Below are 60,884 nucleotides of genomic sequence, written 5' to 3'. Positions count from 1 at the left end.
TTCTGATTTCAAAGCTCCAGAGAGCAATAGATTCCTCTGAATCCATCCTCTGATCCGCCCCCAGGCTGCGTGGGGTGGGGAAGGGGACTGAGGTTTTGAGAATGGGGTGATGGGAAGGAGAAATTCCTGGGTTGAGGATGAATAAGATGGAAATGGCTCCTCCTGTTGTGATGATTTACTAACCTGGGTTCTGGAAACTAGACTTCCAAACCCCTACCTTGCTGGTTCAATCTCTCATCCTATCCCAACTGGATTACTGCACCAGCCTCCTCTCTGATCTCCCATCCTCCTGTCTCTCCCCGGTTCAGTCTATACTTCACTCTGCTGCCTGGTTTTTCTTTGTACAGAAACGCTCTGGGCATGTCATTCCCCTCCTCAAAAATCTCCAGTGGTTGCCTGTCAATCTACGAATCATGCAAAAACTCCTCACACTCAGCTTCAAGGCTCTCCATCACCTCACCCCCTCCTACCTCACCTCCCTTCTCTCCTACTGCCCAGCCCACACCCTCTGCTCTTCTGCTGCTCACCTCCTCACTGTGCCTCGTTCTCGCCTGGCCCGCCGTCGACCCCCGGCCCACGTCATCCCCCCCGGCCTGGAATGCCCTCCCTCCGCACATCCGCCAAGCTAGCTCTCTTCCTCCCTTCAAAGCCCTACTGAGAGCTCACCTCCTCCAGGAGGCCTTCCCAGACTGAGCCCCCTTTTTCCTCTCCTCCTTCCCCACCCCCCTGCCCTACCTCCTTCCCCTCCCCTGTGGAAGAGATTTGTACAGATTTATTACTCTATTCATTTTACTTGTGCATATTTACTACTCTATTTTGTTAATGATGTGCATATAGCTATAATTCTATTTATTCTGACAGTTTTGACACCTGTCTACATGTTTGGTTTTGTTGTCTGTCTCCCTCTTCTAGACAGTGAGCCCGTCGTTGGGTAGGGAACGCCTTTATATGTTGCCGAACTTGTACTCCCCAAGCGCTTAGTCCAGTGCTCTGCACACAGTAAGCCCTCAATAAATACAATTAAATGAATGGAGTTCCATTAGTGACTGTCTCTATCTCGTTTCAAACACCATTATTATTATTATTTTTATTATTCACTGTTAACAATTTCCGTGTCAATGTCTGTGCCACGTGATGATAAATAATTCAATCAATCGATGGCATTTGTCGAGTGTTTACTGTGTGCATTACACTGTACTCAGCACTTTGAAGAGTACAATACAATGGAGTTGGATACAATCCAACAATACAGTTAGATACAATCTAATACAGTTAGATACAATCTGTTCCCACAATAAGCTTACAGTCCATAGATGAAATTACAATCCAAACAGACATGTTTCCTGTCCCACAGGGGCTCAGAGTGTAAGAGGACGTAAGAGCCCAGGAACGGTAAGACACTAACGCCAGGTCACACAGCAGGCCAGTGGCCGAGCTGGGATTAGAACTCAGGTCATGGGACACCCATTCACTTGCTATTGAGCCATGAGGCCTCCTAGGGAATGCATCGCAACTCATGACCTAGTCTTATCGGCCAACCTCCCAGACCTTGACAAATCCTGAATATCCCGACTTGTTCTTTGGGCCTCTGGGTCAGAGGTATATATCTTTATGTCTAAGGGCAATTCCTCTTTTATGGAGGGTAGGGGATTATTGGTGCATGGTCACAGACGTTCTGTCCCAGAATGGATGCTGGGGAAACGTCCCCTTTAGGATCCTGCCCAGGGCAGCCTTCAGCTCCCTGTTCCTCAGGCTGTAGATAAGGGGGGCACCACAGTGTAGAACATGGAAACCAGCAGATCCAGAGCCGAGGGAGAGTCTGAAGGTGGTTTGAGATAGGCAAATGCTCCGGTAAAGAGAAAAATGATGATGACAGTGAGATGGGGCAGGCAGGTGGAGAAGGCTTTGGTTCGGCCCTCAGAGAACGGCATCCTCAGCATGGCTGAGAAGATGCGGGCATAGGAGAGGGTGATGTAAGTGAAGCAGACAGCAGACAAGATGAACCCAGCAGCCAAACTCACATCAATGGCAATGTGGACTTCAGAGCAGGAGATCTTCAGTAGAGGGGGGACATCACAGAAGAACTGCTCAACAAAATTGGACCCACAAAAGGTCAGTGAGAAGGTAGAAGCTGAAAACGAGACTCCAACCAGACACCCACTGAGCCATGACGCTGCTAGTATGCGCATACAGGCTGCTTTGTTCATGATGAGCTCATAGCGCAGCGGGGAGCAGATGGCGGCATAGCGGTCATAAGACATTGCAGTGAGGACATAGAACTCTGAAGCAGCAAACAAGAACACTAGGAAGAGCTGGGAGACACATCCCAGAAAGGAAATGGAGCTGTCACTGGTCAAGGAGTTGACAATGGATTTGGGGACCGTTGTAGAAATGTAGCAGAGGTCTATGAATGATAGGTTCTTGAGAAAGAAGTACATGGGGGTGTGGAGACGCTGATCGAGGGTGGTGACAGCAACGATGAGGAGATTCCCCAGAAGGGCCACTAGGTAGACAAGGAGGAACAGCGTGGCATGGAGCAGCTGCAGCTCCCGGATGTCAGAGAACCCCTGGAGGAGGAATTCAGCCACCGTGGAGATGTTGGTCATTTCTGAGAGATGATGCCGACTCCCTGGAAAGGAAGAGGGGAACTTCAATTTAGAATCACTGGCATTCCCTCCAGACTGTAAGTTCCTTTTGGGCAGGTAACACTTCAACAAATTATGTCATATTGTACTCTCTCAAGCACTTAGTATAGTGCTCTACACACTGTAAGTAACCAATAAATATGATTGATTCCCATTTTAATAAATAAATCAGTTGTACTCATTGATCACCTATTGAGTTCAATAATATTGATACATATAGTGGTATAAACACATCAATCAATAGCTCAATGGTATTTACTGAATACTCACTGTGTGCAGAGCACTGTACTAAGTGCTTGGGAGAGTTCAATCCAACAGGGTTGGCAGATACTTTCCTGCCCACCAGGAGGTAACAGTCTAGTGGGTAGACTCTGCATACCATAAACGCTTAATAAATACGATGGATTGATAGCATCGATGAAGTGATCAACACTAATTCCTTTTGGAGTTTGCCAGTGCTTAGAACAGTGCTTCACATATAGTGAGCGCTTAACAAATACCATCATCATTATTATTAAATCAATCTGTTGTATTTATTTGTCATCTGTAGTGTTCAGTAGTGTAGTGTGCAGTGGTCTGGCATGAGTTGACTTATGTTGTGGATTGGCCTCCGACCCATTGCGACTCCATGGACACATCTCTTCCAGAATGCCCCACCTCCATCTGCAAGCGTTCTGGTACTGTATCCATAGAGTTTTCTTGGTAAAAACTAGAGAAATGGTTTACCATTGCCTTCTTCCACCCAGTAAACCTGAGTCTCCACCCTCAACTCTCTGCACTGCCACTGCTGCCCAGAACAGGTGCCTTTTAACTTGTAGTGGATTGCCTTCCACTCGCTAGCCACTGCCCAAGCTACGAATGGAATGGGTATCCATCAGGTTGACTCTCACTCCCTTGGCTGAGACTGGTAGGGTACTGGAAACTCTTCAGGTGTGATCCTGAGAGGGGATAGAGGTATTTATCCATCAATTAATCAACACTGGTATTTACTGAGCACTTAGGGCTCAGTCTTAATTCCCATTTTACAGATGAGGTATTTAAGGCACAGGGAAGCAAAGTGCCTTGCCCAACGTCACCCAGCAGTCAAGGGGCAGATCCACGATTAGAACCCAGGTCCCCGAGCTCGCTGTTGGGTAGGGATTGTCTCTGTTGTTGAATTGTATTTTCCAAGTGCTTAGTACAGTTCTCTGCACACAGTAAGCACTCAGTAAAAACGATTGAATGAATGAATTAATTAATAGCAGAGTCAGGATTAGAACCTAAGTCCCGTTACTACTACCACTACTATTTGCCTCTCCCTGGGCCCAGACACCTTTTTTCCCTGGGAAGTGATGGGAGAAGATTCCCTTCTCCTCCTCCCCTCCAGCCCTCCGCCGGCCAAGGTTTGCTCACTGCCTCCCCTGCCCCACCTTGGATACACACACAGCCGCCGACACAACCAATCTGACTGTGGTTCTCAGAGGAAAACGAAACAGACTGAAGTCTGGTTGACTCCAATCAACTCCTTGCCACTAGCTTCAAGGCTTTTGACCAGTGTTGTCCTCCGTGTTTCCCTTCCCTCTTCACCAACTCCCCTCCAGCCCTTGGAAACAGATCTGCTCCCTGGGCCTCTCCAAGGACATTCCTTTCTCCAACACATGGCTTAGATCTTTCCTTCTGCCCAAATCTCCCTCTCCCTCCAAATTTGCCGAGATTGCTGTTTCTTCTCCCCATGCCGAATCAGCCCAGATGCCCCCTCTGCATTTACACGTTCACAACTACTCATAGCTCTTCCCTATGTATAGATTCACATTACTATGGAAGAAGTAATTAAGCTGTGCATTCACATTTTCATGCTTATTTCCCCCTACCTGTAAATTCTTTTGGATCAGTCTTGCCCAGCAGACTGGCAAGTCCAGGAGGGAAGGGATTGAATCTCTTACCTGCATTGTGTTCACCTAACATTTCTGCATGGAGGAGTTGATGATAGTGCTGGTGGTCTAGAACCAATCACACTCTTTCATTCCCTCCCTGTCATTTCCCACCAGAAACATTTTCTGACAACCAGGACCCACTTCTGGCCAAGGTGACCGCAGCATAATCCTAACGCTGGGCTGCAGGGCCCCAGCCAGCCACTCAGAAACACACACACACACACACACACACACACACACACACACACACACACACACACAGCTACTCAGACACACACACACACACACACACGTATGAACGCACATGCACACACACACACAAGCTTCAACTGACTGTGGTTACTTACACATAAATACACACAGTCACACAAACCCACACCTATGAAGCAACTCATTCATTCATTTAACTATTTGCTAAAGCATCACTCCACCCACTCAGAATCGCACCTGGAGAGTTTCCACTACTCTATCGGCCTTGGCTACCAGGCAGATGGTTAAGAAGAGGTATACCCATTCCATTCCCAGCTTGGGCAGTGGCTAGCGGGTGGAAGGCAATCTTCTACAAATCAAAACTCGCCTGTGCTGGGCTGCAGTGTCATGGGAGAGAGTCGAGGAGGAGACTCAGGTTTACTGCAGGGAAGAAGGCAATGGTACACCACTTCTGTATTTTTACCAAAGAAACTCTATGGATAAACTACCAGAACATTTGCAGTTGCAGAATGGGGTGTTCCTGGAGATATATGTCCATTCATTCACTATGGATCAGAGACGACACGATAGCATAAGAAAAGACAAAGAAGCGCTCAAACATCTCTCTTCCAAACCCTTCACTGGCACCATGTATCTTTTCACTTGAAACAAAAACACCTCACAATTATCTTCAAGGCTTGCAACTATGTGAGACTCACTCTAAATTCCCATTTTACAGATGCGGTATCTGAGGCACAGAGAAGCAAAGTGAATTGCCCGACGTCACACAGCAGACAAGGGGCAGAGCCAGGATTAGAACCTAGGTCCTCGAGCCGGTTGTTGGGTAGGGAATGTCCTGATCTGTTGCCAAATTGTACTTTCCAAGCGCTCAGTAGAATGCTCTGCACACAGTAAGCGCTCAATCAATACGGTTGTATGAATGAAGGAAAGAATGAATGGCAGAGTCGGGATTAGAACCCAGGTTCCCTTACTACTACCACTATTCTTTGCCTCTCCCTGAGCCCAGACACACTGTTTACCTGGAAGGTGATGGGAGAAATTCCCTTCTTCTCCTCCCCTCAAGACCTCTTCCAGCCAAGGTTTGCTCACTGCCTCCCCTGCCCCACCTTGGATACACACACAGCCGCCGACACAACAAATCTGATTGTGGTTCTCCCTGAAAATGAAACAGACTGAAGTTTGGTTGACTCCAATCAACTCCTTGCCACTAGCTTCAAGGCTTTTGACCAGTGTTCTCCTCTGTGTTTCCCTTCCCTCTTCACCAACTACCCTTCACCCCTTGGAAATAGATCTCCTCCCTTTTCCTCTCCTCCTCCTCCCCGCCTCATACCCCCTCGCCCTATCCCCTTCCCCACCCCACAGCATTTGTGTATGTTTGTACATATTTATTACTCAATTTATTTCATTAATGACGTGTACATAGCTACAGTTCTATTTATTTTGATGGTATTTTCACCTGTCTACTTGTTTTGTTGTCTGTCTCCCCTTTCTAGACTGGGAGCCCGTTAGTGGTTAGGGTCTTTATATGTTGCCGATTTGTACTTCCCAAGCGCTTAGAACACTGTTATGCACACAGTAAGCGCTCAATAAATACGATTGAATGAATGAATGAAAAAGGACATTCCCTTCTCCAACACGACTTGGATCCTTCTTTCTTCCCGAACCTCCCTCTCCTTTCAAAGTTGCCCATATTGATGCTTCTTCTCCCCATGCCAAATCAGGGCAGATACCACCTCTGCATTTACACATTCACAACTGCTCGTTGTACTTCCCTACCTATAGATTCACATTATTAAGCACTTATTAAGCTGTGCATACACCTTTCCATTCTTATTTCCCCCTAGCTGTAAATTATTTTGGACTAGTCTCGCCCAGCAGATTGGTAAGTCCAGGAGGGAAGGGATTGAATCTCTTGCCTCCATTGTGTTCACCCAACATTCCTGCATGGAGGAGTTGATGATAGTGCTAGTGGTCTAGAAACAATCACATTCTCTCATTCCCTCCCTGTCATTTCTCACCAGAAACTTATTCTGACGTCCAGGACAAACTCCTGGCTGAAGTGATGATATTGTGCTGCAGGGCCCCAGCCAGGCAAGTGGCTTCCATGGTAGCTGAATGGGGGTGGATGAAGAAGGGGAGATGAGTGATGGTTGGGGTCACTGCACCATCAAATACATACCTTCCTGAAAGCCCACCTGCCCCTCTGGGGATGAAGCACTGCCCCAAAGTCTGAAACTGGCTCCGTGTGGGAGCACTTCCCCAGAATGGCTCCATCTCTTGCATCTCCATCATGGTTTCTCCCTCCCCCTCCAACACCCCCCGGCCACATGCACTAGGGCAGCGTAGGGCTGGGGGGCTCTGACCTCAGCGGGCTAGGGATGGAGCTCTCTCCACTGCAGTTCTTGGGTGCAGCTGGCTATGAAGGAAGGGACAACATGGTACCCTCAGCCCCTCTCTGATCACCTCTGGGCAGGGAGATGTTAGTCAGCGAGTCCCCCTCCCCAAAGATAAAGCTGCCACTGCACCGAGGGGAATACCAGGTAGATCAACTCAGGTGGGACTTCGTGTCCTGGCCGATGCCAAAATCCTTTGCCTGAGAGGTCCCTGAGGTCCTGCAGAGATAAAGGCCCAGTCCCTAAAGCTGCAACAATGGTGCTGCACCCCAGGATTTCCATGGAAACAACAGCATCTGCATCCCAATATCCCAAGTGTTTCTAATATTATTGACAATCTACAACAACTGTGGGTGGTTTCAGCTTCACCTCATATACATCCTTAGTCAATCAGCTTCTCATTCAATCAGTCAGTTGAACAGTTTCATTTTCTGACACCTTCTGATTGCAAAGCTAGATAGAGCAAGACATTCCTCTGAATCCATCCTATGATTCTCCCCCAGGCTGAGTGGGGTGGGGCAGGGGACTGGGGTTTTGGGAATGGGATGATGGGAAGGAGAAATTCCTGGCTCGAGGAAGAATAGGATGGAAATGGCTCCTCCTGATGTGATGATTTAATAACCTGGGTTCTGGAAACTAGAGTTCCAACAGTGAATGTCTCTGTCCCCTTTCAAACACCATTATTACGATTATTATCATTTTTATTATCTGGTGTTAACAATTTCTGTGTCCATGTCCATGCCACGTGATGAAGCAGAAACAAATTAATTCTATCGATCGAATGTATTTGTTGTGTGTTCACTGTGCGCAGAACATCATAGTAAGCACTTTGAAGAGTACAATACAATAGAGTTGATAGATTCAATCCGTGCCCACAATGGGTTTACAGCCCAAAGATGAAATTACAATCCAATCAGACACGTTTCCTGTCCCAAAAGGGCTCAGAGTGTAAGAGGAAGTGAGAGCCCTGGAATGGTAAGACACTAATGCCAGGTCTCACAGCAGGCCAGTGGCCGAGCTGGGATTAGAACTCATCTTTAAAATTGGGATTAAGACTGTGAGCCCCAGGTGGGACAACCTGATCACCTTGTAACCTCCCCAGCACTTAGAACAGTGCTTTCCGCATAGTATGTGCTTAATAAATGCCATCAATATTATTATTATTATTAACTCAGGTCATGTGACACCCATTCACGTGCCATTTAGCCATGAGGCTTCCTAGGGAATGCATTGTCACGCACGACCTAATCTTATCAGCCAACTGCCCAGACCTTGACAAATCCTGAATATTCAGACTTGATTTTTGGGACTCTGGGTCAGTGATATATTTGGATATGTTGAAGGGCAATTCCTGTTTTAAGGGGGGTAGGGGATTATGGGTACATGGACACAGACATTTTGTCCCAGAACGGATGCTGGGGGAATGTCCCCTTTAGGATCCTGCCCAGGGCAGCCTTCAGCTCCCTGTTCCTCAGGCTGTAGATGAGGGGGTTCACAGTGGGGGGCACCACACTGTAGATCATGGAAACCACCAGATCCAGAGCCGAGGGAGAGTCTGAAGGTGGTTTGAGATAGGCAAATGCTGCGGTAAAGAGAAAAATGATGATGACAGTGAGATGGGGCAGGCAGGTGGAGAAGGCTTTGGTTCGGCCCTCGGAGGATGGCATCCTCAGCACGGCTGAGAAGATGAAGACATAGGAGAGGATGATGTAAATGAAGCAGACAGCATCTAAGACTAACCCAGCAGCCACACTCACATCAATGGCAATGTGGACTTCAGAGCAGGAGATCTTCACCAGAGGGGGGACGTCACAGAAGAACTGCTCAACAAAATTGGACCCACAAAATGTCAGGGAGAAGGTGGAAGCTGAAAGCAAGACTCCAAAGAGACCCCCACTGAGCCATGACGCTGCTGCCATGCGCATACAGGCTGTTTTGTTCATGATGAGCTCATTGCGCAGGGGGGAGCAGATGGCGGCATAGCGGTCATAAGACATTGCAGTGAGAACATAAAACTCGGAAGCAGCAAACAAGACCACTAGGAAGAGCTGCAAGACACACCCCAGAAAGGAGATGGAGCTGTCATTGGTCAAGGAGTTGACAATGGATTTGGGTACCGTTGTAGAAATGTAGCAGAGATCAATGAAGGACAAGTTCTTGAGAAAGAAGTACATGGGGGTGTGGAGACGCTGGTCGAGGGTGGTGACAGCAATAATTAGGAGATTCCCCAGAAGGGCCAGTAGGTAGACAAGGAGGAACAGCATGGCATGGAGCAGCTGCAGCTCCCTGATGTCAGAGAAACCCAGGAGGAGGAACTCAGCCACCGTGGAGATGTTGGTCATTTCAGGGAAATGATGCTGACTCCCTGAAAAGGAAGAGGGGAACTTCAATTTAGAAACATTGGCATTCCCTCCAGGCTGCAAGTTCCTTCTGGGCAGGTAACACTTCTACAAATTATGTCATATTGTACCCTCCCAAGCACTTAATACAGTGCTCTACACACTGTAAGTGATCAATAAATATGATTGATTCCCATTTTAATAAATAAAGCAGTTGTATTCATTGATCACCTATAGAGTTCAATAGTATTGATACATGTAGGGGTATGAACATATCAAGCAATAGCTCAATGGTATTTACTGTATACTCACTATGTGCAGAGCACTGTACTAAGTGCTCCTATTCTATCCTAATCCTCCTCGTACTATCAGCTGCCTGCGACACTGTGGACCACCCCCTTCTCCTCTACACGCTATCCAACCTTGGCTTCACAGGCTCCATCCTCTACTGGTTCTCCTCTTATCTCTCCGGCCATTCATTCTCAGTCTCCTTTGCGGGCTCCTCCTCCCGCTCTCGTCCCCTTACTGTTGCGGTTCCTCAAGGGTCAGTTTTTGGTCCCCTTCTGTTCTCTATCTACACTAACTCCCTTGGTGAACTCATTCACTCCCACGGCTTCAACTATCATCTCTACGCTGATGACACCCAAATCTACAACTCTGCCCCTGCTCTCTCTCCCTCCTTTGAGGCTCGTGTCTCCTCCTGCCTTCAGGACATCTCCATCTGGATGTCTGCCCGACATCTAAAACTCAATATGTCCAAGATAGAACTCCTTATCTTTCCTCCCAAACCCTGCCCTCTCCCTGACTTTCCTGTCACTGTAGACAGCACCACCATCCTTCCCGTCTCACAAGCCAGCAACCTTGGTGTCATCCTCGACTCAGCTCTCTTGTTCACCCCTCACATCCAATCCGTCACCCAAACCTGCCGGTTTCATCTCCAGAATATCACCAAGATCCACCCTTTCCTGTCTATCCAAACCGCTACATGGCTGGTTCAATCTCTCATCGTATCCTGGCTGAATTACCGCATCAGCCTCCTCTCTGATCTCCCATCCTCCTGTCTCTCCCCACTTCAGTCTATACTTCACTCTGCTGCCCGGGTCATCTTTGTGCAGAAATGCTCTGGGCATGTTACTCCCCTGCTCAAAAATCTCCACTGGCTGCCTGTCAACCTATGAATCAAGCAAAAACTCCTCACTCTCGGCTTCAAGGCTCTCCATCACCTCGTCCCCTCCTCTGTCACCTCCCTTCTGTCCTTCTCCAGCCCAGCCTGCACCCTCCGCTCCTCTGCCGCTAACCTCCTCACTGTACCTCATTCTCGCCTGTTCCGCTGTCGACCCCTGGCCCACGCCCTCCCCCTGGTCTGGAATGGCCTCCCTCCACACATCTGCCAAGCTAGCTCTCTTCCTCCCTTGAAAGCCCTATTGAGAGCTCACTTCCTCCAGAAGGCCTTCCCAGACTGAGCCCTTTTTTTCCTCTCCTCCTCCCCACCCCCCCGGCCTACCTCCTTCCCCTCCCCACAGCACCTGCATATATATTTGTACAGATTTATTACTCTATTTATTTTACTTGTACATATTTACTATTCTATTTATTTTGTTGATGATGTACATATAGCTTTAATTCTATTTCATCTGATGGTTTTGACACCTGTCTACATGTTTTGTTTTGATGTCTTTCTCCCCCTTCTAGACTGTGAGCCTATGTTGGGTAGGGACCGTCTCTATATGTTGCTGACTTGTACTTCCCAAGCACTTAGTACAGTGCTCTGCACACAGTAAGCGCTCAATAAATACTATTGAATGAATGAATGAATGCTTGGGAGAGTTCAATCCAACGGAGTTGGCAGATATTTTTCTGCCCACTAGGAGGTAACAATCCAGTGGGTAGACTCTGCATACGATAAATGCTTAATAAATATGATGGAATGATAGCATCGATGAAGTAACACTAATTCCTTTTGGAGTTTGCCAGCGATTAGAACAGTGCTTCAAACATAGTAAGCACTTAACAAATACCATCATCATTATTATTCAATCAATCTGTTGTATTTATTTGTCACCTGTAGTGTTCAATAGTATTAATATGTGCAGTGGTCTGGCATGTATTGACTAATGCTGTCGATTTGCCTCTGACCTTTAGCGACTCCATGGACGCATCTCTCCCAGAATGCCCCACCTCCATCGGCAAGCATTCTGGTACTGTATGCATAGAGTTTTCTTGGTAAAAATAGAGAAGTGGTTTGCCATTGCCTTCTTCCACCCAGTAAACCTGAGTCTCCACCCTCGACTCTCCTTCCTGCCACTGCTGCCCAGAACAGGTGCATTTTAACTTGTAGCAGATTACTTTCCACTAGCTAGCCACTGCCCAAGCTAGGAATGGAATGGGTATCCCTCTGCCTGACTCTCCCTCCCTTAGCTGAGAATGTTAGAGTACTGGAATCTCTCCAGGTGTGATCCTAAGAGGGGGCAGGGGCATGTTCCCATCAATTAATCAAACAATGGTATTTACTGAGCACTTAGGGCTCAGTCTTCATTCCCATTTTACAGATGCGGTATTTGAGGCACAGAGAAGCAAAGTGCCTTGCCCAACATCACCCAGCAGTCAAGGGGCAGAGCCAGGATTAAAACCCAGGTCCCCAAGCTCGTTGTTGGGTAGGGATTGTCTCTATCTGTTGCTGAATTGTACTTTCCAAGCACTTTGTACAGTACTCTGCACATAGTAAGTGCTCAATAAAGACGATCGAAAGAATGAATGAATTACTAGCAGAGTCAGGATTAGAACCCAGGTCCCCTTACTACTACCACTACTCTTTGCCTCTCCCTGGACCCAGACACACTGTTTCCCTGGAAGATGATGGGAGAAGATTCCCTTCTCCTCCCTTCCAGACCTCCGCCTGCCAAGGTTTGTTCACTGCCTGGGCACACACACAGCCGCCGACACAACCAATCTGACTGTGGTTCTCAGAGGAAAATGAAACTTACTGAAGTTTGGTTGACTCCAATCAACTCCTTGCCACTAGCTTCAAGGCTTTTGACTGGTGTTCTCCTCCGTGTTTCCCTTCCCTCTTCACCAACACCCCTCCAGCCCTTGGAAACAGATCTGCTCCCTATGCCTCTCCAAGGATATTCCCTTTTCCAACACATGGCTTAGATCCTTCTTTCTTCCCGAATCTCCCTCTCCCTTCAAAGTTGCCCATAATGATGCTTCTTCTCCCCATGCCAAATCAGGGCAGATACCACCTCTGCATTTACACATTCACAACTGCTCATTGTTCTTCCCTACCTATAGATTCACATTATTAAGCACTTATTAAGCTGTGCATACACCTTTCCATTCTTATTTCCCCCTAGCTGTAAATTATTTTGGACTAGTCTAGCCCAGCAGATTGGTAAATCCAGGAGGGAAGGGATTGAATCTCTTGCCTCCATTGTGTTCACCCAACATTCCTGCATGGAGGAGTTGATGATAGTGCTAGTGGTCTAGAAACAATCATATTCTCTCATTCCCTCTCTGTCATTTCTCACCAGAAACTTATTCTGACGTCCAGGACAAACTCCTGGCTGAAGTGATGATATTGTGCTGCAGGGCCCCAGCCAGGCAAGTGGCTTCCATGGTAGCTGAATGGGGGTGGATGAAGAAGGGGAGATGAGTGATGGTTGGGGTCACTGCACCATCAAATACATACCTTCCTGAAAGCCCACCTGCCCCTCTGGGGATGAAGCACTGCCCCAAAGTCTGAAACTGGCTCCGTGTGGGAGCACGTCCCCAGAATTGCTCCATCTCTTGCATCTCCATCATGGTTTCTCCCTCCCCCTCCAATACCCCCCGGCCACATGCACTAGGGCAGCGTAGGGCTGGGGGGCTCTGACCTCAGCGGGCTAGGGATGGAGCTCTCTCCACTGCAGTTCTTGGGTGCAGCTGGCTATGAAGGAAGGGGCAGCATGGCACCCTCAGCCCCTCTCTGATCACCTCTGGGCAGGGAGATGTTAGTCAGCGAGTCCCCCTCCCCAAAGATAAAGCTGCCACTGCACCGTGGGGAATACCAGGAAGATCAACTCAGGTGGGACTTCGTGTCCTGGCCGATGCCAAAATCCTCTGCCTGAGAGGTCCCTGAGGTCCTGCAGAGATAAAGGCCCAGTCCTTAAAGCTGCAACAATGATGCTGCACCCCAGGATTTCCATGGAAACAACAGCATATGCATCCCAATATCCCAAGTGTTTCTAATATTATTGGCAACCTACAACAACTGTGGGTGGTTTCAGCTTCACCTCATATACATCCTTAGTCAATCAGCTTCTCATTCAATCAGTCAGTTGAACAGTTTCATTTTCTGACACCTTCTGATTGCAAAGCTAGATAGAGCAAGACATTCCTCTGAATCCATCCTATGATTCTCCCCCAGGCTGAGTGGGGTGGGGCAGGGGACTGGGGTTTTGAGAATGGGATGATGGGAAGGAGAAATTCCTGGCTTGAGGAAGAATTATATGGAAATGGCTCCTCCTATTGTGATGATTTAATAACCTGGGTTCTGGAAACTAGAGTTCCAACAGTGAATGTCTCTGTCCCCTTTCAAACACCATTATTATGATTCTTATCATTTTTATTATCAGGTGTTAACAATTTCTGTGTCCACGTCTGTGCCACATGATGAAGCAGAAACGAAATAATTCTATCGATCGAATGTATTTGTTGTGTGTTTACTGTGCACAGAACATTGTTGTAAGCACTTTGAAGAGTACAATACAACGGAGTTGGTAGATTCAATGCGTGCCCACAATGGGTTTACAGGCCAAAAGTGAATCCAATCAGACATGTTTCCTGTCCCACAAGGGCTCAGAGTGTAAGAGGAAGTGAGAGCCCTGGAATGGTAAGAACTAATGCCAGATCACACAGCAGGCCAGTGGCCGAGCTGGGATTAGTACTCATCTGTAAAATGGGGATTAAGACTGTGAACCCCACGTGGGACAACCGGATCACCTTGAAACCTCCCCAGCGCTTGGAACAGTGCTTTGCACAATGTATGCGCTTAATAAATGCCATCATTATTATTATTATTAACTCAGGTAATCATGTGACACCCATTGACATGCTATTTAGCCATGAGGCCTCCTAGGGAATGCATTGTCACTCATGACCTAATCTTATCAACCAACCTCCCAGACCTTGAAAAATCCTGAATATCCAGACCTCTTCTTTGGGACTCTGGTTCAGTGGGATATATATGGATATGTCCAATGGCAATTCCTCCTTTAAGGGCGGGCAGGGGATTACTGGTGCATGGACACAGGCATTTTGTCTCAGCACGGATGCTGGGGTAATGTCCCCTTTAGGATCCTGCCCAGGGCAGCCTTCAGGTCCCTGTTCCTCAGGCTGTAAATGAGGGGGTTCACAGTGGGGGGTACCATGGTGTAGGAAATGGAAACCAGTAGATCCAGAGCTGAGGGCGAGTCTGCAGGTGGTTTGAGATAGGCAAATGCTGCGGTAAAGACAAAAATGATGAAGACAGTGAGATGGGGCAGGCAGGTGGAGAAGGCTTTGGTTCGGCCCTCAGAGAACGGCATCCTCAGCACGGCTGAGAAGATGAAGATGTAGGAGAGGGTGACGCTAGTGAAGCAGAGGGCATCCAAGACGAACCCTGCAGCCATACTCACATCAATGGCAATGTGGACTTCAGAGCAGGAGATCTTCAGTAGAGGGGGGACGTCACAGAAGAACTGCTGGACAGCACTGGATCCACAAAAGGTCTGGGAGAAAATAGAAGCTGAAAACAAGACTCCAAGAAGACCCCCACTGAGCCATGATGCTGCTGCCATGCGCATACAAGTTGTTTTGTTCATGATGAGCACATAGCGCAGGGGGGAGCAGATGGCGGCATAGCGGTCATAAGACATTGCAGTGAGGACAAATAACTCTGAAGCGGCAAGCAGGACCACCAGGAAGAGCTGCGAGACACAACCCAGAAAGGAGATGGAGCTGTCACTGGACAAGGAGCTGACAATGGATTTGGGTACCATGGTAGAAATGTAGCAGAGGTCTATGAAGGACAAGTTCTTGAGAAAGAAGTACATGGGGGTGTGGAGACGCTGGTCGACGGTGGTGACAGCAAGAATGAGGAGATTCCCCAGAAGGGCTACTAGATAGACCAGGAGGAACAGTGTGGCATGGAGCAGCTGCAGCTCCCGGGTGTCAGAGAACCCCAGGAGGAGGAATTCAGTCACCGTGGAGATGTTGGTCATTTCTGGGAGATGATGCTGACTCCCTGGAAAGGAAAAGGGGAACTTCATTTTGGAAACATTGGCATTCCCTCCAGGCTGTAAGTTCCTTTTGAGCAGGTAACACTCCTACAAATTATATCATATCGCATCCTCCCAAGCACTTAGTACAACGTTCTACACACTGTAAGTGATCAATAAATATGATTGACTCCCATTTTAATAAATACAGCAGTTATATTCATTGATCACCTATAGAGTTCAATAGTATTGATACATGTAGGGATATGAACATATCAAGCAATAGCTCAATCCATGGTGTTCACTGAATACTCACTGTGTGCAGAGCACTGTACTAAGTGATCCTAGTATATCCTAATCCTCCTCGACCTCTCAGCTGCCTTCGACACTGTGGACCACCCCCTTCTCCTCAACACGTTATCCAACCTTGGCTTCACAGGCTCTGTCCTCTCCTGGTTCTCCTCTTATCTCTCCGGCCATTCATTCTCAGTCTCCTCTGTGGGCTCCTCCTCCCCCTCCCATCCCCTTACTGTAGGGGTTCCTCAAGGGTCTGTTCTTGGTCCCCTTCTGTTCTATATCTACACTCACTCCCTTAGTGAACCCATTCACTCCCATGGCTTGAACTATCATCTCTACGCTGATGACACCCAAATCTACATCTCTGCCCCTGCTCTCTCCCTCCCTCCAGGCTCGTGTTTCCTCTTGCCTTCAGGAAATCTCCATCTGGATGTCTGCCCGCGATCTAAAACTCAATATTTCCAAGACTGAACTCCTTATCTTCCCTCCCAACCCCTGCCCTCTCCCTGAATTTCCCATCACTGTAGACAGCACTACCACCATTCCTATCTCACAAGCCCGCAACCTTGGTGTCATCCTCGACTCAGCTCTCTCGTTCACCCCATACATCCAATCCGTCACCAAAACCTGCTGGTCTCACCTCCACAACATCGCCAAGATCTGCCCTTTCCTCTCCATCCAAAATGCTGCCTTACTGGTTCAGTCTCTCAATCTATCCCAACTGGATTACCACATCACCCTCCTCTCTGATTTCCCATCCTTCTGTCTCTCCCCACTTCAGTCTATATACTTCATTCTGCTGCTCGGATCATATTTGTGCAGAAACGCTCTGGGCATGTTACTCCCCTCCTCAAAAATCTGCAGTGTGGCGGCCTGTCAGCCTACGAATCAAGCAAAAACTTCTCACTCTTGGCTTCAAGGATCTCCATCACCTTGCCCCCTTCTACCTCACCTCCCTACTTTCCTTCTACAGCCCAGTCTGCACCCTCTACTCCTCTGCCGCTAACCTCCTAACTGTACCTCATTCTAGCCTCTACCACCGTCGACCCCTGGCCCACGTCCTTCCTCTGGCCTGGAATGCCCTCCCTCCACACATCCACCAAGCTAGCCTTCTTCCTCCCTTCAAAGCCCTACTGAGAGTTCACCTCCTCCAGGAGGCCTTCCCAGATTGAGCCCCCTTTTTCCTCTCCTCCTCCCCATCCCCCCCACCACCCTACCTCCTTCCCATCCTCACAGCACTTCTATATATATATATATATATATATATATATATATATAGTACAGATTTATTACTCTATTTAATGTGTACATATTTACCATTCTATTCATTTTGTTAATGACGTGCATACAGCATTAATTCTATTTATTCTGGTGATTTTGACACCTGTGTACATGTTTTGCTTTGCTGTCTGTCTCCCCCTTCAAGACTGTGAGCCCGTTGTTGGATAGGGACCGTCTCTGTATGTTGCCGACTTGTACTTCCCAAGCTCTTAGTACAGTGCTCTGCATTCAAAACTCCCCTGTGCTGGGGGGCAGTGTCATGGAAGAGAGTCGAGGAGGAGACTCAGGTTTACTGCAGGGAAGAAGATAATGGTAAACCACTTCTGTATTTTTCCAAGAAAACTCTGTGGATGAACTACCAGAACATTTGCAGTTGTAGAATGGGGCATTCCTGGAGAGGTATGTCTATTCATTCGCTATGGGTCAGAGATGACATGATAGCATAAGAAAAGACAAAGAAGCATTCGAACATCTCTCCTCCAAACCCTTCACTGGCACCATGTATCTTTTCACATGAAAAAATACCTCAAAATTTTCTTCAAGGCTTTCTACCACGTGAGACTCACTCTTAATTCCCATTTTAGAGATGCGGTATGTGAGGCACAGGGAAGCAAGGTGACGTGTCCAGCAGCATGGCTCAGTGGAAAAAGCCTGGGCTTTGGAGTCAGGGGTCATGTGTTCAAATCCCGGCTCTACCAATTGTCAGCTGTGTAACTTTGGGCCAGTCACTTACGTTCTCTGGGCCTCAGTTCCCTCATCTGTAAAATGGGGATTAAGACTGTGATCCCCCCATGGGACAACCTGATCTCCTTGTAACCTCTCCAGCGCTTAGAACAGTGCTTTGCACGTAGTAAGCGCTTAATAAATGCCATCATTATTATTACAGTTATTGTCCGACATCACACAGCAGACAAGGGGCAGAGCCAGGATTAGAACCTAGGTCCCTGAGCCGGTTGTTGGGTAGGGATTGTCCCTATCTGTTTTCAAATTTTACTTTCCAAGCGCTTAGTACAGTGCTCTGTACACAGTCAGCACTCAATCAATACAATTGAGTAAATGAATGAATGAAGGAATGAATGGCAGAGTCAGGATAAGAACCCAGGTTCCCTCACTACTACCACTGCTTGCCTCTCCCTGGGCCCAGACACCCTTTTTCCCCGGGAAGTGTTGGGAGAAGATTCCCTTCTCCTCCTTCCCTCCAGCCCTCCGCCAGCCAAGGTTTGCTCACTGCCTCCCCTGCCCCACCTTGGATACACACAGAGCGGCCAAAACAACCAATCTGATTGTGGTTCTCAGAAGAAAATGAAACAGACTGAAGCCTGGTTGACTCCAATCAACTCGTTGCCACTATCTTCAAGGGGTTCCTCAAGGTTCAGTTCTTGGTCCCCTTCTGTTCTAAATCTACACTCACTCCCTTGGTGACCTCATTCGCTCCCACGGCTTCAACTATCATCTCTACGCTGATGACACCCAGATCTACATCTCTGCCCCTGCTCTCTCCCCCCTCCCTCCAGGCTCGCATCTCTTCCTGCCTTCAGGACATCTCCATCTGGATGTCCGCCCGCCACCTAAAGCTCAACATGTCGAAGACTGAGCTCCTTGTCTTCCCTCCCAAACCTTGCCCTCTCCCTGACTTTCCCATCTCTGTTGACGGCACTACCATCCTTCCCGTCTCACAAGCCCGCAACCTTGGTGTCATCCTCGAATCTGCTCTCTCATTCACCCCTCACATCCAAGCCGTCACCAAAACCTGCCGGTCTCAGCTCCGCAACATTGCCAAGATCCGCCCTTTCCTCTCCATCCAAACCGCTACCCTGCTCATTCAAGCTCTCATCCTATCCCGTCTAGGCTACTGCACCAGCCTTCTCTCTGATCTCCCATCCTCATGTCTCTCTCCACTTCAATCCATACTTCATGCTGCTGCCCGGATTATCTTTGTCCAGAAACGCTCTGGGCATATTACTCCCCTCCTCAAAAATCTCCAGTGGCTACCAATCAATCTGCGCATCAGGCAGAAACTCCTCACCCTGGGCTTCAAGGCTCTCCATCACCTCGCCCCCTCCTACCTCACCTCCCTTCTCTCCTTCTACTGCCCAGCCCGCAACCTCCGCTCCTCCACCGCTAATCTCCTCACTGTACCTGGTTCTCGCCTGTCCCGCCATTGACCCCCGGCCCACGTCATCCCCCGGGCCTGGAATGCCCTCCCTCTGCCCCTCCGCCAAGCTAGCTCTCTTCCTCCCTTCAAGGCCCTGCTGAGAGCTCACCTCCTCCAGGAGGCCTTCCCAGACTGAGCCCCTTCCTTCCTCTCCCGCTCGTCCCCCTCTCCATCCCCCCCATCTTACCTCCTTCCCTTCCCAAGGCTTTTGACCGGTGTTCTCCTCCGTGTTTCCCTTCCCTCTTCACTGACTACCCTCCAGCCCCTGGAAATAGATCTTCTCCCTTTTCCTCTCCTCCTCCTCCCCTCCCCATCTCCCCATCAGCCTGCAGCTCAATCCCTTTCCCCTCCCCACAGCTCTTGTATATTTTTGTACATATTTATTACTCTATTTTATTAATGATGTGTATTTACCTATAATTCTATTTATTCTGATGGTATTGTCACCTGTCTACCTGTTTTGTTTTGTTGTCCAAGCACTTTGTGCAGTGCTCTGCACACAGTAAGCGCTCAATAACCACGATTGAATGAATGAATGAATGAATGAATGAATGAATGAATGAAAAAGGACCTTCCCTTTTCCAACACATGGCTTAGGTCCTTCTTTCTTCCCGAATCTCCCTCTCCCCTCAGACTTGACCAGATTAATGTTTATTTTCCCCATGCCGATTCAGGCCAGATACCTCCTCTGCATTTACACATTCACAACTGCTCATTGCACTTCCCTACCCATAGATTCACATTACTAAGCACTTATTAAGCTGTGCATCCAGCATTCCATTCTTATTTCCCCCTAGCTGTAAATTCTTTTGCATCAGTCTAGCCCAGCAGACTGGTAAGTCCAGGAGGGAAGGGACTGAATCTCTTACCTCCATCGTGTTCACACAAGGTTCCTGCATGGAGGAGTTGATGTCACACTCACTGGGGCAGCGTAAGGCTGTAGGGCTCTGACCTCCGCCGGGTTGGGATGCTCCTCCCTCCACTCCAGTTCTTGGGTGCAGCTGGCTATGAAAGAAGGGACAGCGTGGCACCCTCAGCCCCTCTCATCTCCTGTGGAGAGGGAGATGTTCTTCAGAGATTCCCCCATCCCCATAGATAAAACAGCCACTGCTCCGTGAGGAACCCCTGGAGGTTCAACTCAGGTGGGACCTCGTGTCCTGGCCAATGCCAAAATCCTCTGCCTGGGAGGTCCCTGAGGTCCTTTAGGGATAAAGGACCAGGCTCTAAAGCTGCAGCAATGCTGCCGCACCCCAGGGTTCCCATGGAAATAACATCGTCTGTATCCCAACATCCCAACCATTTCTAATGTTACTGACAATCTACATCAACTGTGGGTGGTTTCAGCTTCATCTCATATACCACCTTAGACAGTCAGCTTCTCATTTAGTCAGTCAGTTGATAGATTTCATTTTCTGACACCTTCTGATTTCAAAGCTCGAGAGAGCAAGAGATTCCTCTGAATCCATCCTATGATCCTGCCCCAGGCTGAGTGGGGTGGGGCAGGGGACTGAGGTTTTCAGGATGGGATGATGGGAAGGAGAAATTCCTGGGTTGAGGATGAATAGGAGGGAAATGGCTCCTCCTGTTGTGATGATTTACTAACCTGGGTTCTGGAAACTAGAGTTCCAAAACTCTACCTTGCTGGTTCAATCTCTCATCCTGTCCTGACTGGATTACTGAACCAGCCTCCTCTCTGATCTCCCATCCTCCTGTCTCTCCCTGGGCACATTCTGGGAGATCCGGGGATGCTCTGGGCACGTTACCCCCCACCTCAAAAATCTCCAGTGGTTGCCTGTCAACCTACAAATCATGCAAAAACTCCTCTTCTCGGCTTCAAGGCTCTCCATCACCTTGCCACCTCCTACCTCACCTCCCTTCTCTCGTTTTCCAGCCCAGCCTGTACCCTCCACTCCTCTGCCTCTAACCTCCTCACTGTGCTTCGTTCTTTCTTGTCCCACCGTTGACACCCGGCCCATGTCCTCCCCCGGTGTGAAATGCCCTCCATCCACATATCAACCAAACTAGCTCTTTTCCTCCCTTCAAAGCTCTACTGAGAGCTCACCTCCTCCAGGAGGCTTTTCCAGATTGAGCCTCCTTTTTCCTCTCCTCCTCCCCATCCCTCCCCTCTGTCCTACCTCCTTCCCCTCCCCACAGCACTTGTGCATATTTATACAGATTTATAACTCTATTTCTTTTACTTGTACATATTTACTACTCTATTTTGTTAATGATGTGCATATAGCTATTATTCTATTTATTCTGATAGTTTTGACACCTGTCTACATGTTTTATTTTGTTGTCTGTCTCCCCCTTCTAGACTGCGAGCCCGTTGTTGGGTAGGGACCACCTCTATATGTTGCCAAATTGTACTCCCCAAGCACTTAGTCCAGTGCTCTGCACACAGTAAGCGCTCAATAAATACGATTGAATGAATGAATGAAAGAATGAATAGAGTTCCATCAGTGAATGTGTCTGTCTCTTTTCAAACACCATTATTATTATCATTTTTATTATTCGGTGTTAGCAATTTCTGTGTCAAGGTCTGTGCCACGTAATGATAAATACTTCAATCTATCGATAGTATTTGTTGAGTGCTTACTTTGTGCATTACATTGTACTAAGCGCTTTGAAAAGTACAATACATTGGAGTTGGTAGATACAATCCGTGCCCACAATGAGCTTACAGTCCAACGATGAAATTATATTCCAAACAGACATGTTTCCTGTCCCACAGGGGCTCAGAGTGTAAGAGGAAGTGAAAGCCCTGGAATGGTAAGACACAAACTCCAGGTCACACAGCAGGCCAGTGGCCGAGTTGGGATTAGAACTCAGGTCATGTGACACCCATTCACATGCCATTGAGCCATGAGGCTTCCTAGGGAATGCACTGCCACTCATGACCTACTCTTATCAGCCAACTTCCCAGACCTTGACAAATTGTTCTTTGGGCCTCTTGTTCAGTGGAATATATATGGATATGCTTAATGGCAATTCCTCATTTTATTGAGGGTAGGGGACTATTGCTACATGGACACAGACATTTTGTCCCAGAATGGATGCTGGGGGAATGTCCCCCTTAGGATCCTGCTCAGGGCAGCCTTCAGGTCCCTGTTCCTCAGGCTGTAGATAAGGGGGTTCACAGTGGGGGGTACCACAGTGTAGAACACGGAAACCAGCAGATCCAGAGCCGAGGGCGAGTCTGAAGGTGGTTTGAGATAGGCGAAGGCTCCGGTAAAGAGAAAAATGACGATGGCAGTGAGATGGGGCAGGCAGGTGGAGAAGGCTTTGGCTTGGCCCTCGGAGGACGGCATCCTCAGCACGGCTGAGAAGATGAAGACGTAGGAGAGGGTGATGTAGGTGAATCAGATGGCATCTAAGACTAACCCAGCAGCTACACTCACGTCAATGGCAATGTGGACCTCAGAGCAGGAGATCTTCAGCAGAGGGGGGACATCACAGAAGAACTGCTCAACAATATTGGACCCACAAAAAGTCAATGAGAAGGTGGAAGCTGAAAGCAAGACTCCAACCAGACCCCCACTGAGCCATGACGCTGCTGCCATGCGCATGCAGGCTGTTTTGTTCATGATGAGCTCATAAAGCAGAGGGGAGCAGATGGCAGCATAGCGGTCATAAGACATTGCAGTGAGGACAAAAAACTCTGAAGCAGCAAACAAGACCACTAGGAAGAGCTGTGAGACACAACCCAGGAAGGAGATGGAGCTGTCACCGGTTAAGGAGATGACAATGGATTTGGGTACCGTGGTAGAAATATAGCAGAGGTCTATGAAGGACAAGTTCTTGAGAAAGAAGTACATGGGGGTGTGGAGACGCTGGTCGAGAGTGGTGACAGCAACAATGAGAAGATTCCCCAGAAGGGCTACTAGGTAGACAAGGAGGAACAGCATGGCATGGAGCAGCTGCAGCTCCAGGATGTCAGAGAACCCCAGGAGGAGGAACTCAGTCACGGTGGAGATGTTGGTCATTTCTGGGAGATGATGCTGGCTCCCTGGAAAGGAAGAGGGGAACTTCAATTTAGAAATATTGGCATTCGCTCCAGGCTGTAAGTTCCATCTGGGCAGGTAACACTTTTACAATTGATATCATATTGTACCCTCCCAAGCACTTAGTACAGTGCTCTACACACGGTAAGTGGTCAATAAATATGATTGATTCCCATTTTAATAAATAAGGCACTTATATTCATTGATCACCTATAGAGTTCAATAGTATTGATAAATGTAGGGGTATTCATTCATTCATTCATTCAATCATATTTATTGAGCACTTACTGCGTGCAGATCACTGTACTAAGCACTTGGGAAGTACAAGTTGGCAACATATAGAGACGGTCCCTACCCAACAGTGTGCTCACAGTCTAGAAGGGGAAGACAAAGAACCAAACAAAATATATTAACCAAATAAAACAAATAGAATAAACGTGTACAAATAAAATAAATAAATAAATAGAGTAATAAATATGTACAAACATATATACGTATATACAGGTGCTGTGGGGAGGGGAAGGAGGCAATGCGGAGGGAAGGGGAGGGGGAGGTGGGGGAGAGGAAGGAGGGGGCTCAGTCTGGGAAGACCTCCTGGAGGAGGTGAGCTCTCAGTAAGTCCTTGAAGGGAGAAAGAGAGCTAGCTTGGCAGATGTGCAGAGGGAGGGCATTCCAGGCCAGGGGGATGACGTGGGCCAGGGGTAGACAGCGGGACAGGTTAGAACGAGGCACGGTGAGGAGATTAGCGGCAGAGGAGCAGAGGGTGCAGGCTGGGCTCATCCCCCGGGCCTGGAATGCCCTCCCTCTGCCCATCCGCCAAGCTAGCTCTCTTCCTCCCTTCAAGGCCCTGCTGAGAGCTCACCTCCTCCAGGTGGCCTTCCCAGACTGAGCCCCTTCCTTCCTCTCCCCCTCGTCCCCCTCTCCATCCCCCCATCTTACCTCCTTCCCTTCCCCACAGCACCTGTATATATGCATATATGTTTGTACATATTTATTACTCTATTTATTTATTTATTTATTCTACTTGTACATATCTATTCTATTTATTTTATTTTGTTAGTATGTTTGGTTTTGTTCTCTGTCTCCCCCTTTTAGACTGTGAGCCCACTGTTGGGTAGGGACTGTCTCTATACGTTGCCAATTTGTACTTCCCAAGCGCTTAGTACAGTGCTCTGCACATAGTAAGCGCTCAATTAATACGATTGATGATGGTGATGATGATGACGATGGGCTGTAGAAGGAGAGAAGGGAGGTTAGGTAGGAGGGGGCGAGGTGATGGAGAGCCTTGAAGCCGAGGGTGAGGAGTTTTTGCCTGATGCGTAGGTTGACTGGTAGCCACTGGAGATTTTTGAGGAGGGGAGTAACATGCCCAGAGCATTTCTGGATAAAGACAATCCAGGCAGCAGTGTGAAGTATGGATTGAAGTGGGGAGAGACAGGAGGATGGGAGATCGGAGAGGAGGCTGATATAGCAATCCAGACAGGATAGGATGAGAGCTTGAATGAGCAGGGTAGCAGTTTGGATGGAGAGGAGAGGGTGGATCTTGGCAATGTTGCGGAGGTGAGACCGGCAGGGTATGAACACATCAATCAATAGCTCAGTGGTATTTACTGAATAGCACTGTAGTAAGTGCTTGGGAGAGTTCAGTCCAACGGAGTTGGCAGATATTTTCCTCCCCACCAGGAGGTAACAGTCTAGTGGGTAGACTCCATATACCATAAATGCTTAATAAATAAGATGGATTGATAGCATCGATGAAGTAATCAACACTAATTACTTTTGGAGTTTGCTAGCGCTTAGAACAGTGCTTCCCACATAGTGAGCGCTTAACAAATACCATCATCATTATTATTAAATCAATCTATTGCATTTATTTGTCACCTGTATGTTCAATAGGATTAATATGTGCAGTGCTCTGGCATGTGTTGACCTATGCTGTGGATTGGCCTCCGACCCATAGCAACTCCATGGATGCATCTCTCCCAGAATGCCCAACCTCCATCTGCAAGCGTTCTGGTACTGGATCCATAGAGTTTTCTTGGTAATAACAGAGAAATGGTTTACCATTGCCTTCTTCCACCCAGTAAACGTGAGTCTCCACCCTCGACTCTCTCCCCTGCCACTGCTGCCCAGAACAGGTGCGTTTTGACATGCAGCAGATTGTCTTCCACCTGCTAGCCACTGCCCAAGGTAGGAATGGAATGGGCATCCCTCTGCTTGACTCTTCCTCCCTTGGCTGAGCCTGGAAGAGTACTGGAAACTTTCCAGGTGTGATTCTGAGGGGGGCAGGGGTATGTACCCATCAATTAATCAAACAATGGTATTTACTGAGCACTTAGGGCTCAGTCTTAATTCCTATTTTACAGATGCAGTATTTGAGGCACAGAGAAGCAAAATGCCTTGGCCAGGTCACCCAGCAGTCAAGAGGCAGAGCCATGATTAGAACCCAGTTTTCCAAGTTTGTTGTTAGGTAGGGATTGTCTCTATCTGTTGCCGAATTGTACTTTCCAAGCATTCAGTACAGTTCTCTGCACATAGTAAGTGCTCAGTTAATACGAGTGAATGAATTAATTAATTAATAGCAGGGTCAGGATTAGAACTCAGTTCCCCTTACTACTACCACTACTCCTTGCCTCTCCCTGGGCCCAGACACATTTTTTCCCTGGAAGATGATGGGAGAAGATTCCCTTCTCCTCCTCCCCGCCAGACCTCTGCCGGCCAAGGTTTGTTCACTGCCTCCCCTGCCCCACCTTGGATACACACACAGCCACCGACGCAACCAATCTGACTGTGGTTCTCAGAGGAAAATGAAACAGACTGAAGTCTGGTTGAATCCAATCAACTCCTTGTCACTAGCTTCAAGGCTTTTGACCAGTGTTGTCCTCCGTGTTTCCCTTCCCTCTTCACCAACTCCCCTCCAGCCCTTGGAAACAGATCTGCTCCCTGGGCCTCTCCAAGGACATTCCCTTCTCCAACACATGGCTTAGATCTTTCCTTCTGCCCAAATCTCCCTCTCCCTCCAAATTTGCCCAGATTGATGTTTCTTCTCCCCATGCCAAATCAGCCCAGATGCCACCTCTGCATTTACTCATTCACCACTGCTCATAGGTCTTACCTACATAGAGATTCACATTACTATGGAAGAATTTATTAAGCTGTGCATTCACATTTTCATGCTTATTTCCCCCTAGCTGTAAATTAGTTTGGATCAGTCTTGCCCAGCAGACTGGTAAGTCCAGTAGGGAAGGGACTGAATCTCTTACCTCCATTGTGTTCACCTGCCATTTCTGCATGGAGGAGTTGATGATAGTGCTGGTGGTCTAGAACCAATCACACTCTCTCATTCCCTCCCTCTCACTTTCCACCAGAAACATTTTCTGACATCCAGGACCCACTTCTGTCTGATGTGACCACAGCATAATGCTGACACTGTGCTGCAGGGCCCCAGTCAGCCACTCAGACACACACACACACACACACACACACACACACACACACACACACACACACACACTCGCTTAAACTGACTGTGGTTACGTACACGTAAATACACACAGTCACACAAACCCACACATATTTAGCCACTCATTTATTAATTTAACTACTTGCTAAAGCATCACTCCCCCAACTCAGAATCGTACCTGGAGAGTTTCCAGTACTCTACCAGTCTCGGCTACCAGACGGACAGTTAAGTAGAGGCATACCCATTCCATTCCCAGCTTGGGCAGTGGCTAGCGGGTGGAAGGCAATCTGCTGCAATTCAAAACTCCCCTGTGCTGGGCAGCAGTGTCATGGGAGAGAGTCGAGGAGGAGACTCAAGTTTACTGCAGGGAAGAAGGCAATGGTAAACCACTTCTGTATTTTTACCAAGAAAACTCTATAGTAATGATGGCATTTGTTAAGCACTTACTATGTGCAGAGCGCTGTTCTAAGCGCTGAGGGGGATACAAGGTGATCAAGTTGTTCCACGTGGGGCTCACAGCTTTAACCCCATTTTACAGATGAGGTAACTGAGGCTCAGAGAAGTTAAGTGACTTGCCCCAGGTCACACAGCAGACATGTGGCGGAGTCGGGATTCAAACCCATGACCTCTGACTTCAAAGCCCATGCTCTTTCCACTGAGCCACACTGCCTCTCTATGGAAGAACTACCAGAACATTTGCAGTTGGGGAATGGGGCATTCCTGGAGAGATATGTCCATTCATTCTCTATGGGTCAGAGAGGACACGATAGCATAAGAAAAGACAAAGAAGAGTTCAAACACCTCTCCTCCAAACCCTTCACTGGCACCATGTATCTTTTCACATGAAACAAAAATACCTCACAATTATCTTCAAGCCTTTCTACCATGTTAGACTCACTCTTAATTCCCATTTTACAAATGCGGTGTCTAAGGCACAGATAAGCAAAGTGACTTGCCTGACGTCACACAGCAGACAAGGGGCAGAGCCAGGATTAGAACCTAGGTCCCCAAGCCGGTTGTTGGGTAGGGATTGTCCCTATCTGTTGCCAAATTGTATTTTCCAAGCACTTAGTACAGTGCTCTGCACACAGTAAGTGCTCAATCAATACGATTGAATGAATGAATGAATGGCAGAGTCAGGATTAGAACCCAGATCCCCTTACTTCTACCATCCAAGCATGCTAGCTGGATGGAGGTGGATGAGGTAGGGGAGATTAGTGATGGTTGCAGCCACTGCACTGTTAAATACGTACCCTCCTGAAAGACCACCCGCCCCTCTGAGGATGTAGCCCTGATCCAAAGTCGGACACTGGCCCCATGTGTGAGCACTTCCCCTGAATGGCTCCATCTGTTGCATCCCCATCACGGTCTCTCCCTCCCACTCCAACACCCCCCCGGGTCAGACTCACTGGGGCAGCGTAAGGCTGTACGGCACTGACCTCTGCTAGCTTGGGATGGTCCTCTCTCTACTCCAGTTCTTGGGTGCAGCTGGCTATGAAGGAAGGAACAGCATAGGACCCTCAGCCCCTCTCTTATCTCCTGTGGGCAGGAAGATGTTCTTCAGAGAGTCCCCTAACTCCAAAGATAAAGCAGCCACTGCTCCGTGGGGAACCCCTGGAGTATCAACTCAGGTGGGACCTCGTGTCCCGGCCCATGCCAAAATCCTCTGCCTGTGAGGTCCCTGAGGTCCTGCAGAGATAAAGGCCCAGTCCCTAAAGCTGCAGCAATGGTGCTGCACCCCAGGGTTCTCATGGAAACAACAGCATCTGCATCTCAACATCCCACCGATTTCTAATGTTACTGACAATCTACATCAACTGTGGGTGGTTTCAGCTTCATCTCATATACCACCTTCGACAATCAGCTTCTCATTCAGTCAGTCAATGGATAGGTTTCATTTTCTGACACCTTCTGATTTCAAAGCCCCAGAGAGCAAGAGGTTCCTCTGAATCCATCCTTTGATCCTCCCCCAGGCTGAGTGGGGTGGGGCAGGGGACTGAGGTTTTGCGAATGGGGTGATGGGAAGGAGAAATTCCTGGCTTGAGGAAGAATAAGATGGAAATGGCTCCTCCTGTTGTGATGATTTACTAACCTAGGTTCTGGAAACTAGAGTTCCAAACCGCTACCTTGCTGGTTCAATCTCTCATCCTATCCCAACTGGATTACTGCACCAGCCTTCTCTCTGATCTCCCATCCTCCTGTTTCTCCCCGGTTCAGTCTACACTTCACTCTGCTGCCTGGATTTTCTCTGTACAGAAACGCTCTGGGCATGTCACTCCCCTCCTCAAAAATCTCCAGTGGTTGCCCGTCAACCTATGAATCACGCAAAAACTCCTCACTCTCGGCTTCAAGGCTCTCCATCACCTCGCCCCCTACCACCTCACCTCCCTTCTCACCTTCTACAGCCCAGCCTGTACCCTCCGCTCCTCTGCTGCCGCTACCCTCCTCACTGTGCCTCGTTCTCACCTGTCCCTCCGTCGACCCCCGACAAACGTCCTTCCCCTGGCCTGGAATGCCCTCCCTCCACACATCCTCCAAACTAGCTCTCTTCCTCCCTTCAAAGCCCTACTGAGAGCTCACCTCCTCCAGGAGGCCTTTCCAGACCGTGCCCCCTTTTTCCTCTCCTCCTCCCCATCCCCCCGCCTTTGCTCTACCTCCTTCCCCTCCCCACAGCACTTGTATATATTTGCATAGATTTATTACTCTATTCACTTTACTTGTACATATTTACTACTCTATTTTTAATGATGTGCATATAGCTATAATTCTATTTATTCTGACAGTTTTGAAACCTGTCTACATGTTTTGTTTTGTTGTCTGTGTCCCCCTTCTAGACCGTGAGCCCGTTGTTGGATAGGGACCGTCTCTATCTGTTGCCGACTTGTACTCCCCAAGTGCTTAGTCCAGTGCCTTGCACACAGTAAGCACTCAATAAATACAACTGAATGAATGGAGTTCCATCAGTGAATGTCTCTATCTCTCTTCAAACACTGTTATTATTATTAGTTTTATTATTCGGTGTTAACAATTTCTGTGTCAAAGTCTGTGCCACATGATGATAAGTAATTCAATCTATTGATGGTATTTGTTGAGTGTTTACTGTGTGCATTACACTGGACTAAGCGCTTTGAAGAGTACAATACAATGGAGTTGGTAGATGCAATCTGTGCCCACAATGAGCTTACAGCACAAAGATGAAATTACAATCCAAACGGACATGTTTCCTGTCCCACAGGGACTCTGAGTGTAAGAGGAAGTAAGATCTCAGGAAGGGTAAGACACTAATGCCAGGTCACACAGCCGGCCAGTGGCTGAGCTGGGATTAGAACTCGGGTCATGTGACACCCATTCACATGCCATTGAACCAGGAGGCCTCCCAGGGAATGCATTGCCACTCATGACCTAATCTTATCAGCCAACCTCCCAGACCTTGACAAATACTGAATATCCAGACTTGTTGTTTGGGACTCTGCATCAGTGATATATTTGGATATGTCTGAGGGCAATTCCTCCACTCACAGCCCTGGATCACTGCCACTGTCCACCTCCTTCGCTCTTATGCTCGAGCTGCCGAACGCTGCTGGCGAAAGTCTAAACACCATGCCAACCTCGTTCACTTCAAGTTTATCCTTTCCTGCCTTAACTCAGCCCTCTCCTCTGCCAGACAAAACTATTTCTCCTCCCTTATTGACTCCCATGCCCATCATCCCCGTCAGCTCTTCCGTACTTTCAACTCCCTTCTCAGGCCCCCGGTTCCTCCCCCTCCTCCTTCCCTCACCCTCAACGATCTAGCCTCCTACTTCATTAATAAAATTAAATCCATCAGGTCCGACCTCCCCAAAGTCACTCCCCCACCTTCTTCAACCCCCCGGCTCTCAACACTCTCTGCTACTCTCCCATCCTTCCCAGCAGTATCCTTAGAGGAGCTCTCCTCCCTCCTCTCAAGTGCTACTCTGGCCACCTGTTCTTCTGACCCCATTCCCTCTCATCTCATGAAATCTCTCGCTCCGTCCCTTCTCCCCTCCTTAACTTCCATCTTCAACCGCTCACTCTCCACTGGTTCCTTCCCCTCTGCCTTCAAACATGCCCATGCCTCTCCCATCCTAAAAAAAACCCTCTCTTGACCCCACCTCACCTTCTAGTTATCGCCCCATCTCCCTCCTACCATTCCTTTCCAAACTCCTTGAATGAGTCGTCTACACGCGCTGCCTCGAATTCCTCAACACCAACTCTCTCCTCGACCCCCTCCAGTCTGGCTTCCATCCCCTACATTCCATGGAAACTGCCCTCTCAAAGGTCACCAATGACCTCCTGCTTGCCAAATCCAACGGCTCCTACTCTATCCTAATCCTCCTCGACCTCTCAGCTGCCTTCGACACTGTGGACCACCCCCTTCTCCTCAACACGCTATCCAACCTTGGCTTCACAGACTCCGTCCTCTGCTGGTTCTCCTCTTATCTCTCCGGTCGTTCATTCTCAGTCTCTTTTGCAGGCTCCTCCTCCCCCTCCCATCCCCTTACTGTGGGGGTTCCTCAAGGTTCAGTTCTTGGTCCCCTTCTGTTCTCAATCTACACTCACTCCCTTGGTGACCTCATTCGCTCCCACGGCTTCAACTATCATCTCTACGCTGATGACACCCAGATCTACATCTCTGCCCCTGCTCTCTCCCCCTCCCTCCAGACTCGCATCTCCTCCTGCCTTCAGGACATCTCCATCTGGATGTCTGCCCGCCACCTAAAACTCAACATGTCCAAGACTGAACTCCTTGTCTTCCCTCCCAAACACTGCCCTCTCCCTGACTTTCCCATCTCTGTTGACAGCACTACCATCCTTCCCGTCTCACAAGCCCGCAACCTTGGTGTCATCCTCGAATCTGCTCTCTCATTCACCCCTCACATCCAAGCCGTCACCAAAACCTGCAGGTCTCAGCTCCGCAACATTGCCAAGATCCACCCTTTCCTCTCCATCCATACCGCTACCCTGCTCATTCAAGCTCTCATCCTATCCCGTCTGGACTACTGCATCAGCCTTCTCTCTGATCTCCCATCCTCGTGTCTCTCCCCACTTCAATCCATACTTCATGCTGCTGCCCGGATTGTCTTTGTCCAGAAACGCTCTGGGCATGTTACTCCCCTCCTCAAAAATCTCCAGTGGCTACCAATCAATCTGCGCATCAGGCAGAAACTCCTCACCCTGGGCTTCAAGGCTCTCCATCACCTCGCCCCCTCTTACCTCACCTCCCTTCTCTCCTTCTCCAGCCCAGCCTGCACCCTCCACTCCTCTGCCGGTAATCTCCTCACCGTGCCTCGTTCTCGCCTGTCCCGCCATCGACCCCCGGCCCACGTCATCCCCCGGGCCTGGAATGCCCTCCCTCTGCCCATCCGCCAAGCTAGCTCTCTTCCTCCCTTCAAGGCCCTACTGAGAGCTCACCTCCTCCAGGAGGCCTTCCCAGACTGAGCCCCTTCCTTCCTCTCCCCCTCGTCCCCCTCTCCATCCCCCCCATCTTACCTCCTTCCCTTCCCCACAGCACCTGTATATATGTATATATGTTTGTACATATTTATTACTCTATTTATTTATTTATTTTACCTGTACATATCTATTCTATTTATTTTATTTTGTTAGTATGTTTGGTTTTGTTCTCTGTCTCCCCCTTTTAGACTGTGAGCCCACTGTTGGGTAGGGACTGTCTCTATATGTTGCCAACTTGTACTTCCCAAGCACTTAGTACAGTGCTCTGCACACAGTAAGTGCTCAATAAATACGATTGATGATGAAATACTGAATATCCAGACGTGTTCTTTGGGACTCTGGGCCAGTGATATATATGCATATGTCTAAGGGCAATTCCTCTTTCAAAGAGGTGGTAGGGGATTATTAGTACATGGACACAGACATTTTGTCGCAGAATGGATGCTGGGGGAATGTTCCCTTTAGGATCCTGACCAGGGCAGCCTTCAGGTCCCTGTTCCTCAGGCTATAGATAAGGGGGCTCACAGTGGTGGGCACCACAGTGTAGAACATGGAAACCAGCAGATCCAGAGCCGAGGGTGAGTCTGAAGGTGGTTTGAGATGGGCAAATGCTCCGGTAAAGAGAAAAATGATGATGACAGTGATATGGGGCAGGCAGGTGGAGAAGGCTTAGGCCCAGCCCTCGGGGGACGGCATCCTCAGTACGGCTAAGAAGATGCAGACATAGGAGAAGATGATGAAAAAGAAACAGATGCCATCTAAGAATATCACACTAACCACACTCACATCTATGGCAATGTGGTCCTCAGGGCAGGAGATCTTCAACATAGGGGGACGTCACAGAAGAACTGCTGGACAACATTGGACCCATAAAGGTTCAGGGAGAATGTAGAAGCTGAAAGCCTAACTCCAAACAGACCCCCATTGAGCCATGATGCTGCTACTACAGGCAGTTTTGTTCATGATGAGCTCATAACGCAAAGGGGAGCAGATGGTGACATAGTGGTCAAAGGATATTGCAGTGAGAACAAATAGCTCTGAAGCACCAAAGAAGATCAGTAGGAAGAGCTGTGAGACACAACCCAGAATGGAGATGGAGCTGTCACTGGTCAAGGAGTTGACAATGGATTTGGGTACTGTTGTAGAAATGTAGCAGAGGTCTATGATGGGCAGGTTCTTGAGAAAGAAGTGCATGGGGGTGTGGAGACACTGGTCAAGGGTGGTGACAGCAACAGTGAGGGGATTCCCCAGAAGGGCCATTAGGTAGACAAAGAGGAACAGCATGGCATGGAGCAGCTGCAGCTCCCAAATGTCAGAGAACCCCAGGAGGAGGAACTCAGTCACAGTGGAGACGTTGGTCATTTCTGGGAGTTGATGTTGACTCCCTGCAAAGGAAGAGGGACACTTCAATTTAGAAACATTGGCATTCCCACTGAACTGTAAGTTCCTTGAGTTTAGGTAACATGTCTACCAACCATATCAAATTGTACTCTCTCAAGCAGTTAGTACAGTGCGCCGCATATGATAAATGCTTAATAAATACGATGGATTGGTAGCATCGATGAAGGAATCAACACAACTTCCCTTTGGAGTAAATCAATCCATTGTATTTATTTATCACCTATAGTGTTTCATATGATTAATATGTGCAGGGGTCTGGCATGTCTTGTCTTATGCCGTCAAGTCATCTCCGAACCGTAGCGACTCCATAGACGCAGCTCTCCCAGAATGCCCCACCTCCATCTGCAAGCATTCTTATAGTGGATCCATAGAGTTTTCTTGGTAAAAATAGAGAAGTGGTTTACCATTGCCTTCTTCCACCCAGTAAACCTGAGTCTCCACCTTCAACTCTCTCCCCTGACACTGCTGCCCAGAATGGGTGTGTTTTGACTTGGAGCAGATTGCCTTCCTCTCGCTAGCCACTGCCCCAGCTAGGAATGGAATGGGTATCCCTCTGCTGGATTCTCCCTCCCTTGGCCGAGACTGGTAGGGTACAGGAAACTCTCCAGGTGTGATCCTGAGAGGGGGCAGGAGTGTGTACCAATCAATTAATCAAGCAATGGTATACTTACCGTTTGCAGAGCACTGTACTAAGCACTTGGGAGAGTACATTCCAACAGAGTTGGTAGACACATTCCCTGACAACCAGGAGCTTACAGTCTAGAGGGGGAACTAATAAGACTGTTGATTATATGGTGCATAAAAAAGGGGGCTTAGAGAAACGGCAACAGTAATAAAATATAGAAGAAAATATGTGGCAAAGTGCATACTCACAAGGCTTGCGAGTTTATGTTGCACAACACTATATAGAATGTAACTAAACATAACTGACTGTGGTATGCTTCATAATTTATAACTGCATGTCATGCTTTATGGGAAGGTGGTGCTTAGACAGCTGGAGTCCTTTGAGGTCCTAGATTAGGGTGACACTTATAGCATGACAGAGAGATGAAGGGGGAGGAAGGTTTGCTTGAAGTCTACATGTAGTGGCAACAAAGAAGTAACTGTGTCAAAGTACAGAGGCCAGCTTGAGGAGATATCACTTGCCAGATTGCCATAGTGGCATGAGGGCTGGATGACCTCATAGCAGCCAAGGTGGGACACGGGTAACACAGACGTCCAACACGGATTGGACATCCAGTGTTAATACTGGAGACCAATGGATATGAGGGTGGTGATATTGTTGTGGGTTTATTCTCTAGTAGTTCTGGAGAGTGTAGTCATGGATGTGTCTTTCTTGATGTGTGACAATAATCCCGCTTTTGGGAACTTCTGAGTGCCTCCTTGTTGTGGTTTTGTGGCATGATCACCGGAGCTAATAGTTCATATGATCCCTTCCCTCACAGTGCTTCCATTCCATTGTGGAGGGGCCTAGTGGAAAGACCCCAAGCCCGAGAGTCAGAGGATCTGGTGTGCAATCCTGGTTCTGCCACTTTCCTGCTGTGTCACCATAGGCATGTAGCTTTTCTCTGCTTCAGTTTCCTCCTCTGTAAAATGGGGATTTGATACTTCTCCTTCCAACTTAGACCCTGAGTCCCACGCGAGATGGACACTGTGTCTGACTCGATTATCATGAATTGAACCCGGCCCTCAATATTTTGATTAGTCTATTGTAAGGTCTTGATAAATACCACAATTAGCATTATTCGTGGAGAAGGCAGAAACTAAATTAAGATAGGAGAAGGCCAGAGAGGATCAAGAGATGCACATGATGGCTATGAATTGCTCTCGATTCATTCATTCAATCATATTTATTGAGCGATTACTGTATGCAGAGCACTGTACTAAGTGCTTGGGAAGTATAGGTTGGTAACATATAGAGATGGTCCCTACCAAATAACGGGCTCACAGTCTAGAAGGGAGAGACAGACAAATAAAACCCTCATATGTAAACACACTTATCATGGAGATATACACGAGCACACACACACACAGCCACTCACACACACACATACACACACAAGCTCACACACAAGCTTCAACTGACTGCAGTTACTTACACATAAACACCCACAACCACACAAACCTACACTCATTTAGCCACTCCTTTACTCATTTAACAATTTGCTAAAGCATCGCTCCCTGGACTCAGAATCGTACCTGGCGAGTTTCCGGTACTCTACCAGTTTTGGCTATGGGAAGGAGAGTCAAGCAGAAGCATATCCGTTCCATTCCTTGCTTGTGCAGTGGCTAGTGAGTGCAAGGGAAACTGCTACAAGTCAAAACTCACCCGTGCTGGGCAGCAGCAGCAGCAGCAAGGGAGAGAGCCGAGGGCGGAGACTCAGGTTTACTGCAGGGAAGAAGACAATGGAATACCACTTCTGTATTTTTACCAAGAAAAATTTTGGATAAACTTACAGATGGAGAATAGGGTGTTCTGGGAGACATGTGCCCACTGATAGGTAGGCGACGACTCGACAGCATAAGACAAGACAAAGCATCACTAAGGCAATATCTCTTCTCTCCTTCAAACCCTTCACCTGCACCATGTGTCTTTTCACATGAAACAAAAACACCTCACAATCAGCTTCCAGGCTTTCTACCATGTGAGACCTCCCACCCCCCACCCCTCAGCCCTTGTCCATCTCCTCTATTCAGTTCCTCTTCACTGCTCCCAAGCCAAATTTCAAGCTGTAACTCACTCTTGATTCTCCCTTCCCCATCCTGTGACTCACTGTTCCCCTGGCCTGGGCCTGGAATTCTTTTTTTTAAGGTATTTAGTAAGAGCTTACTATGTACCAGGCACTGTACTAGTCACTGGGGTAGAGACAAACTAATCAGGTTGGGCACAGTCCATGTTCCACATGGGGCTCACTGTCTTAATCCCCATTTTACAGATGAAATAACTGAGGCACAGAGAATTGAAGCGACTTACCCAATTGACTTCCCTCCTCCTTTCCATATCAGACAGACCACAGTTTTCCCCACATTCAGAGTCCTGCTAAATCTTACCTCCCCTAACCAGCTTCCCTGATTAATTTCCCAGCACACTAACCCATATCATTCCTACAGGAAACTCTGACTTGAATGTGGTGACTTGCAAGCTCCTTACACTCATCTACAAATGAACTCTCAGTGCTGTAAGTCTTTTTATTTTCATCTCTTTGTAGGCAAGGATTGGGTCACTTGCTTTCAAGCTTTGCCAACACCTATTGCATCAAGTGGGTGCTCAATAAATACTTTTTTAAAAAACAATGGTGCTTGCTAAGTGCTTACTAGGTGCCAGGCACTACACTGAGCACTGGGGAAGATACAAGAAAATTGGGTAGATGCAGTCCCTATCTCATCTAGGGCTCAATCTGAATTCCCATTTTACAGATGGGATATTCCAAGGCACAGAGAAGCAAAGTGACTTGCCCAACGTCACACAGCAGACAAAGGGCAGAGCCCGGATTAGAACCTGTGTCTCAGAGCCCATTGTTGGGTATGGATTCTCTCTATCTGTTGCCAAATTATACTTTCCAAGGGCTTAGTACAGAGCTCTGCACATAGTAAGGGCCCAATTAATATGATTGGATGAATGAATGAATGAATGAAGGAATGGCAGAGTCAGGATTAAAACCCAGGTCCCCTTACTACTACCACTACTCTTTGCCAGTCCCTGGGCGAAGACACACTTTTTCTCTGGAAGGTGATGGGAATAGATTCCCTTCTCCTCCTCCCCTCCAGACCTCCACCGCCCAAGATTTGTTCACTGCCTCCCCTGCCCGACCCAGAGCATACAAACAGCCGCTGACACAACAAATCCGATTGTGGTTCTCAGAGGAAAAGAAAAAGACAGAAGATTCACTGACTCCAATCAACACCTTGCCATTAGCTTCAAGCTTTTTACTGGTGTTCTCCTCCATGTTTCCCTTCCCTCTTCACCCACTCCCCTCCAGCCCTTAGAAACAGATCTTCTCCATGTGCCTCTCTAAGGACATTCCCTTCTCCAACACATGGCTCAGATCCTTCCTTCTGCCCGAATCTCCCTCTGCCTTCAAACTTGCCCAGATTAATGTTTCTTCTCCCCACATCGTATCAGCCCACATACCACCTCTGCATTTTCACATTCACGACTGTTCATAGCTCTTTGCTACTTATAGATTCACATTACTACGTAAGCACTTATTAAGCTGTGCGTCCACCTTTCCATTCTTATTTCCCCCATGCTGTAAATTTTTTTGGATCAGTCTAGCCCAGCAAACTGGCAAATCCAGGAGGGAAGGGATCGAATCTCTTACCTGCATTGCATTCACCTAACATTCCTGCATGGAGGAGTTGATGATAGTGCTGTTGTTCTAGAACCAATCACACTCTCTCATTCCCTCCCTGTCATTTCCCACCAGAAACATTTTCTGACATCCAGGACAAACTCCTGGCCGAAGTGCTGACGCTGTGCTGCAGGGCCCCAGCCAGGCAAGTGGCTTCCATGTTAGCTGGATGGAGGTGGATGAAGAAGGGGAGATGAGTGATGGTTGGGGCCACTACACTGTCAAATACGTACCTTCCCAAAAGCCCACCTGCCCCTCTGGGGATGTAGCCCTGCCCCAAAGTCCGACACTGGCCCCGTGTGTGAGCATTTCACCTGAATGGCTCCATCTCTTGCATCCTCATCATGGTCTATGCCTCCTCTTCCACCACCCCCCGGGGCACACTCACTGGGGCAGCGTAGAGCTGGAGGACTCTGACCTCTGCTGGGTTGGGATGGACCTCTCTCCACTCCAGTTCTTGGGTGCACCTGACTAGTCTTATCAGCCAACCTCCCTGACCTTGACAAACCCTGAATATCCTGACTTGTTGTTTGGGCCTCTGGGTCAGTGATATATATGCATATGTCTAAGGGCAATTCCTCTTTCAAAGAGGTGGTAGGGGATTATTAGTACATGGACACAGACATTTTGTCGCAGAATGGATGCTGGGGGAATGTTCCCTTTAGGATCCTGACCAGGGCAGCCTTCAGGTCCCTGTTCCTCAGGCTGTAAATGAGGGGGTTCACAGTGGGGGTTATCACAGTGTAGAACACGGAAACCAGCGGATCCAGAGCTGAGGGCGAGTCTGAAGGTGGTTTGAGATAGGCAAATGCTCCTGTAAAGAGAAAAATAATGATGACAGTGAGATGGGGCAGGCAGGTGGAGAAGGCTTTGGTTCGGCCCTCGGAGGACGGCATCCTCAGCACAGCTGAGAAGATCAAGACGTAGGAGAGGGTGACATAAGTGAAGCAGCCGGCATCCAAGACGAACGCAGCAGCCACACTCACATCAGTGGCAATGTAGACTTCAGAGCAGGAGATCTTCAGCAGAGAGGGGGCAACACAGAAGAACTGCTGGACAGCATTGGATCCACAAAAAGTCAAGGAGAAAGTAGAAGCTGAAAACAATACTCCAAGCAGACCCCCACTGAGCCATGATGCTGCTGCCATGCGCATACAGGCTGTTTTGTTCATGATGAGCACATAACGCAGGGGGGAGCAGATGGCAGCATAGCGGTCATAAGACATTGCAGTGAGGACACATAGCTCTGAAGCAGCAAACAAGACCACTAGGAAGAGCTGTGAGGCACAACCCAGAAAGGAGATGGAGCTGTCACTGCTCAAGGAGTTGATAATGGATTTGGGTACGACTGTAGAAATGTAGCAGAGATCAATGAAGGACAAGTTCTTAAGAAAGAAGTACATGGGGGTGTGGAGATGCTGGTCGAGGGTGGTGACAGCAATAATGAGGAGATTCCCCAGAAGGGCCACTAGGTAGATAAGGATGAACAGCGTGGCATGGAGCAGCTGCAGCTCCCGGATGTCAGAGAACCCCTGGAGGAGGAATTCGGCCACCGTGGAGATGTTGGTCATTTTTGGGAGATGATGCTGACTCCCTGGAAAGGAAGAGGGGAACTTCAATTTAGAATCATTGGCATTCCCTCCAGACCGTACGTTCCTTTTGGGAAGGTAACACCTCTACAAATTATGTCATATTGTACTCTCTCAACCACTTAGTATAGTGCTCTACACACTGTAAGTGATCAGTAAATATGTTTGATTCCCATTTTAATAAAGCAGTTGTATTCATTGATCACCTATAGAGTTCAATAATATTGATACATGTAGCGTTATGAATACATCAATCAATAGCTCAATGGTACTTACTGAATACTCACTGTGTGCAGAGCACTGTACTAAGTGCTTGGGAGAGTTCAATACAACGGATTTGGCAGATACTTTCCTGCCCACCAGGAGGTAACAGTCTAGTGGGTAGACTCTGCATACCGTAAACACTTAATAAATACGATGGATTGATAGCATCAATGAAGTAATCAACACTAATTCCTTTCAGAGTTTGCCAGCGCTTAGAAGTGCTTCACACATAGTGAGCACTTAACAAATACCATCATCATTATTATTAAATCAGTCTGTTGTATTTATTTGTCACCTGTAGTGTTCATAGTATTATTATGTGCAATGGTCTGGCACGTCTTGACTTATGCTGTCGATTCACCTCCGACCCATAGAGACTCCATGGACGCATCTCTTCCAGAGTGCCCCACCTCGATCTGCAAGCATTATGGTACTGTATCCATAGAGTTGTCTTGGTAAAAATAGAGAAGTGGTTTACCATTGCCTTCTTCCACCCAGTAAACCTGAGTCTCCACCCTCGACTCTCTCCCCTGACACTGCTGCCCAGAACAGGTGCGTTTTGACTTGGAGCAGATTGCCTTCCACTCACTAGCCACTGCTCAAGCTAGGAATGGGATGGGTATCCCTCTGGTTGACTCTCCTTCCCTTGGCTGAGACTGGTAGGGTACTGCAAACTCTTCAGGTGTGATTTTGAGAAGGGATAGGGGTATTTACCCATCAATTAATCAACAATGGTATTTACTGAGCACTTAGGGCTCAGTCCTATTTCCCATTTTACAGATGTGGTATTTAAGGCACAGGGAAGCAAAGTGCCTTTCCCAACATCACCCAACCGACAAGGGGTAGAGCCACGATTAGAACCCAGGTCCCCGAGCTCGCTGTTAGGTAGGGATTGTCTCTGTCTGTTGCTGAATTGTATTTTCCAAGTGCTTAGTACAGTTCTCTGCACAGGGTAAGTGCTCAATAATAATAATAATAATGATGGCATTTACTAAGTGCTTACTATGTGCAGAGCACCCTTCTAAGTGCTGGGGAGGATACAAGGTGATCAGGTTGTCCCTCGGGGGCTCACAGTCTTAATCCCCATTTTACAGATGAGGGAACTGAGGCACAGAGAAGTTAAGTGACTTGTCCAAAGTCACACAGCTGACAGTTGGCAGAGCCGGGGTTTGAACCCATGACCTCTGACTCCAAAGCCCGGGCTCTTTCCATTGAGCCACGCTGCTTCTACTATAAAAACGATTGAATGAATGAATGAATTAATAGCACAGGAAGGATTAGAACCAAAATCCCGTTACTACTACCACTACTACTACTACTATTACTACTACTACTACCACTACTACTACTACTATTACTACTACCACTACTATTTGCCTCTTCCTTGGCCCAGACACACTTTTTCCCTGGACTGTGATGGGAAAAGATTCCCTTCTCCTCCTCCCCTCCAGCCCTCTTCCAGCCAAAGTTTGCTCACTGTCTCCCCTGCCCCACCTTGGATACACAAACAGCCGCCGACACAACAAATCTGATTGTGGTTCTCAGAGGAAAATGATACAGACTAAAGTCTGGTTGACTCCAATCAACTCATTGCCACTAGCTTCAAGGCTTTTGACCGGTGTTCTCCTCCGTGTTTCCCTTCCTTCTTCACCGACTACCCTCCAGCCCTTGGAAATGGACCTTCTTCCTTTTCCTCTCCTCCTCCTCCCCTCCTGAACTCCCCATCCCAAGCCGCTCAAACCCCGCCCCCGCCCCACAGCACTTGTGTATGTTTGTACATGTTTATTACGCTGTATCTTTTATTAATGATGTGTATATTGCTATAATTCTATTTATTCTGATGGTATTGTCACATCTCTACTTGTTTTGTTTTGTTGTCTTACTCCCCTTTCTAGACTGTGAGTCTGTTATTGGGTAGGGACCTTCTCTATATGTTGCCAATTTGTACTCCCAAGTGCTTAGTACAGTGCTCTGCATACAGTAAGCGCTCAATAAATATGATTGAATGAATGAATGAATGAAAAAGGACATTCCCTTCTCCAACACATGGCTCTGATCCTTCTTTCTTCCCGAATCTCTCTCTCCTTCAGATTTGGCCAGATTGAAGTTTCTTTTCCCCATGCCAATTCAAGCCAGATACCGCCTCTGCATTTACACATTCACAACTGCTCATTGCACTTCCCTACCTATAGATTCACATTACTAAGCACTTTTTAAGCTGTGCATCCACCTTTCCATTCTTATTTCCCCCTAGCTGTAAATTCTTTTGGATCAGTCAAGCCCAGCAGACCTGTAGGTCCAGGAGGGAAGGGAATGAATCTCTTACCTCCACTGTGTTCACCCAACATTCCTGCATGGAGGAGTTGATGATAGTGCTCTTGGTCTAGAACCAATCACACTCTCTCATTCCCTCCCTGTCACTTCTCATCAGAAACATTATCTGACATCAAGGACCCAATCCTGTCTGAAGTGACCACGGCATAATGCTGACGCTGTGCTGCAGGGCCCCAGCCTGGCATGCTAGCTGGATGGAGGTGGATGAGGAAAGGGAGATGAGTGATGGTTCGGGCCACTGCACTCTCAAATACGTACCCTCCTGAAAGCCCACTTGCCCCGCTGGGGATGTAGCCCGGCCCCAAAGTCTGACACTGGCACCATCTATGAGCATTTCCCCTGAATGGCCCCATCTCTTGCATCCCCATCATGGCCTCTCCCTCCTCCTCCAACACCCCCTGGTCAGACTCACTGGGGCAGGGTAGGGCTGGAGGGCTCTGACCTCTGCTGGGTAGAGATGGACCTCTCTCCACTCCAGTCCCTGGGTGCAGCTGGCTATGAAGGAAGGGACAGCCTGGCAATCTCAGCTCCTCTTCTATCCCCTGTGGGCAAGGAGATGTTCTTCAGAGAGTCCCCCCTCCCCAAAGATAAAACAGCCACTGCTCTGTGGGGAACCCCTGGAGGGTCAACTCAGGTGGGACCTCGTGATCTGGCTGATGCCAAAATCCTCTGCCTGTGCGGTCCCTGAGGTCCTGTAGAGATGAAGGCCCAGTCCCTAAAGCTGCAGCCATGGTGCTGCACTCCAGAGTTTCCATGGAAACAACAGCATCTACATCCCAATATCCCAACTGTTTCTAATGTTCTGACAATCTACAAAAACTGTGGGTGTTTTCAGCTTCACCTCATATACAACCTTAATCAATCAGCTTCTCATTCAATCAGTCAATTGAACAATTTCATTTTCTGACACCTTCTGATTGCAAAGCTAGACAGAAGAAGACATTCCTCTAAATCCATCCTATGATTCTCCTCCAGGCTGAGTAGGGTGGGGCAGAGGACTGGGGTTTTGAGAAGGGGTGATGGGAAGCAGAAATTCCTGGCTTGAGGAAGAATAGGATGGAAATGGCTCCTCCTGTTGTGATGATTTACTAAGCTGCATTCTGGAAACCAAAGTTCCAAACCACTACCTTGCTGGTTCAATCTCTCATCCTATCCCGACTGGATTACTGCACCAGCCTCCTCTCTGATCTCCCATCCTCCTGTCTCTTCCCCGGTTAAGTCCACACTTCACTCTGCTGCCTGGATTATCTTTGTACAGAAACGTTCTTGGCAGGTTACTCCCCACCTCAAAAATCTCCAGTGGTTGCCTGTCAACCTACGAATCACGCAAACACTCCTCCTCTTGGAGTGCGTGGAAGGAGGCAATGGTAAACCACCTCCTTATTTTTACCAAGAAAACTCTATGGATATGCTACCAGAGCGATTGCAGATGGAGGTGGGGCGTTCTGAGAGAGATATGTCCATGGCAGCGCTATAGGTCAGAGACAACTAAACAGCATAAGACAAGTCTTGATGCAAACATCTATCTCCTTTTCTATTTTTCCCTCCATTCCTTCCTATTCTAGGCAATTTATTCTGTATCTATCTCCCCCATTATACTGTAGTCTCCTAGATAGCAGGGACAATGCATTTTGTTTTACTCTCCTTTACAGTGCTATGCACCCAGAATGTGATTGCAATTATAATTGATTGATTGATTCATGGAAGGATGGATGGAGGGATAAGAGGATGAATTGATAAGACAGATGCAGTTGTAACCATTCTGTCTCCATTCTCCCATATTGTCCCCCATTTTCCAACTTTCATACCCACTCCGAGTGATCTTAACGTGCATATTAGCACAATAATTACTAATAAAGTTTTTATTAAGAGCTTAGGTGCCAAAAAACTGTTCCAAGTGCTTGAGTGAAAACAAAATAATCAAAGCAGACACATTCCCTCGCCCACGGAGTCTGTATCGAATTCCCACTTAACAGAGAATTCTAGAGATGTTAATTCCCTGATTCAAGGTCACACAGCTGTTCAGCGTCAGAGTCGGGATTGGTACTTTCGTCTCATCACTCCCAGTCACATGTTCGTTCCATTAGTACATGATGCCTCCCAAAGAATGAATGGATTGTCAGTCACACACTAGATTCATCAACCACCCTCCGAGACTTGGACAAATACTCACTCTCAGGGCTATCTCTTTGGACTTGTAGGACACTTTTGTATGTGGATAAGTCCTTGAGTGGGTATCATGTTGAGGGATGGGATCATCAGCACAAGGAAACACACAGCTTATCCCACAGGAGCCACCGGGCATTTCCCCCTTTTAGGGTCCTCCCCAGGGCGGCCTTCATGTCCCTGTTTCTCAGGCTGTAGATAAGAGGGTTCAGGGTAGGAGGCACCACGGCATAGAACACAGATACTAGCAGGTCAAGAGCCGAGGAAGAGTCTGAGGGAGGCTTGATATAGGCAAATATCCCTGTGAAGAGGAAAACTGTGACAACGGTGAGGTGGGGCAGACAGGTGGAAAAGGCCTTGTTCCGTCCCTCAGAGGATGGAGTCCTCAGCGCGGCTGAGAAGATGCGGACATAGGAGATGATGATGGAAGTGAACCCGACGACAACTAAGACTACTCCAACAGCCACGATCACATCAATAGCATCATGGTCCTCGGAGCAGGAGATCTTCAGCAGTGAGGGGACATCACAGAAGAACTGCTGGACAGTGTTGGACCCACAGAAGGGCAAGGAGAACGTTGAAACTGAAAACAAGACTCCAAACAGACTTCCGCTGAGCCAAGAGGCAGCCACCATCTGCACACAGGCCCATCTATCCATGATGAGCTCATAGCGCAGGGGGAGGCAGATGGCAGCATAGCGGTCGTACGACATTGCCGTGAGAACAAAAAACTCTGAACCAGCAAACCAGGTGACCAGTAAGACTTGAGAAGCACAGCCCAGGAAAGAAGTGGAATTGTTATTAGTCAGGGAGACGGCAATGGATTTGGGGACGGTGATGGAGATAAGACACAAGTCATTGAAAGACAAGTTCTTAAGGAAGAAGTACATGGGCGTGTGAAGGTGGTGGTCCAGGGTTGTGATAGTGATAATGAGGAGATTCCCCAACAAGGCCACCACATAGACAAGGAGGAACAGCACGGCGTGGACCAGCTGCAGCTCTCGGGCATCGGAGAACCCCAGGAGGAGGAATTTGGTCACCGTGGAGATGTTGGCCATTTCTGGGATATGAGGTTGTCTCCCTGCACAGGACAAGAGAAATCTTAAATTTAGAGACACCGATAGCATGGATGAAGGAATCGGCATTCATTTCAATAGGAGTAAATCAATCAGTTGTATATGAGCACTTCAGGAGTTCAGTAATATTAGTGCATATGAGCCCTGCTTTCAGTGAGTTTCTATTTTATTGGAATCTCTAAGTTTCCAGTCCTGTAGAAACAATATGGCCTAGTGGAAAGAGCACAGCCTTGGGACTCAAAGTATCTGGCTTCTAACCTCAGCTCTGGCATATGCTTGCTCTGTGACCTTCAGAAATTCACTTTACTTTTCTATGCCTCAGTTTTCTTATTTATAATTTGAGGGTTCAATACCTGTTCTCCCTTCGACAGAGACTCTGTTCTCTCCAGATTCCATGTTGTACTCCAGCATTTAGTTCAGTGCTTGACACATAACAAGATCTTAAAAAATGCCACAATATTATTATTAGTGGAGGAGAACAAAACTAAAATAGATTACAGCTAGGAGAAGGTTAGAGAGTGTAAAGAGATGCATATAACGCCTATGAAATGTCAATGATTTAATTTTGTCTTGTCTTATGCCGTCGAGTCATCTCTGACCCATAGCGACGCCTTGGACACTTCTCTCCCAGAAGGCCCCACCTCCATTTGCAGTCGTTTTGGTAGTGGATCCAGAGAATTTTCTTGGTAAAAATACAGAAGTGGTTTACCACTGTCTCCTTCCACGCGGTGAACTTGAGTCTCTGCCCTCGACTCTCTCCCATGCTGCTGCTGCCCAACACGGCTGAATTTGGACTTGTAGCAGATTGCCTTCCACTCGCTAGCCACTGCCCAAGCTAGGAATGGAATGGATATGCCTCTGCTTGATTCTCATTCATTCAACCACATTTATTGAGCGCTTACTGTGTGCAGAGCACTGTACTAAGTGCTTGGGAAGTACAAGTCAGCAATTCTCCCATAGTCGAGATTGGTAAGGTACTTGATTTAATATTTAATTTGATTTAATATTCAGACAAAAATGTCCTTATATATAAGCATACTCATTCTTACAGTGACCCAAACGTTAGCAAACACACATACACACAAGTACACACACACACGCTTCCAACTGATTCGTTGCTTACACATACTGAAAATCGTAAAAGCACACACACACACACACATACATATATATATATATATTAATGCATGTATATAGTCACTTATTTAACTATTTCCTAAAGCATCTCTCAGACTACATCTCTCCTCTCCTCAAAACCCTCCACTGACTCTACATGTCTTTTCAGATGAAACAAAAACTCCCCACAGTTGGCTTCAAGGCTCTCTACCACCTAGCCCACCCCACAGTTTAGTAAGGTGCCCGGCACATAGTAAGTGCTTAATAAATACCACAGTTATCATCATCATCATCATCCTCTATTCAATCCATCTTCAGCACTCCCAAGCCAACCTTCTAGTTGTAACGCACTCTTGACTTTCCTGTTTCCACTCTTTGCTCGGGCTGTTTCCCCAACCTGAAGCACCTCCCTTCCCAATCAGATAAACCACAGCTCTCCACACATTCAGAGCCCTGCTGAAATTCCTATGAGCTTCTCCAGATTAATTTCCCAGCACTCGAAACCATACGATCACTTCAGATAATTCCGGCATGAATGAGCTTATTAAAACCTCCGTAGCACCCATATAACACATATGTACTTATTTAGATAGTTATGTAAATACTTTAATGCTTAAATACTTGTGGGCAGAGAATATGTCAATTTGGAATTTGGTTGGTTCATCTCCTTGTGGGCAGGGAACATGTCAACAAATTCTGCTGTATCATACTCTTCCCAAGTGCCTTGTTCAGTGCTTGGCACACAATAATCACTCAATAAATACTGTTGATTGATTGGTAGAGTGCACTGTTCTACGTGGGCATGCAGTAAATGTTATTACTCCTACCACAACTGTTTATCTCTCCTTATGCTGAGATGCACTTCTTCCCTTGGTGTTGATGGGAGAAGATTCTCATCTATCCTCCCCTCCAGACTACCTCCCAAGATACAAGAAGAAGAAATTCAGTTAGCCAAGTTCTGCAGAATTCTTTGCCTGTTAAGACAAAGAGAAAGGCAAAATTAGGAAGAGTTGATCAGAACACTCCCTTGAAAGGCAGGTTCCCCACCATTTAGCGCAGTGCTTGGCATGTAGGAAGTACTTAAAAATACCATAACTAGATAGCCATGTCTTTCCCTGACACCAACTCTTCTTTCTGCATTTTGAAAATCCCAACAAATAAATGATAAATAAAGCAGATGTGAGTGTGTCCCTACAACCACTTATAGACTGGTTGAGGATACGACAGGGCCTGCTACTGAGAGGATGAGCCTGCTTTTCTGTGCCACCCCACTCTGCCGTCATCTTTATCAACTGTCTTGCAGGGTTGGCTACAGCAGGGTTAGACTGGAGAGTGAGAATAGTTCACTGCAAACCATCACTGCTACTTCATAAACAATTCAAGAGCAAGTCTTACTGATTGAGAGATACCTCATTCTTGCACCCACTGGGGAATTTAAATGTCAGTGGATCCTCCTCCAAGTTAAAGAAGCCTCCTCTCTTAGATTCACCCCAAAGCCCTCCATCCAACTCGGTTAAGGACTGAATAAAAAAATAAAATAAATAATGGTACTTGTTAAGCACTTACTATGTGCCAAACACTGCTCTAAGCACTGGGGTATATATAAAGTAATCAGTTTGGACACAGTCCCCATCCCACATGGGGCTCAGAGTTTAAATAGGAGGGAGTAAGACTTAATCCCCATTTTACAGATTAGGTAACTGAGGTGGAGAGAAGTTAAGTGACTCGTCCAAGGTTGTACAGCAGACATGTGGCAGAGCCAGGATTAGAACCCAGGTCCAGCTGTCATAAATGGAGCAAGACCTAGGGGCACCATGGTACCCCAAGTGGTGTGGGGGGCGTGGGGGGCTCCTTTTCAATTTGCTCCATGGTGACATAGGACACAAAGTCTGTGATAGAATGGGATGACTTGCAATGCTGACTGGGATATTTTGACAAGCAGAGTGAGTGGTGGAAGGCCCAGTGGGAATCACAACTACTCAAGTTGTGAGTAGTTCTGGACTGTGAGCCCGTTGTTGGGTAGGGACCGTCTCTATATGTTGCCAACTTGTACTTCCCAAGCACTTAGTACAGTGCTCTGCACACAGTAAGCACTCAATAAATATGATTGAATGAATGAAAAGTAAACTCATGCAACGGAAACTCCACGTGCACACACTCACCCAAAAATACAGAACTAGGACCCCTACCCCCCCCACCCAAAAACACCTATAACACACCCACATAAACCGTTAGCTCCAACAGAGGCTTCCCCTCTAGTCCATAGGCTCTTTATGGACAGGGATCATATCAATCTACACTACTGTACTGTATTCTCCCAAGAACTTAGTGTGGGGCTATGCCTGCACTAAGCACACAATAAATACCAGTGATTGGTTGATTTTTTTCACACCTACACAATCTGATTGAGAATCCACACACTCCCTTACCCCAAAAAGGACAAGATTTGCTGCTGCTGCTGCTTTTACTGCTGATAATGATGAGGGCGATGGAGAAGTGTTCCATGGGAATGTCAGGCAGATCTCACTCTGTAGACTTCGAGCCTGAGATTTTGTATGTGGGAATCGGTTATAGTGTGAGTGGCATCTGCAATGTGACTCACACACCCTCATCCTTAGCCACCTTGTGCCCCCTGGGTAAGGAGTGCAATGAGCAAAATGTTGGCCAGGAGTGCAGCACAATACCAAGGGAGACAGTGCCCCAGCCCAAACTAAAACCTCATGTGCTTCTGTCTCCCCGGAGTGGCCCTTCTCTCACATTGAACTCCTGGTCCCTTCCCACCCTGGTTACAGTCACCTGGGCAGTGTGGGGATGTCAGTCCAGGATGGTCCCTGTACCCCTCGGGCTCCTTGGTGGTACTGACCATGAAGGGAAAGTGTGGCTCTCAGCCCTTCTCTGCTCTCCTGCGGATACCGAGATGCTCTTTAGATGGTTCCCCATCCCTGTAGATAAAGCAACTGCTGCTCTGAGGGGAATCCCTAGAGGACAGGCTCAGAGCTCCACAGAGGGAACTCATGGCCCTGGATGGTGTGAGAACTCTCCCTTCACAGGGTCCCTGAGTCCCCGTGGAGATGAGGTCCATGTAGCTGTTGGGCTGCTGACCTGCAAGGTTCCCATGGAAACAATAGCATCTATGTTCCAACATCCCAGAGGCCCTCTTTGTTAATGATATTCTGGTCAACTGTGGTTTTAGCTTCGTCTCATTCACAACCTCAGACAATCAATCTGTTGATAAAATAATAGCAACAATAACAATAATAATAATGGTATTTGTTAATCACTTACTATGTACCAAGCACTGTGGTAGATATAAGGTGATTAGATTGTCTCATGTGGGGATTCCAGTTTTAATCCACATTTTATAGAAGAGGTAACTGAGGCACAGAGAGCTTAAGTGGCTTGCTCAAGGTCACACAGCAGACAAGTGGCAGAGCCGGGATTAGAACCTATGTCCTCTGACTCCCAAGCCCATGCTCTTTCCACTAAGCCAAGAATCAATCAATTGTATTTTCTGATGCCTATGCAATGCAAATCTAATGAGAGTTAGGAATGTCTGGGTATTCCCCCTAAGAACCCTCCCCTCCCAAGCAGTGTGGGTGGATAAATATGGGCAGGGCAGGAGGTTGAGGGGTTCTGAGGTAGGGGTGACGAGAAGGAAATCCCTGGCTTGAGGAGGAATAGGGTGCAGCCTTTGCTTTGTCGTCTTGTAACTCGGTTTTGTAACCAGGTTCTCCTGACAGGACACTTTATCAAACTGGAGTGTGGAAACAACTGGCTTCCTTCCAATCAATGACCCTGTCCCCTTTCAAAGTATATGACTCTTCCTCCTGAGGAAGGAGAAATAATCTGTGGGGCTGGGCCTTTGGACTCCAACTCACCGTTGCTAAAATCGTGCTCTCCTTTCAGGCTCACCACACACCTTCACACTCAGTCGAAGTACAACCAATGCAAGTTATTGATCTACTGTTGGGTTGCCCAGATCTTCACTGGTTTGAAAGCTCCTTGAAAGCAGTGACCACTTGTCTTGTTCTGTTGCACTATTCCCATTTCTTCAATTAGTTTTCCACTCTCAGCAGGGACTCGATACACATCCCCATTTAATTGATTGATACCAAATAACCACCAATGTTGACCGACAGCTATATGACATGTTGGCCCCCAGAAATGCCCTGCAGAATCTGGAGTTGGCAAACCCCACCTGAAGCGCTGAAGTGTGGAGAGCTGTTCTCTGCCAGAGAAGCAGTGTTCCATAAGGGTGAACAGCCAGGAAAGACCATTGTGGGGTGCAACCATGCAGGGGATTCTAAGGGAAATATAATGGGTTAGGGCTAGGGTTAAGGTTAGGGTTCAGGTTTGGGTTAAGTTTTTAGTTAGGATTAGGGTAAGGGGTAATATAAGGACGTGGGTTCTGCTTAAATTTAAGGTTAGGATTAATATCTTAATTCAAAGAGTTAATTAAGGATTATGCTGAAACAAAACCCTGCACTAGCCCAGATAACATCTATGGTGAACCTAAATACTGCCAAGGTCATATGGCAATACACAGCACTTCCTATATCTGCACAAATTGTCAGAAGTGGCCCAAAGAGCTGTGCCTTCCCGCTGGTAAGATATGTAGTTCCGGGAATGACTCTCAGCCCTTGACTGAACTTGGAAATTTGTGTCCGACCTTTAAGGGACTGGTCACTTAGCAGGTGAAAGAGGCACCAGGATGAACCCAGGGGTCGGGGAAGATCCGGAAAGTCACGGTCAGTGAGTTGGGGTAGGCGAAGTCTGGATTTCTCTGAGGCACACACTCTCCCAAGTTATTTTCACAGAGTAGGTTGTAAATCAATACTATTGATTGATTGATTGAATATCTATCCCGGTGAAAGTTATGCTTGCCTGAGCCATAACACTTAATCAATTAGTGATATTCATCGTGCACTTACTGTGTGCAGAGCACTGTACAGAGTGCTTGGGAGAGTACAACAGAGTTTGTAGACATGTCGCCTGCCCACAATTGGGCCACAGTCTAGGGTCGGGGGATTGGTCAGACATTGATATGAATATAAATAAAGTATGGGTATGCAAATAAGTTCTGTAAGGCTAGGTACCCACCCCTCCTTAAGAAGAGTTTGTTCGTTACTCTTGCACACATTGAAATCCCTCACTGTCGAGACTTCAGACAAGAAGGACAGCTCTACAGATGCATATGCCACTGGAGATTCCCTCTGATTAAGGAGGGGAATACGAGAGAAAGGAAGCAGACATTTTAACCCAGAAGGGAGGGCGAAGGAGTCTTCCCTTTAGGGTCCTTCTCAGGGCAGCCTTTCTTTGCCTGTTCCTCAGGCTGTAGATGAGGGGGTTCAGGGCTGGGGGCACCATGGTGTGCAACACGGATACGAGTGGGTCCAGCACTGAGGGGGAGTCTGAGGGTGGTTTGAGATAGGCAAAGGCACCATTCCCTACGAACAAGGTCACCACCATGAGGTGCGGCAGACAGGTGGAGAAGGCTTTGGCCCGGCCCTCCATGGACGGCATCCTCAGCACGGCGGAGAAGATGTGCACATAGGAGAGGGTAATATAAATGAAGCAGATGACAGCTAATGCTACCCCAGCAGTCACACTCACATCGATGGCACTGTGGTCCTCAGAGCAGGAAATCTGCAGCAGGGAGGGGACGTCGCAGAAGAACTGTGGGACAGCATTGGACCCATAGAAAGGCAGGGAGAACGTGGAAGCCGAAAGCATGAAGCCAAACACGCTCCCTATGAGCCAGGAAGCTGCCACCATTTTCACACAGACCCCTCTGCTCATCATGATCTCATAGCGCAGGGGATAGCAGATAGCAGCATAGGGGTCATAGGACATCGCTGTGAGGACAAAAATCTCTGAACCGGCAAACAGGACCCACAGCAAGAGCTGTGCGGCACAGCCAAGGAAGGAGATGGAGCTGTTGTCGGTCAGGGAGTTGTGGACGGACTTGGGGACGGTGGTGGAGATGAGGCAGAGGTCGAGGATGGACAGGTTCTTAAGAAAGAAGTACATGGGGGTGTGGAGGTGCCGGTCAAGGGTGGTGACGGTGATGAAGAGGAGATTCCCTGTCAGGGTTGCCAAGTAGACCAAGAGGAACAGCACGGCATGGACCAGCTGCAGCTCCCAGACATCGGAAAACCCCCGGAGGAGAAATTCAGTCACCGTGGAGAAGTTTGCCATTGGGAAATGATGTTGAATCTCTGCATAGGACAAAGGAAGGATCAAATTTAAAGATACTGATGAGGTGAAGAAATCAATAGGAAATTTGTCAGTAATTCTATGAGAGGGGCAGCTGATGGCACATTGACAGTTGTTGATTACAAAATGACCTAGAAAATTTGGAAAATTGCTTCCACATAATTACAGGGGACTCCCAAAGAAGTGTTAGCAAAATAATGCTGCAAGTGGGGACAAAATGACAAGGATGTAAGACATAAAAGTAGTTGTAGTAATAATAGCAGTAATAGCAGCAAAAGCAGTAGTTCAAGCAAGTAGTAGTAATAGTAGTTGTGGAAATAGTATTAGTGGTAGTAACAATGGCATTTATTGAGCACCCAGTGGTCAGAGTCCCCTTCTCTGCAACACTAATTGTGAGTGATGGAGAATGGAGTGTGTTGTCCAGGAGAATAATGAGAAGTGGAAGAGGTTTTTATTCACATTTACCCCTACCCCTGATTTTAGGAGTGGACAAAGAGGAGTCTCTTCAAGATTTCCAATGCCTATACAGGAAAAAGTCTGGCTTGGGAAGTCTAGCAGTACGAGGCCTCTGGTCTGGCAGAGGAATGGGGGAGATCAGTCGATGAATCAGTGTTGTTTATAGAGCACTTACTGTGTGCAGAGCACTGTATTCAGCCCTTGGAAGAATATCATACAACAGAGTTGGTATATTAAGCCCATAATGAGCTTACAGTCTAGACGGGGAGACAGACATTAAGATAAATGCATAGTTTATTGGTATAATTTACGGACATAATCCCAAGATGGGGAAGAGAGTGTTCTAGCATGAACAGTGGATGAACAAAGACCCTGTGACTGAGAAGCTGAGCAGAGGAATTGATTCCAGTAGTAGTGGCTTGTGCTGTGGCATTTCACACCCTCTTGTCTCTTCCAGTCCTGCTGAGGCCTGGTTTCTGCTCCTGGAAATCCGCCTGCCCCACGGCCCTGCCCTGAACCCCAAGCAGAGGCTGAAGTGAGCATCTCCCCAGAATGGCTCCATCTCTCACATCGACCTGCTGGCCCCTCTGTGCCCTTCCCAGCCCCAGTCACACTCACCAGGGCAGCGTGGGGCGGGGGGACTGACCTCTGCTGGGTTGGGATGGTCCCCCCTTCCCTCAGACTCCTGGGTGCGGCCGGCCATGAAGGGACAATGCGGCACCTTCAGCCTCTCTCTGCTCTTCCCTGGATGCTGAGATGCTCTCCAGAGCCTCTCCCTGTAGATAAAGCAGCTGCTGCTCTGTGGGAGATCCCTGGAGGACTGGCTCGGGTGCTGCCTAGGGACCCAGTGGCCTGGGTGACATGAGAACCTGCTGGCCGTGTCATCCCTGAGGCCCTTCAAGACAAGGGTCTGGTCCCTGAAACTGCAGCAATGGCCCTGGCTCGTGGGAATTCCATGACAACAGCAGCATCTGCTTCCCAATGTCCCAAAGGTTCCCATCACTAGGGATGATTTGGGTTACTTGTGGACAGATTTAGCTTTGTCTCTTTCGTGACCTTGCAGTTATTCATTCAATCAACTGCATTGGCTGACCTCTACGGAGTGTGACACTCTAAGCTGATTATAGGCAGAGGACATGTCGCCGACTCTGTTATAATGTACTCTCATAAACATTTAGTATAGTGCGCTGCACACAGCATTCAATAAATACCTTTGAAAGTAGAGTGAGAGATGCCTTTGAATCCATCTTAAGACCCTCTCGCAGGCTGAGAGGGAAGGGTCCAGTGTGGGCGGGACAGGGGTCTGAGAGATTCTGAGATTGGGTTCATTCATTCATTCAATCATATTTATTGAGCGCTTACTGCATGCAGAGCACTGTACTAAGCGCTTGAGAAGTACAAGTTGGGAAGGAACCACTGATAGAGACCACGTGCACATGAGGGGGAAATCCCTGGTTTGAGGAGGAATAGGACAGAGCCTACCCTTTGTCTTCTTGTATCTTGGGATTGGAATCAGCCCTTTCTGCTGGGAAGCTGTATCATCCTGGGGAGTGGAAATCACTGAATTCAATCTAATCCTTTTCAAAGCAGCTGACTGTCCCTCATGGAGAATGGAGAAATAATCCATGGGCTGGACCTCTGGGCTTAAGGTCAAGCTTGCCAATGTTTTGCTCTCCTCCTGAGATCAAAACAGAACTCTACACTTAGTAGATGCGTAACAGTTGATCGGTCAGTCCGTCGATCGTATTTATTGAGCACTTACTGTGTACTTGGGAAAGTACAATATAACAGACACATTGCCTGCCCACAATGAGCTCACAGTCTTTGTTACTGTAGAGTTGGTGTTAGGCTTGGAGTTAGGGATGAGGTTGATGTTAGAGTTAAGGTAAGGACAAGCAGTAGGGTTATAGGGGTAGAGTCAGGGATAGTACCAGGGTTAGGGTTAGTGACAATTCAAAGGGATAAATTAAGATTCTGTTAAAACAAACAACTGTGTTTTCCTCGATATAGCTAGTGTCCTTTATAATTGAAGTACACACAACTGACAGTGAAGTTCAAGTATGAATGTGTGAGTGAATGAAAATGCTAATGTGGGATTGTTGAGTGCCAGGGCACTGTACCAAATGCTGGGGTAGATACAAGATAATCAGGTTGGACATAGACCCTGTACCAAATGGGGATCACAGTTTAAATTGGAGGGGGAGGATTTAATCTCCATTTTACAGATGAGATAATTAAGACAAAGAGACTTGGCTAAGGTCACAGAGCAGACAAGTGATAGATCTAGGGTAAGAACCCAGGTCCTTCAAATTCATTCGATCGTATTTATTGAGCACTTACTGTGTGCAGAGCACTGTACTAAGCGCTTACCCGACTCTGTCCACTAGGCCATGATGCAGCTCAGGAACTAACTCCCCACTGATGACATTATTCTCCCAGGAAAATCAATTCCAAATGACAATGTTATGACTTAAGTGCCATTTTCCAGGAAGGCTGGTGCTAGTCATTCATTCATTCATTCATTCAATTGTACTCATTGAGCACTTACTGTGTGCAGAGCACTGTACTAAGCGCTTGGGAAGTACAAGTCAGCAACATATAGACAACAGGGAAGCAGCATGGCTTAGTGGAAAGAGCACGGGCTTGGGAGTCAGAGGTCGTGAGTTCTAATCGTGGCTCTGCCACGTGTCAGCTGTGTGACTTTGGGCAAGTCACTTCACTTTTCTGGGCCTCAGTTCCCTCATCTGTAAAATGAGGATGAAGACTGTGAGCCCCATGTGGGAAAACCTGATTACCTTGTATCGACCCCAGCGCTTAGAACGGTGCTTGGCACATAGCAAGCGCTTAAGAAATACCAACATTATTATTATTATATAGACGGTCCCTACCCAACCGTCTAGAAGGGTTCAGCTCATAAGGCAGAAGACATACCTAGTCTGACCTGTTCTGTCTACGGAAATGAGGAGATTGTTCTAAACAAGTGTCACCAATGAGTGACAGACGTTTAGGTGCAAAGATCCGGTCACTGACGAGTGCTGGGGTCATTCAATTGGTCCACAGTAAGTCCAGCGGGGAAGGGTTGTTGACATCACATCCCCAAGATGGAAGACATTTCCCACCCAGAATCTTCCCCAGGGAGGCTTTCATGCCTCTTCCTCAAGTTGTAGATGAGGGGATTCAGGGCAGAGTGCACCACAGCATAGAATACAAGCAGGTCCAGTATTGAGGGGGAATTAGAGGACAGCTTCACATAAGCACAGAAAAAAATCATGACAGAGAGAGTGACCACCACGAGGCGGGGCAAGAAAGTGAAGAAAACTCGGGTCCAACCCTCTGTGAATAATAATCGTAGTAATAATAATGATATTATAATTCTCTTCTCTGCTGAACTGGTATCCGCAGCACAGCAGAGAAGATGCAGATATAGGAGGTGATGATGGAAATGGAGCAGAAGACACCTAAGACTACCACAAAAATCACACCAACATCAATAGCAACATGGTTCTCAGAGCAGGGGATATTCAGGAGGGAGAGAGCACCACAGAAGTACTGCTGGACAGCGTTAGACCCATAGAAGGATAAGGAAAATGTTGAAGCTGAAATCAAGATTACAAACAGAATCCTTCTGAACCAAGAAGATGCCACCATCTGCACATAGGCTTTTTTGCTCTCCGTGACCTCATAGCACAGGGGGCAGCAGATGGTGGCATAGCAGTTTTAGGACATCACCATGAGGAAAAATCATTCTGCATCTAGGAAGAAAATCATCAGCCATACCTGTGCTGCACAGCTCAGGAAGGAGAGGGAGCTGCACTGTCAGAGGTTTGAGAATGGATTTGGGGATGGTGACGGAGATGTAGCAGAGAACTAGGACAGACGTATTCTTGAGGCTCTTGAGAAAGATGTACCTGGGGGTGTGGAAGTGCTGGTCGAGGGAGGTGATAGCAACAATGAGGAGATTCCCTCTCAGGGCCACCGAGTAGACCAGGATGAAAAGCGTGGTGTAGGCCAGCTGCAGCTCCTGGATGTCTGAGAACCGCAAGAGGAGAAATTTGATTACCATGGTAATGCTGGCCACATCCTGCAAATTGCCTCTGGGCATCATGGGATAGGATCCGATTTCAGACTAGGATGACAACACTCCAAGAGAGTTTCATTCAGCAAGATAATCCCCTTGTCCTGGAATGAATCTCAATCAGTAGTTTCTAATTGAGTGATTACTGTGCACAGAGCACTGTACTAAGCACTTGGGAGAGTTCAATACAACAGAATTGGTAGAAACTCAGTAGCTCTCACCTCAACTGATATCGATCCAGTGTTCACATCCTCCCTTCTGCTTGGAACTCCCTCTCTCTCCAAATCCAAAACATCACTACTCTCCCCATGTTCAAACACTTACTGAAATCATATCTCCTTCAAGAAGCCTTCCTGGACTAAGCTTTCAAAACCCCTGACACTATTTTCCCTTCCTTCTGCCTCTCCTCACACTTATTCCCACACACAAGGACTTAGATATTACCCCCACACACACACACACACCCATCCCCTTTACTCAGTATCTATGTCCATATCCTTACACTCTGCTCCCCCTAATCTCCAGGAAGGCAGAGAGCATAGCTACCAATTCTATCAATTGATGAAATGTAGTGAGGGCTTACTGTTTGGAGTGATACACACAACTAGGATGTTCACACTAACCTTCTGTATATTCCATGAGATCCAGCAGTTCTTCTGCAATGGCCCCTCCCTGCTGAATATCTCCTGGATTGAAACACATACTGTTTCTGATGCTGGCATGGCCTTTGGGATTGGATTCACTTTAACGTTTTTCCTTTTCATCATCATCTCCTATGTCCACATCTGCTCTGCTGCTCTGAAAATGCCATTCAGCGAGGGCTGGACCAAAGCCTTGTCCACCTGCCTGTCCTTCCTTCCCCTCTGCCTTCAAACATGCCCATGTCTCTCCCATCCTAAAAAAAACCCTCTCTTGACACCACCTCACCTTCTAGTTATCGTCCCATATCCCTCCTACCATTCCTTTCCAAACTCCTTGAACGAGTTGTCTACACTCGCTGCCTAGAATTCCTCAATAACAACTCGCTCCTCGACCCCCTCCAGTCTGGCTTCCATCCCCTACATTCCACGGAACCTGCCCTCTCAAAGGTCACCAGTGACCTCCTGCTTGCCAAATACAACGGCTCCTACTCTGTCCTAATCCTCCTCGACCTCTCAGATGCCTTTGACACTGTGGACCACCCCCTTCTTCTCAACACGCTATCTGACCTTGGCTTCACAGACTCCGTCCTCTCCTGGTTCTCCTCTTATCTCTCCGGTCGTTCATTCTCAGTCTCTTTTGCAGGCTCCTCCTCCCCCTCCCATTCTCTCACTGTGGGGGTTCCCCAAGGTTCAGTGCTTGGTCCCCTTCTGTTCTATATCTACACGCACTCCCTTGGTGACCTCATTCGCTCCCATGGCTTCAACTATCATCTCTACGCTGATGACACCCAGATCTACATCTCTGCCCCTGCTCTCTCCCCCTCTCTCCAGGCTCGCATCTCCTCCTGCCTTCAGGACATCTCCATTTGGATGTCTGCCCGCCACCTAAAGCTCAACATGTCGAAGACGGAGCTCCTTGTCTTCCCTCCCGAACCTTGCCCTCTCCCTGACTTTCCCATCTCTGTTGACGGCACTACCATCCTTCCCGTCCCACAAGCCCGCAACCTTGGTGTCATCCTCGACTCCGCTCTCTCATTCACCCCTCACATTCAAGCCGGCACCAAAACCTGCCGGTCTCAGCTCCACAACATTGTCAAGATCCGCCCTTTCCTCTCCATCCCAACTGCTACCCTGCTCATTCAAGCTCTCATCCTATCCCATCTGGACTACTGCATCAGCCTTCTCTCTGATCTCCCATCCTCGTGTCTCTCTCCACTTCAATGCAGCTGCCCGGATTATCTTTGTCCAGAAACACTCTGGGCATATTACTCCCCTCCTCAAAAATCTCCAGTGGCTACCAATCAATCTGCGCATCAGGCAGAAACTCCTCACCCTGGGCTTCAAGGCTGTCCATCACCTCGCCCCCTCCTACCTCACCTCCCTCTCTCCTTCTACAGCCCAGTCCGCACCCTCCACTCCTCCACCGCTGATCTCCTCACCGTACTGCGCTCTCGCCTGTCCCACCATCGACCCCCGGCCCACGTCATTCCCCGGGCCTGGAATGCCCTCCCTCTGCCCATCCGCCAAGCTAGCTCTCTTCCTCCCTTCAAGGCCCTGCTGAGAGCTCACCTCCTCCAGGAGGCCTTCCCAGACTGAGCCCCTTCCTTCCTCTCCCCCTCGTCCCCCTCTCCATCCCCCCCATCCTACCTCCTTCCCTTCCCCACAGCACCTGTATATATGTATATATGTTTGTTCATATTTTTTTACTCTATTTATTTATTTATTTATTTTATTTGTACATATCTATTCTATTTATTTTATCTTGTTAGTATGTTTGGTTTTGTTCTCTGTCTCCCCCTTTTAGACTGTGAGCCCACTGTTGGGTAGGGACCATTGCCATTGCCATTGCTTAAGATAAGCCCCCCTTAGACTCCTCCTCAATGCTGGACAATGCGGTACACTTCTACACTCTGATCCCCATCAATCAATCAATCGTATTTATTGAGCACTTACTGTGTGCAGAGCACTGTACTAAGCGCTTGGGAAGTACAATTTGGCAACATATAGAGACGGTCCCTACCCAACAGTGGGCTCACAGTCTAGAAGGGGGAGACAGAGAACAAAACCAAACATATTAACAAAATAAAATAAATAGAATAGATATGTACAAGTAAAATAAATCCATAAATAAATAGAGTAATAAATATGTACATATATACATATATACAGGTGCTGTGAGGAAGGGAAGGAGGTAAGACGGGGGATGGAGAGGGGAACGAGGGGGAGAGGAAGGAGGGAGCTCAGTCTGGGAAGGCCTCCTGGAGGAGGTGAGCTCTCAGTAGGGCCTTGAAGGGAGGAAGAGAGCTAGCTTGGCAGATGGGCAGAGGGAGGGCATTCCAGGCCAGGGGGATGACGTGGGCTGGGGGTCGACGGCGGGACAGGCGAGAACGAGGCACGGTGAGGAGATTAGCGGCAGAGGAGCTGAGGGTGCAGGCTGGGCTGGAGAAGGAGAGAAGGGAGGTGAGGTAGGAGGGGGCGAGGTGATGGAGAGCCTCGAAGTCGAGGGTGAGGAGTTTCTGCCTGATGCGTAGATTGATTGGTAGCTACTGGAGATTTTTGAGGAGGGGAGTAACATGCCCAGAGCGTTTCTGGACAAAGACAATCCGGGCAGCAGCATGAAGTATGGATTGAAGTGGGGAGAGACACGAGGATGGGAGATCAGAGAGAAGGCTGAAGCAGTAGTCCAGACGGGATAGGATGAGAGCTTGAATGAGCAGGGTAGCGGTTTGGATGGAGAGGAAAGGGCGGATCTTGGCAATGTTGCAGAGCTGAGACCGGCAGGTTTTGGTG

At 47.9% G+C, this 60,884-nt stretch overlaps 3 protein-coding genes, 1 non-coding gene and 2 pseudogenes across 4 annotated transcripts; all 6 read right to left on the bottom strand.

Annotated features, from left to right (window-relative positions):
* Window positions 1–7,248: 7,248 nt before the first annotated feature.
* LOC119924099 lies at window positions 7,249–11,651 on the bottom strand (annotated as a pseudogene).
* A 1,383-nt stretch (window positions 11,652–13,034) lies between these two features.
* Window positions 13,035–17,575, bottom strand: LOC119924097 (olfactory receptor 14A16-like). The gene is given in 5 exon segments (XM_038743151.1): window positions 13,035–13,120; window positions 13,473–13,528; window positions 14,666–14,829; window positions 14,831–15,758; window positions 17,550–17,575. Coding segments are annotated over 5 exon segments (1,260 nt in total).
* Window positions 17,576–17,669: 94 nt separating this feature from the next.
* Window positions 17,670–23,455, bottom strand: LOC119924096 (annotated as a pseudogene).
* A 9,622-nt stretch (window positions 23,456–33,077) lies between these two features.
* Window positions 33,078–45,572, bottom strand: LOC119924095 (olfactory receptor 14A16-like). The gene is made up of 5 exons (XM_038743150.1): window positions 44,626–45,572; window positions 44,522–44,573; window positions 39,067–39,180; window positions 33,324–33,476; window positions 33,078–33,227 (listed from the first exon to the last, which is right to left on the bottom strand). Exons 1-5 carry the CDS (start codon window positions 45,570–45,572, stop codon window positions 33,078–33,080), a joined length of 1,416 nt encoding a protein of 471 aa, XP_038599078.1.
* On the bottom strand, window positions 34,298–34,435 carry LOC119924157. Its single transcript, XR_005449052.1, has one exon. It is a non-coding gene; the product is annotated as a small nucleolar RNA SNORA7 (small nucleolar RNA).
* A 2,081-nt stretch (window positions 45,573–47,653) lies between the features above and the next one.
* On the bottom strand, window positions 47,654–52,904 carry LOC119924094 (olfactory receptor 14A2-like). The gene is made up of 5 exons (XM_038743149.1): window positions 52,027–52,904; window positions 49,313–49,338; window positions 48,905–48,914; window positions 48,528–48,627; window positions 47,654–47,680 (listed from the first exon to the last, which is right to left on the bottom strand). Exons 1-5 carry the CDS (start codon window positions 52,902–52,904, stop codon window positions 47,654–47,656), a joined length of 1,041 nt encoding a protein of 346 aa, XP_038599077.1.
* Between the last annotated feature and the right edge of the window lie 7,980 nt (window positions 52,905–60,884).

Source organism: Tachyglossus aculeatus, unplaced genomic scaffold, assembly GCF_015852505.1.
Source record: "Tachyglossus aculeatus isolate mTacAcu1 unplaced genomic scaffold, mTacAcu1.pri scaffold_82_arrow_ctg1, whole genome shotgun sequence".
Classification (NCBI taxonomy): Eukaryota; Metazoa; Chordata; class Mammalia; order Monotremata; family Tachyglossidae; genus Tachyglossus; species Tachyglossus aculeatus.
The sequence above is the reverse complement of the archived record's forward strand: the minus strand, read 5'-3'. Positions and strand labels throughout refer to the sequence as shown.

Excerpts from the sequence above, each read along its gene's own strand:
- LOC119924095 (XM_038743150.1), bottom strand. The coding sequence starts at position 45,572 with ATGGCCAACATCTCCACGGTGACCAAATTCCTCCTCCTGGGGTTCTCC. Across the intron at positions 39,181-44,521 it reads CCAAAGAGATAGCCCTGAGA|ATCTCCTGCTCTGAAGTCTA; the intron begins GTGAGTATTTGT and ends TCTCTGCTGAAG. Across the intron at positions 33,228-33,323 it reads TCATGGCTCAATGGGGGTCT|ATCTCCTGCCCTGAGGACCA; the intron begins GTTTGGAGTTAG and ends CCTATGTTGAAG.
- LOC119924094 (XM_038743149.1), bottom strand. The coding sequence starts at position 52,904 with ATGGCAAACTTCTCCACGGTGACTGAATTTCTCCTCCGGGGGTTTTCC. Across the intron at positions 49,339-52,026 it reads ATCTACAGCCTGAGGAACAG|GGGGCACAAGGTGGCTAAGG; the intron begins GCAAAGAAAGGC and ends CTCCTTACCCAG. Across the intron at positions 47,681-48,527 it reads CGCCCCCCACACCACTTGGG|GCAAAGAATTCTGCAGAACT; the intron begins GTACCATGGTGC and ends TTGTCTTAACAG.